This window comes from Temnothorax nylanderi, unplaced genomic scaffold, assembly GCF_030848795.1.
Source record: "Temnothorax nylanderi isolate EJ_2023f unplaced genomic scaffold, tnyl_v1.0 TNYL_tig0279_pilon, whole genome shotgun sequence".
In the NCBI taxonomy this organism is placed as follows: domain Eukaryota; kingdom Metazoa; phylum Arthropoda; class Insecta; order Hymenoptera; family Formicidae; genus Temnothorax; species Temnothorax nylanderi.
In genome coordinates, this window is record NW_027249341.1 from 122604 (window position 1) to 194692 (window position 72089).

General features: G+C 36.4%; 6 protein-coding genes, 3 long non-coding RNA genes and 2 other non-coding genes across 13 annotated transcripts; 8 read left to right on the plus strand and 3 right to left on the minus strand.

The window, feature by feature from the left end:
• Positions 1-726: 726 nt before the first annotated feature.
• LOC139780453 (uncharacterized) lies at positions 727-4003 on the plus strand. The gene is made up of 3 exons (XM_071719076.1): positions 727-850; positions 1054-1090; positions 1997-4003. Exons 1-3 carry the CDS (start codon positions 727-729, stop codon positions 2454-2456), a joined length of 621 nt encoding a protein of 206 aa, XP_071575177.1. The 3' UTR covers positions 2457-4003.
• A 6467-nt stretch (positions 4004-10470) lies between these two features.
• LOC139780457 (uncharacterized) lies at positions 10471-12032 on the minus strand. The gene is made up of 2 exons (XR_011720246.1): positions 10908-12032; positions 10471-10833 (listed from the first exon to the last, which is right to left on the minus strand). It is a non-coding gene; the product is annotated as an uncharacterized lncRNA (long non-coding RNA).
• Positions 12033-12138: 106 nt separating this feature from the next.
• On the minus strand, positions 12139-16370 carry LOC139780458 (uncharacterized). The gene is made up of 3 exons (XR_011720247.1): positions 15409-16370; positions 13651-15347; positions 12139-13340 (listed from the first exon to the last, which is right to left on the minus strand). It is a non-coding gene; the product is annotated as an uncharacterized lncRNA (long non-coding RNA).
• A 2984-nt stretch (positions 16371-19354) lies between these two features.
• Positions 19355-22539, plus strand: LOC139780456 (uncharacterized). Its single transcript, XM_071719077.1, has 5 exons — positions 19355-21211; positions 21280-21486; positions 21584-21758; positions 21869-22315; positions 22399-22539. Exons 1-5 carry the CDS (start codon positions 20999-21001, stop codon positions 22512-22514), a joined length of 1158 nt encoding a protein of 385 aa, XP_071575178.1. The 5' UTR covers positions 19355-20998; the 3' UTR covers positions 22515-22539.
• A 449-nt stretch (positions 22540-22988) lies between these two features.
• On the plus strand, positions 22989-26424 carry LOC139780445 (uncharacterized). Its single transcript, XM_071719070.1, has 3 exons — positions 22989-23104; positions 23255-23573; positions 25924-26424. Exons 1-3 carry the CDS (start codon positions 22989-22991, stop codon positions 26422-26424), a joined length of 936 nt encoding a protein of 311 aa, XP_071575171.1.
• A 27-nt stretch (positions 26425-26451) lies between these two features.
• On the plus strand, positions 26452-27534 carry LOC139780446 (uncharacterized). Its single transcript, XM_071719071.1, has one exon. The coding sequence runs from the start codon at positions 26452-26454 to the stop codon at positions 27532-27534; it is 1083 nt and encodes a 360-aa protein (XP_071575172.1).
• A 21060-nt stretch (positions 27535-48594) lies between these two features.
• On the plus strand, positions 48595-55479 carry LOC139780452 (uncharacterized). Of its 3 annotated transcripts, XR_011720243.1 has the most exons (7): positions 48595-48817; positions 50231-50490; positions 50667-50753; positions 50835-50864; positions 51082-51313; positions 51485-51615; positions 52285-55479. It is a non-coding gene; the product is annotated as an uncharacterized lncRNA (long non-coding RNA). The 3 variants fall into 3 exon arrangements; XR_011720241.1 differs by having other exon boundaries at positions 50667-50864; XR_011720242.1 differs by lacking the exon at positions 50667-50753 and having other exon boundaries at positions 48597-48817.
• Positions 55480-55797: 318 nt separating this feature from the next.
• LOC139780450 (uncharacterized) lies at positions 55798-59983 on the plus strand. Its single transcript, XM_071719074.1, has 2 exons — positions 55798-59150; positions 59593-59983. The coding sequence occupies exons 1-2, from the start codon at positions 58720-58722 to the stop codon at positions 59726-59728; spliced, it is 567 nt and encodes a 188-aa protein (XP_071575175.1). The 5' UTR covers positions 55798-58719; the 3' UTR covers positions 59729-59983.
• Trnag-gcc (transfer RNA glycine (anticodon GCC)) lies at positions 59853-59923 on the plus strand. The gene has a single exon. It is a non-coding gene; the product is annotated as a tRNA-Gly (tRNA).
• Positions 59984-60111: 128 nt separating the features above from the next.
• Positions 60112-60182, minus strand: Trnag-gcc (transfer RNA glycine (anticodon GCC)). Its single transcript has one exon. It is a non-coding gene; the product is annotated as a tRNA-Gly (tRNA).
• Positions 60183-60406: 224 nt separating this feature from the next.
• Positions 60407-67951, plus strand: LOC139780449 (synaptic vesicular amine transporter-like). Its single transcript, XM_071719073.1, has 7 exons — positions 60407-60449; positions 60651-60752; positions 60845-61019; positions 61226-61277; positions 61887-62070; positions 65088-65453; positions 67013-67951. Exons 1-7 carry the CDS (start codon positions 60446-60448, stop codon positions 67099-67101), a joined length of 972 nt encoding a protein of 323 aa, XP_071575174.1. The 5' UTR covers positions 60407-60445; the 3' UTR covers positions 67102-67951.
• The last annotated feature ends 4138 nt before the right edge of the window (positions 67952-72089 follow it).

Below are 72089 nucleotides of genomic sequence, written 5' to 3' on the forward strand. Positions count from 1 at the left end.
AGGAGACGAGACAAGGAGATAAAGAAGCAGAGAGAGGAGATAGAGAGCTTGAAGAGAAAGGTACATAGACTGGAGCAAGGCGCAGGGAAAAGAGAGTAGAGGCAGGCAAGAGGAAGAGAAATGGTGGGCAGATGATGGGGAGAGTAATGATGAAGAAAGAAGGAAGAAGAATGTGATAATAAGAATAGAGAAAGAAAGGTGGATCAGAAAGGGAACGAGCTGGGAGAAAGTGAGAAAGCTGTTCGCAGAAGGCCTAAAAATAAAAGTAGAGGTGAGGGAAGTGAGCGTGATAGGCAGGGGGGACAAACTCCCTGGATTTTTGGGCGACGGAAAGTGGGAGTATCGGGGGACAGCGATAGAGGCAGCACCGTCGTTCCTTTCTCTTCTCCTCTCTAATCCCCTCGTCTCCAAACAGTAAAAGAGCTGAGCTGGGATGAGTTGTATAGAAGCTCTGAAGATTCGATGTGCAAGATTAAAGTGTATTGGACCGCAGCATAGAATTTGCAAGAGGAATAGAGTAGAAGGAAGGAAAGCTGAAAGGATTTATCGAAACGATAAGATTATTTATATTTACATATATTACATATTTATATAATATATATGTAATATTCATATAATATTTAGTTTAGAATATTAAATAATATATTAGTCTTTAATATTAAATATATATATTATCATTTATATTAATATAATTATTAGTATTTTAGTAAGTATTTTTATACCAAGATGGTACGTAAGTGCTGTGTGCCCAAATGCATTTCGAAGAAGGATACACCTGTACATAGGCTTCCACGAGATACACAAAAAGCAGAACAATGGCTAAGAACAATTGGACGGACTGATTTGATAGGTAACATAGAAATAATAATATTTATATTAATATGGAAATAATATTTATATTTGCTTATGTTGGAAATATAAGCATACGCACATATACGCACTCATATGTGTGTGTGTGTGTGTGTGTGTGTGTGTGTGTGTGTGTGTGTGTATGCGCGCGCGTGTGTGTGTGTAATATATAATATGTTTACAAAGATTTTGTTTATATTACAGGTGCATCGAATACAATACTGGAAGAATTACGGATCTGTAGGGTAGATCGGGGCACGTTGTCACACGGGGCACGTTGTCACATCGGCTTTATTTAAAAAACTAATAACCAGAGGGCAGCACCCGTCATTCCCAAAACGTGTTAGTGTATGCCCATCTTTGGTGTGTTTACAGTGTTGAGATTGCTCCAGCCGTGTTGACGTAAAATCAACTTGAAAGTTTTGCGACCGTAAGTAAAATTTTATTGTCTAACATTCAACGTACTGGACATGAAGCTTATGTTTTTTCAGAATAGACCTTTATATTATCTTAAAGTATGTACTTTTACCTACCGCGTGCAATACCTAACCTTATGAATATCTCAAACGTGTCGGCCATGAGGCTGTTTGGAGTAAAAAAATGCCCTCGGGGCACGTTGTCACGAATTTTAATGTCATAGGTGCAATTGGGATATGGTGCGCTCCTACAAACGGAAAACTGCGAGAGCCGCAGTAGTCGATCTAGAAGTAATTTGTCTTGCTGTTAACGATCAATAAGTTGCGCATTCGAGTGGAATTCTTGTATTTAGATTAAGACGAAAACTTCGTGCTTTTTGTACTTTTTTGAAATAAAATAAATGTTTCTGTGAAGGATTTTACTTTTTTACATTGCAGCGCACTATAATATATTGATATTTACGTTGAATACAGTTTGGATAACATTTTGCATGCAATTACATTTGATGTGACAACGTGCCCCGGTCACGGGGCACGTTGTCAAAAGCGACCTGTCGTTATTTATTGTTATGTAACAACTGTAGAGTAACAATCACACAAAATTCGATACTGTCCAATTGAAGCTGAGGGTTCACTCGAAATTTTGGCATATCACAGTACTCGCAAATATTGAATGTAAAAAATACAAAAAATATTGAAAAAAATGTGTGACAACGTGCCCCGGTCTACCCTACTTTACATTTTCCAGATCATATGATTCTTGTTGACACAAAAAGACGTGTACTAAAAAATGATGCTATTCCATCTATGCATCTATCAGATAAAATAGAAACTGTTAATATTAATATCAATATTAACAGTAATAATAATGACATTATGTCATGTAATGCCAGTAATAGTAAAATCAATGAAACAGTTGAAAATGTGCAGTGCAATCCTAATTCTATATCATTAAATTCTAAAGACAAAGTGCTAGAATTACAAAAGAATATGAGAAGAATAAAGAAATCCATTTATAAAAAAAACAGAATTATTGAAAAACAGAGAAGAGAAAAGAAGAATTTACAACGAAACAAATGGAAGAATATTACTACAGACTTGACAAAATATCAGAAAATCTTTTTCGATATGATTGAAAAAAATCTAAAGCGTGCATCAGGGGTATGTTTGTTTAAAATTTTGTTACTGTAATGTTTTATTATCTTTGTACTTTCTTATTTCTTTTATTTCTTTATTTTATTTTTCTATGGCTGCGTTCCGATATTCACTGCCAGTACTGCAAATCTATAATTTATGTCACGCACATTATAGATTTTCAGTACTAGTAGTGAATTTCGGAACGCAGTCTCAATTTCTATTTTATTTTTTAATTATTTTTTTATTCTTGTTTTATAATTTTTTAAATTTATATTACACTTTTTTTCGATCTGCTCATTAACTGATTATATTTATGTTTGTGCTAATTTTCCTGCGTGTGGATTATGGTGTGTATCTGTTTTTGAGACACTAATGTGTCGTCTGGACTATTGATCTATTTCCTGATTTTCAATCTATCGATTTTGCATTATGAACTTTAAGATCTTTAAATGCATTTGTGGTATGCATGTTATGTGCAGTTATCTTATAAGGCAATATTTTATATTGGATAACTTAAGAAAATATTTTCAGCAAGGTAAGGTTCAATAACCCAGATAGCCAAGTCTGTCGAAAACAGATTTTGTAAAATCTTGCTACAAATGTTGTTGACAAAAAGGATACAAATTTAATACAGAATTTGATTTAACAAATAATGTCGACATAATGCTAGCAAATATGTAACAAAATCTGCTGACATAATTAGATAGCAAATTGCCAACAAAGTACGGGCAAATGTGGCCATGTAACCAGACAGCAAATTGGCAGCAAAAACTGAGCAAAATTTGCGTTGAGCACTCTAACAATAAATTGGCGGCAAAAATCGAGCAAAATCTGTGTAGCGTTGCCTGACGACACTTTGGCGGCAATATACGGGCAAATATACTCATATAACCAAACAGCAAATTGGCGGTAAAAACCGGGTAAGATTTGCGTCGAGCACTCTGACGATAAATTGGCGACAAAAACCGAGCAAGATCTGCGCAGCGCTATCCGATGACACATTAGCGACAAAATACGCGCAAGGTCTGCGCAGCGCTGTCTAATGATAAATTGGTGCAAAAATCGAGCAAGGTCTGCACAGTGCTGCGTAACGACAAATTGGTGGCAAAAATCGAGCAAGCTTTGTGTAGTGTTGTCTGATGACAAATTGGCGGCAAAAACCGAGCAAGACCTATCACAATTTAACGATATATTGATATTAATTATATATTTTTTTATTCTTATATATATATATATATATATATATATATATACATATTGCTAGAACGATAAAAAGACTACTGAATATAAAGTATTTTTGAATACTTTTATGCTCATTATACACTGTTCCTCCTTAAACGCATTAAATTAAATGAACATTGAACAGATTAAATAATGAGCACGCGCGGTCATATAGATTAGCTATAACATGGCTATTACACGGCAGCTTAAAATCCGGTTTAATAACTATATATACTCTATATTCTCCAATCCAAAATTTTTTTCTTTTGATTATAATAATTATTTAAATATGAGCCTATTTTGATATTTTAAACATTTGAATAAATCTCTTTTAATATACAGGATGTTTCCTAAGTAAGTGAATAAACTTGAAGGGGATATTTTTTGGCTTATTTTAAGAAGAAAAGGTCCTATGTGTTCTAAACTGCTTCGTTTTAAAAATACAGAGTGTTAAAGTTGTGCAAAATAAAATGAAAATTTCGAAATTCTGGAAACCGTTTAAAAATATTTTATTCGCCTTGCTCGTAAATACGCCTTGCTTGACGAGCATTTCCGTTAGCAAGACCCCCAGATAGCACAAGACGTCCTCAGGATCGTCCTGAATATGTCCAGGATGTCCTCAGGATCGTCCTCAACATGTCCAGCACTGGTTTCTGACATTTACCCGACATTAACAAAAAATTATATTCGTATATCCAATTCAAAATGTTATTACTCTTTTTAAACTGAATTTGTTTCTTAAGATGATTTTTGAAAAATTATATATTTGCGCTGGTTATGATATATGTAGACTATATATATAACGCTTACATTAAATTAAGAAGTAGTCTACCACGTAAGGCAGTTGGCTCACGATCCAGAGGTCCCGAGTTCGAATCCCACCAAGGTAAGTGTGTTTTTCAAATACGAGAAAATATTTATAATCATAAACTGCATCTTAAGAAACAAATTTAGTTAAAATAGTAATAAAATTTCGAAATAAATATTATATAATTTTTTTTGACAGTGTTGCGCATTCCTTGCACGGTTTTTGAGGACAATTTGTCGTCGGACAGCGCTACGCAAAGCTTGCTCGGTTTTTGCCAATTATTTGTCGTCAGACAGCACTACGCAAAGCTTGCTCGGTGTTTGTCGACAATTTGTTGGCAGACAACGCTAGACAAAGCTTGCTCGGTATTTGCCGACAGTTTGTTGGCAGACAACGCTACACAAAACTTGCTCGGTTTTTGCTGCCAATTTGCTGTCTGGTTATGTACACAGACTTTGCTAGCAAAACACGAGCTTAAAGATGACACAGATGGCACCGGATTTGACACCAATCTTTGAACGAATTTGATGCCATCTTGGCGACAATTTGCTATCAAATTGCTTACTGGGAAGGTTTTGAAAAATTTTTTTACTTGCAAGAGTTCTTAAACATTTTAATCTAATGTAACTTTAAAATTTTTTAACTAAGATTAATTATGTATTTAGGTGACATATTTTAAAATAAAGGATACATGGAAAAATGTGGAACAAGGGAGGACAAAGAAACAGAATAGTTAAATTTCAAAAATAGAAGAGAAAAAAAGGCTAATCCTAACAACGCATAATATTTATGAATATAAGACATAAAATATGTAAGTAAATAATGATATTTTTAGTACGAATTATGTATTTTATTCCTATACGCAATTTTTACATACAAATTTTATTTTCTATTTTAGATTGTTGTCAGCGAAGGTGGTGCAGTTGTCTACAATAACGTTGAGTTTAGGAAGAAATAGAACTTAATTTACATTATCTGTATATTGTATTATCTGTATATTGATTATATATTTCTATCATATATTGCATATTATCCCTTAAATGCCACCCGGGGTCCAGCGGACCCCAGACCCTTTAGAATGATATATTTTCAAATGTTCCCGCCAAAAATGGAGCTCATATTTATTTATTTATTATTTTTTATTTTTTTGATTTTGGAGCCAATATTTTAACTGTTGGCGATCTTAATTTTTTATACTATGTTGAAATTGAAATTTTAACAATATAAGCATTTTATTCTCTTTTCTAAGCCTTGAACAACATTGAAAATAATTTTCATAACTAAATATCAAAAAATCAATAAGTAAGGAGACATTTTTCATGCTGGGGTCTTTTAGACCCCATGTGTCATTTACGAGATTCTTGAGAGGTGTGGCATTTAAGGGTTATATTTCTGATACTATATTTTAAATATTGAAACTGATGGTGTATTATATAATAAACTAAATATTTATAATAATTACCTTTATTACTTTCCCATTTTTGTAGTATTTTAATATATTTCAAAGTCTTTCTTTTACCGATCGTCATTTAATAGAATGTTGTAATTTTAGTTATTATTAATTATTATTATTTTATATTAAAATATTTTTATGTCAAAATATACACTTTACAAAATATGTTACACACACCCACACACACGCATCTCTATTCACACATTCATTCGTTAATTTATTCGTTCAAATCCATTCAAATCATACAAAAAGAAACATTTTCTGATTTTATATGTGGGCAACAAAAATAAATTGCATATACACAACACAGTCAAATATATAATATATATGTATATACACGCGCGCGCGTGTGCGTGTACTGTGTAGCAAAGTAGGGGAGACCGGGGCTAGACCGCTAACGGGGTAAATCCGCCAAATCAAATATCTCGGAACCTGTATATTGTGCGAACTCGCTATTAACATTGTAAACGCTGCTTATGGTACCCATGTGACCAACGGAGTTTCGGCAGGTTACCTGCCGTGTTATGATTTTTACGGAGGCAAACGTGTTTTCGTGGTGAAAAGTGAAATTTTCTGCGCGTGGAAATTTTGTAATATCTGCAATAATATTTGCTCTCCAAATCTCGAGGTACGTGATTATAAATGCATGCTGATTATAAAGAGTAATGCATGCTGAACACGAATCCAGTGTAGATATCTAATATTTCATGGGCGATCAAACCTGAAACTGATTTATCCCGGGGGGGTGGCGGTTCAACCCCGGCATTTTTGAGATTTCAATTTTTGCACCGTTGTCGTTTTTGCTTTATACCGGTTAAACAAAGCGACGTAGATAAAAATTTCCTGTATAAATTTTGTAGCTAAAGGTTTACTCTTTACAGTGGTATACCACATTTAACTACAATTATTTATTTTGTTGTTAAAAATCGGCACCGAAAAAAAACTAACGGTCTAGCCCCGGTCTCCCCTAATTAGTAGTTTTTAATTGATCTTAATACAGAAAATGAGGTCAAAATTATAACGATTTCTATTAAATAGATATTCTGTAAAAGAAATACGCACGAAAGTATGTAATAATTTTAATATATATATAAAACGATGGAAATTACCGTTTAATAAACAAAAAATATTACTTTCAAATATTTATTACATGTTAATTTTTGTAATTACTATTATATAATATTGTAAATTTGATTATGATACCATTTTATATTCTGCAGGGACAACGTTATAGTGTAGAACAGAAAGCCTTCGCATTAACACTTTACAAGACTATGGGGAAGCATGCATATAATACTTTAAGATCAATGTTTAAACAAATTCCTTCGATACAAACATTACAATCGGTGTTGCACAAAATACCTGTATATCCTGGATTAAACCCATTTATTTTGAGACATTTAGAGAGTGTAGCTCAAAAAATGTCAATGAAAGAAAAAATATGTATTCTGATGTGGGATGAGGTATCTATCCAACCTAAATGCACTTATGACATTCAGAAGGATGTCATTTGTGGTCTTGAGGATTGGGGCAACAATCGAACGGGATCATGCTTTAGTTTTTATGTTACGCGGATTACATTCTGGCTGGAAGATGCCACTTTTATTTAATTTTTGTGATAAACAGACTAATACCGCTCAGTTAATTAGATGCATTAAAGAAGTAGTATTAGAAATTACAAAAACAGGCTTCCACATAGTTGCAACAGTGTGCGATCAAGGTTCCTCTAATGTAGCTGCAATTAAAGAGCTATTATTTCAAACAACAAAGAAAAGGAATTTGGAAAATAGAGCACAAAGTAAATATATAAATGAGAAATAAGATGAAAATGTATGTGCGCGTGCATGAATTTATTTTAATTTATCTTGTTTTATAGATCAAACATACGAAGTTGGAAACTAGGAAATAATACATCTATATGATCCTCCACATCTGATAAAAGGTATTCGAAATAATTGGCTATCGAAAGATTTATTACAGGTTTCCAATGCTCCGGGAGAGAAAGACCAATATGCATCGTGGGATATATTAAAAACAGCTTGGATCATAGATAAAAAGATCAATACAATTCGACCACTTTTAAAGAAAATTACAGCGGAGCATATGGTAGAAGAAAAAATTAGTAAAATGCGTGTAAAAAATGCAGTCCAAGCAATGAGTGGAACGATGGCTAGTGTTATTCAAACATTCGCAACATCGAAATGTAAGTACTTACGTAATAAAAAAAGAATAAATAATTTAATCTTTAAGAACTGTAATTCTAGTTTTTCTTCTTTGCACAAAAAATAGTATAAGAAAAAACATTGTGTAACTATAAAAAAAAATATCTATCATATTTGTATAATTTGTTTTATTTTTTCATTTTTACTTGGTTAACATGTACACACATACAAATATTTGAATGGAGATTATTGTATACGGTTATATTTTTTTATTAGTGTATTATTTATTAGTTTATAAATGTATTAGGTTTTTATTCGTGTGTTAATTTATGTATTTATTAATATATATGTTTATATTCATGTAGGCACTGTATCTATAAACAATGAAGAAATTCAAATAGGAGAAGAAGAAGGAATAGCAACAGTGACAGCAGTAAATTTCTTCAACGATCTTTTTGACAGCGTGAATGGAGACGATAAAAGAGAAGACAGCAACGAATCGCGTTGTTCTGTAACTAAAGACAGCAATCATCATCTATTTTGGGTAAATGCGAAAAATATATTGCGTAAAACAGCATTCGTTGAGAAAATTTCGCGTACAGTAAATAAATTGGTACCAACTTTAAAAAATTGGTTGTTAACAATTGACGGGTTTCAAAAACTGTGGAAAATTTTAAGTGAAAAATATAATTTTGTAAAATTAAATACTAGATTTTGTAATCAGGATCCATTAGAAAATTTTTTTGGCCAAATTCGTAGTCATGCTGTACGTAATATTAATCCCACACCTCGTCACTTTCAAGAATCGTTTTTTACTTTACTTGTAAATAATACGCAATGTATTTCAATGCGTCGCGGTAATTGTGAAGTTACAAATAATAATTTTAATTTGTTATGTACATTTGAAAATTATTTAGAACATAACGACATGCGTAATATTATGTGTAATGACGATGAAGCATCTGAATTAATTACGGATAAAAATGTTGCCGATGAAGTAATTGTAGCATCTTCTGTAGATTACCAAAATGAAATTGTTAAGTTAGTTCTTAAAGAAGTTAATTCTTGTACAAATTGTGAAAATAGTTTAAGAAATAATTCATTTTTATTTTTCATAAAACAAATTACAAGCGTTACAAATAAATTGTTAAAAACTAAAGCTCATCGTCGTAACGTTTTAAAAGTACTGTTAGATTTTTTAGAAAATTGGAACGCTAATATGGATTGGCATGAATGCATAGAACATCATGCTAATATGTATAAAATTGTAGTGCGTATAATTGCGATTAACAATATTGTATGGTGGTGTAATCATAAGAATGAAATTATTAATATTAATAATAATAATATAGAAATGTTAGAGCGCGATGTCATAAATAACGTGTGTGATATGAAACAAATACGTGAATCGTATAAAAATAATGTAAAAAAAAGAAAAAAAAATTTACAGGATTATAAGAATTCTATTAAAAAAAGGCATTGTAAATAATTTCGTTTTATGAATGTTAAATTGTAACTGCATGTATGAGTAGTTAAAAAAATCAGTTAGGTAGGTCCTTCTACTTCGATCAATCATCTACCTGAAGATGTCATATTTTCCTGTTAGGAAGGTATGCTTTCAGGCAGTGTGGTGGATTTGGGGTGGAGATGAGATCGAAGGAAAGATGCAAAATTCTAGCGAAAGCAGAACATGTTGCATCTGAGAAGAAGTGTAGTTGTATGTGAAGAAGCAGTGTGATTGTAAAAGTGTGATTGTATGGATTCAAAATTTTGTATGCCTAGAATGTGTGCGATTTTTTTATTATACTTTATTTCTTTTTATTCTGTGTTTATATTATGTATTGCAATGGTCATTGTATTTAATTGTAATGTGTGAATGATGTATGTTATATATGTTGCAAGTTGGGTGAAACATGTATGTGCTTTGCAACATATTTTTTAACCACACCGGATACTTGACATTTTTATATCCGACAGTTCGCAGTCTGTGTTAAGTGAGACGGGAAAATATGTTGCAATTATATTTCTTACATGTATACAAGTTATATATTTTGTAAGCTACTAATTATATTTGAATATATGTACAAGTTGTTAGAAATAAAAATGAAGTGATATGATCTCGAATTCATGTAAACTAATTTTAAGTGAATTTAGGTAGTATTGTTCTAATTCTGTATATATAATTTAATAAATCAGTGTCCCAAGAGTTGATTGTTTATTTTGTGCAATAAACTTTGCATCAGTTGTAGATCAGAGTCAATTAATGAATAAAGTCAAATAATGCGTTTCAGCAACGCTTATGCTTTTTAAGCGCAATATCTACTACGGGCAAGATTTGCTATTATAAAAATATATAAAAAATCTTATTAATCTAATAATAGGATATTATAATAGGGTATATTTATAATTAAACAACTAGCAATATACATACATACATCTTTATTAATCAATCAGGTAATCTGTAATGTCACATATTCGGCCATTTTGGAAACATTCCTCGATCCATTTACATTTGACAATTTTTATAGATGTTTGCTCACGTGCATTCATGTTTTTCACAATAGTGCTTGTCTCATCGCTTGTGTCTTCTACAAACGCATGCGTAACGGAATTATCAATGTTGTCTTTAACTGTACCTGACATGAAACGGAATTTAAATTTAGCATAACACGATCGATTCGCAAAGAATCCAATTATATCTCTAAACAGCGAATAAGACGATGTACTCCCGAATAATTCCTTGTCCATCTCTTTTTCCTGCTCACTGGTTAACTGGTCGTCCGCAAGCTAAATAATTTGCACGATTAAATTAGTGCGATAATTTATATATATATTTAGTAATAAACGTTAATTTCAAGTACCACGTTCGTCATCTTGCTGAATGAACGCTTCAAACTGTCTTCATTTGCATCAACAAAATAATTATCGTCATATTCATCACAGTTTTCTGCAACTTTGCTGTTTGTGAGTGGTACTACGCGCTTGCTGTACATCTCGCTGTCTTATCTAATTAAATGATATAAAATTATAAGTAACATAATTTCGGTATCCAATATGCTGTCAAATAATAATAAATTGTTTGTAACTAACCTGGCCTTATTTGAAATTCCGGATCTGGCAGAGCGATGCAGAGGTGGCTGCAATTGCTATTCAGATTAGTATGGCATCTACTCCCCACTCTCGTCACGTGACCTATTTTAGTTCTCTGTTTCCGGAGGGACAGAGCCAGGTGGCGCTGCGAAAGTGTCTCCTCCTCTTTCAAAAAAGTTTGTCCCCCCTGGTGATAGGACAAAGAGGAGAGTGGGTGACGGTCCTAGTGAGGATGGGAAGCGAGGAGGATAAATGGAGGGTGCTAGAGGCGAGAAGAAGGGAAGAGAACAGATTAAGGATTAAAATGGACGAGGACAAGTCAGTAGAGAGGAGAGTAAGAGAAAGAGAGGAGAAAGAAAGGAATAAGGAATGGAGGAAGGAGGAAGGCGGAAGGTTATATAGGACAGCGGACGAAGAGATAGCAAGTAAGATGGAGGAGAGCCTTCTGATGGATACAGACGAGGACGATGAAGATAGAAAAGGAGGAAAAGCGAAGGCAGAGTAAGGAGAAAGGACGGTGGCAAGCCGGAAGAGGTGGAGAGGCGGAAGGAGGGGGGAAGAGCTGCGACAGGAAGAAGAAAAGAAGAGGAACGACGGGGGCGAGGAAAAAAAATGGAAAAGGAAGGACAAAAGAGACCCGAGCAGAGGACGAGGAGAAGAAAGAGGAAATAGCTATGCCCGCACAGTGCGCGATATTTTCTACTTTTCTACTTAAGCCACCCGCGAGCCGCATAGTGTGGCAATAGTATTAGAGAAATATTTGCAAAAAACAATATAAATTTCCTTTTTGCTGTAAGATTTCATTAAATGTATTAAATGTATAAAATGAAGTTGTACAGAGTTGGGTACGTCCCTTTAAAACGCCCTTTGAGACCCCTTGGGGTGAATAAAGTATACATTCTATCTATCTATCTATCTATCTAGTATACATTAGATATATATAGATACATATTAGGTATATATATATATATATATATATATATATAATACTGTCATGTGTGAATTAACACTAATCCCTCCAACCCGCCCTTTCGTGTCCCACGAGTTTCTAACAGTCGTTTGTTCCGGAAAACAAATGATCGTCAAATAATCCCCCCACTCCTAAAAAAAGTTGTGGTGGGGAAACTCAGGCAGAAACTTCAGACTCTTCAGAGCCGCAGCTCATTTATTCTTGAAACGGCGAACAACCAAAATCTCAGTGGGACACGAAAGTGCATGGTTGGAGGATTACGTCAGTGTTGTGTGAAAGGTAAGTGTTTGAGATTGCGCTACTCTTGCGGGAAAGTGCGTTTGATTGTATGTCGGGGTTCGCTCGCCCTCAGCAATAGTTAAAGAAAGCGTTATGTAGAAATCGCATTATTGGCAGATTATGGCATGGATTTTCTCTCAGTCGCGTTCTGGAATATTCGCTGACATTCGCGCGGCAATAACAAAGTCACGCTACCGCGCCAACAAGGGAGAAAGTTCATGCCATAAACACCGCTGCTGAAAACAAGCAACGATCATTTCGAAAAGTCACGTGAAAACGGTGACGTCAACGCGATGACGTAGGCCACCGAGGGCCAATCACCCGCCCGAAATCATCGGTGAGCTGCCTGGAGGGAGCATCACCACGGAGGAGATAAAAGACCGCCGCTGCGCCGCGGAACCGATTTCGCTTGCCGATATCGCTCAGTATCTTTGTACGACCGCCATATTCCGCCGCGTTACACCGCTTTCCGCGTGGAGTTCCGCACCTGCTTGCTACTCGCTTGCTTGATCTCACCCGCTTAGAATCACCGCTCGTGCAAATCGCTTGAACGCTACTTGCAAACCGCTTAAACGCTACTCGCAATCCGCCCTCGACACCGAATTAGCTTGTGCAGCTAAATTCTCTGCTTTTCGCTGTGATAGATTCAGTGCGCGCTATCACTCACGGCTCTGAACTCTGTAAATAATTGTACACATTAGACTTTGAATATACTTTGTTTTATTTTTGTGTATTTCTGGACTTGCTGTTTTTTGTGGTCGTCTCGTTGCCTCGCGCTACATCGCGCTACCGCGTGCTCTCGAACATTTCTGGTCCTTCGAGCCGGATCTGACCGGCAACCGCTAACTCGGGAGTGCTTCTTCAACGGACGACTGCAGCCATGAGCATGGATCAGAGCGCCTTGTTGAACGGTCAGCACGACATCCACAGGCGCATCGCCCACGCGATGACCAATCTGAGGAAGCAGGGTACAGAGAACATCACCCTCGACGCTGTGAGAACTCGCCTCCGCATTCTCGACGACCTGTGGGCCAAGTTCGAATCAAACCACGATCTCATTCGGGCTTGCTACAGAGATCTCTACACCGAGAGTGAGTACTTTAAAACCGATTTCTTTGACACCGTCGAGAATGCGTACGTGCATCAGCACAGCCTGCTCACCACCTACGCAAGCACGTTGAAAGCCGCGTTGCCCCAGGTGCCAGCTGGGCCAGCGCAGGGAGGCGAACGCGCCCCCAAGACCTCGCTACCGCGTATCACGTTACCTCACTTCTCGGGCGCGTACGAGGAATGGCCTTCGTTTCGGGATCTCTTCCTGTCGGTCATCGGTGAGAATTCGTCGATCTCGAACACTGAGCGGTTCCACTACCTCCGATCCTGTCTGAAGGGGCCCGCTGAAAAATTAGTGCGTTCGTTAACAGTGACCGGAACCAATTACGACCGCGCGTGGGCCATTCTAAATAGACATTTCGAAAATAAAAGGGAGTTGATACGCTCCAACTTCGCCACGTTTACCGCCGTGGCGAAGATGAAGGGAGAAACCGCTGATGAGCTGAGCCGCGTCTTCAACGCCGTTACAACCGCAGTCAATGCCCAGGAGAGCATCGGGAGGCCCATCGAGTCTCATGGAATGGACCTCTTCAACCACCTGGTTGTCGAGCTCTTTGACCAGCGCACGCGACTCGAGTGGGAATCGTTCATCTCCGACTCCGTCGATCCGCCGGAGCACGAGAAGCTCACGGACTTCATTGCGAAGCGTGTCCTCACGCTAAACGCCGCGAAACCGAAACCCGCCGCGAAAGCCTCCGAATCCGCTCGGTCCGCGAAGACCCACGTTGCGAAGCAAGGGTCAAAAGACAGTTCCGATCCGCAGTGCGCCCAGTGCAGGGGAAAGCACTCGTTGATGACGTGCAGCGAGTTCAAAGCCAAGTCCGGCAAAGAACGTAAGGCTGTGGTCGAGTCCAGCCGGTTGTGCTACAACTGCCTCGGCAATCACCCCGTCGCGAAGTGCCAATCGACTAAGAACTGCTTTACGTGCAAGGCTCGGCATCACACGATGCTTCATGAAGCCTACGTTCCCGCGTCGGCGTCCGCGGAGGTCAGTGCGCTGTCCGCCGTGCGCTCCGCTGACGATCGCAAGGCGATCCTCCTCGCGACCGCGCGAGTGACCATCGCCGACCGCCACGGGAATCCACATTCCGCTCGAGTCCTCATCGATCAAGGATCTGAGGTTTCGATCATCGCCGAGCCACTCGTGCAAAGGTTGCACCTGCAACGCTCTCGTTCCGCCGTATCAATCTTCGGAATCGGGGGGTCGAAATCCGGGTCAACCCGCGGGAAAGTGACGGTAAACCTCACGTCGAAAACGACCGGGGCCACGATTTCCGCCGTCGCGTTCGTGCTGCCCCGCCTGTCTCTCTATCAAGGCTCGACGACGAAGAGCCCCGCTGCGTGGCCCCATCTCAAAGGGCTGCCTCTGGCCGATGCGCAGTTTTCGGCTGGAGATCCGGTCGAGCTACTCCTCGGAGCGGAAGTCTGCTCCACCATTCTCGAAGATGGCATTCGCAAGGGTGGACCGAACGCTCCGATCGCTCAGAAAATCGCCTTCGGATGGATCCTTTCCGGAGGTTGCGGTGCCTCGGCTCTCCTCGCGCGCGGCAGCTTCCAAGCAACGGCCGACCACGAGTTGGCCGATCTCGTGCGCCGCTTCTGGGAGCAAGAAGCAGAGCCTTCCGCTCCCTCCGCCCTCACGCCAGAAGAACAGAAGTGCGAGGACTTCTACGTGCAAACGCACTCCCGCACGGGACGGTACGTGGTCCGATTACCGTCCTCCAGGGAGCCAACGACGTTGGCCGAGACACGCCGACCGGCCGAACGCCTGTTGACCGCCATGGAGCGGAAATGCCAGAGGGACCCCCGGTTCGGCGAGCTCTACCGCACGTTCATGCGAGAATATGAGGATCTGAAACATATGGAGTCAGCTGCTTCTCAAGACCACGAAATCACTCCTGAATGCTACTTACCTCACCATGGTGTGCTTCGGGAATCGAGCACCTCCACTAAACTGAGGGTGGTGTTCAATGGGTCGCAACAAACGCCGTCCGGCGAGTCGTTGAATCACCACCTCCTCGTGGGCGCCAATCTGCTGCCCGCTCTCGCCGACGTCTTAATGCGCTGGCGCTGGCACCGCTACGCCTTCGTCACGGACATCGAGAAGATGTACCGGCAGATCCTCATCCACCCGGACGATCGGAAATACCAGTGCATCCTCTGGCGTTGCACCCTCCTCGCCCTCGTGTGCGTGTACCTGCTCCTGACGGTGACGTACGGTCTAGCGTGCGCGCCCTTCTTGGCCATTCGAACGTTGCGACAGTTGGCCCACGACGAACAATCGCGATATCCACAGGGAGCGAGCACGCTGCTCGAGGACACCTACGTGGATGACGTTGTCTCGGGCGCGAACACCGTGTCCGACGCGATCACCAAACAAACGGAACTCCGTGGGTTGTGCACGGCGGGCGGGTTCCCACTCCGGAAGTGGGCCGCGAATTGCGAGGAGGTACTGGCTGGAATCCCTCCCGAGCACCGACTCCACCACGAACCGCACTCGTGGGAAAATGACAGTTTTTCAACCCTCGGGTTATTGTGGCACCCGAGCGAGGACACTTTCGCGTTCGCGATTCACCCGCGCCCGGTTCCGGAATTCACGAAGAGACGCGTTCTCGCCGAAACCGCTCGCCTCTTTGATCCGTTGGGATGGCTCGCCCCCGTAGTGATTCGCGCGAAGATCCTGATCCAGTCCGCGTGGCTCCAACGACTTGATTGGGACGATCCGCTTTCCGTCGCCGACGCGCACTGCTGGAGGGGCTTCCTCGAGGAACTGCCTCTTCTCTCCCGCTTGCGCGTAAACCGCTGGCTTGACAGCGGAGACGAGAACGCGCAAGTGGAGCTGCACGGCTTTGCCGACGCGTCCGAGCGAGGATACGCCGCGGCCGTGTACAGTGAGGAGCATAAATGAGTTCCGTTACCCGGTGAGCTACGGTGCAGAGCGGTGCAGATGAGCGCGCTACCTCTAGGTCGGTTACCGTCCTACTTACAGCCACGGTCGATAAAAGGTTCAAATACAGAACCGCGAACGCGTAAAAATAGTCAGTCACGCTGTATTGCACGCGCGTGCATTTGATTAAAAAAACATGTTTAATACAATTTGATACACACAATTAATATTTATTACATACAGTATAACAATCATAGGTGATTATGTAGGTAATTATAATTGTATTATGCATCTGCAACTATTATTCCACCGACTAAGTATGTGTTTACTGGAATAATATAATTACAGATAATATGATAATTATAATTACAACATAATTACTTATAATTATTCTATTGTATATGAAAAATTGTTTCGCGATATTTTATAATTTTTACGATGTCGTATTATTTTCAGTATCTTATTTATAAGTAAATAAAATATTAAAATTAAAAGCTAAGTAATGTTACGGCCGATATTCCGAGCAATATTAGGGTATTAATAAAAAGCTATATATACATGTTGAATTATAATTATCGAGTCAACGTTTCGACCTACTTGGTCTTTCTCAGGGCATTACATTCAAACTTACAAGTAATATAAATAAAAATAATTATAACTGTTAGAGTTCACATTATCAACACTGAAAATTATAGTCATCGCCGATGGAACGATTACGACACGCAAAAGAAATAAAGTCAAAGCCAACTTCGAATTAAACGCCGTCACAGGCCACATAATTACAATAATTGTTACCGATTACAATAAGTAATGCAGTCCTCTGTATGATCCTGGTATCAGCCATGCTCAACGTCGGAAATTGCCATGTCCAACATTAAATGAATTAAAGTAGAGATCGGTTTTGCGTCAAGAACCTTTTAAAATATACAGAAAATGCACGAAATTAGCATCTCCGTCAACTGCAACTCAGATCAGGATTTATTGCAATAGGTAACAATTATTGTAATTATGTGGCCTGTGACGGCGTTTAATTCGAAGTTGGCTTTGACCTTATTTCTTTTGCGTGTCGTAATCGTTCATTGGCGATGACTATAATTTTCAGTGTTGATAATGTGAACTCTAACAGTTATTATTATTTTTATTTATATTACTTGTAAGTTTGAGTGTAATGCCCTGAGGAAGACCAAGTAGGTCGAAACGTTGGCTCGATAATTACAATTCAAAATGTATATATAGCTTTTTATTAATACCCTAATTAATTAATATTGCTCGGAATATCGGCCGTAACATTACTTAGCTTTTGCTTTCGACGAGCGATAACACGTCCTATTTTTTTATATTAAAATTAAAGTAGGTAAATTAAGGATTAATCGGATACGAAATCTATTTTGTAATATTTTATGAATTCCTAGATTCTTCTAATTTGAACATTAAGTTTATAATGCGATTTTTATCCATTTTTGCTTTTTACAAAATGTCTTTCCTAACATTGAAATATCTTCTTATATAAGAAGAAAATATTTTTATAAGTAAGTGATGGTATCTCGTGTTTATGGTAATTGGAATTATTTTCTGCGAAAGAGAAGCCATTTTTTATGTGCTATAAATTGTGAAGAAGTATATAAAGTCTGCGATATTATCACGTAGCTGTTAACCATATTTTCACAAATATTATATTATTTTTATTATCTTTTTTATACAAAAAATTAAGGATTAAACGGATAGAAAGATATTCGTAACATGATATATGTTGTCGAGATGTTTCGAGTTTCGAGATGTTCCTTGTCTTAATATTTGGTGGTTTTGAAAAGAACCGATTGTTTTGCTTGGCCCTGGAGCGAATTTTAATAATCCGTCCAGTAATCATTTCTTTCGATAATATGATATATCGTGCACTAACATATAGCGTTTTCGATTTTCGATTTGTTGACTCGACCCGACTCGGGTCAGATTAAAAGATCGGAGAAATGATAATGAAATATTAAAATCTGCCACGATAATGCTAAGAATCTTTGATCGATGTTAAGGAACGCTTTCTGTTATGATAGTTTAGAGTCATCAAGTTTCAAACCGAACTTTCGATCTGACCGAATCCGGTCGAATCAACAAACAAAAGACGCTAATACGTGGCGATCGTCTTTTGTCAAATGACGTTAAACAAAAGCTCTGCGCATAGTTGCCTCAGTCAGCATTTTGTCTTGCGACTTGGTGCAGTAATGTTGAGTGAAATCCAGCGTGGCCGTATAATCGGTTTGTGGGAAGGAGGTGTAAATCTCGAAGAGATTTGCATCACAATTCCATGTTCCGATAAGACGGCAAGAAAATGGATTCGTGCATGGCAAGAAGGTGGTGAAGAAGCTCTGCGTGATCATCGTAAGCATAATCGCAGACCACGGAAAACAACTGTGGAAGAAAATAATGCTTTAGTCAACCAGGTAGATTTACATCCTTTTCTTCCGGTATCAAATGCCATTAACGACTTGGAGTTACCGATTTCTCGATGCACGACGCACGACGCACAGTGGTCTATTTCCCGAAAAAGGTGAACTTTATTCAAAATTGGGACTTGCACGTATGAAGTTTAAACTTGAGGGTAATAATGTCCTATATAACCTTTGTGATTTGAGGTACTAACTGGGTTGCATAACTTTAAGGAAAAGATTACAGAAACTGAAAATAGCCAAAATTTGTATTTGTCTTTTAACATTATTTTTTAAAAAAGAATATAAAGATCAGAATACCATTGAGTAGTACAGCGTTTTTCGACAATAAAAAACATTAATTATTCACCCCTTCCACTTTTCATCGCGTTCACGCTGCAAGTAGCGTAGGCATTCGTTTTCTAAAGTTGTCGTCCCTATTATGTTTGGAAGGACGTTCCAGGATTTTATGCAAAAGGTCTAGTTGTATTCAGTAAGGCTAAAACTAACAATCTATACTTAATTTAGCTGCGGATAGGTGCGGATGTACTCGTGAACTCCTTTATAAGTTCAGCGATCTTCCAATAAATACAACGTTTTACGCGTTTAGTGTAGTCCGCGTGTTCAATAATATTTTCGTCAAAATCTTTTAAGGAGACGTTGTTTTTTTTTTACCAAAAACAACATTTATCGTAAATAATTAGCCAAATTTTACTTAAGAAAAGGTATACGTCAATAGTAAGCGTGGGTCTTTGATGTCCGTACGAGATTTGACTTGCTCGGCATTTGTTGATATGGTGCGTTTTCCAAACAAGTGACACAAGTCGACACAAACATTGCTCTATCTTTCTTTTTCGGCAATGAGTAACAGACAAAACTACACGTTTGTCACTTGTGGGGCGCCAGACAGGCGCGATTGTCGGTTCTCAAGTTGCGCGCAGATATTGTTTTATCTCGGACGCCCTATATTGTCAGGTTATAGATATTAACGGAGGGTTAATATCTATAACATGGCCAATTATAAAGTGACGCGGCAAATGCTGCATAATCTAATGATGAATGTGAAATATGAAAAAAGTGATGGTATAGAAACTGTGAAAAAAAATTGTGTATTGGACTATTTACATACATTATTCAATACAAATGGTGATAAGAAAGCTGGAGCTGCATTGGTTACATATGTAAGAGAGAATTTCTTCTCGCCTTACTTCAAAAAGTGGAAAGAAGTTAATCGTAGGCGAGATGTGTTTGAAAAGAAGTTAGCAAAATGGTTGCATGTAGAATTGGAGTTTCCCGATATTGTTCTTCGTTGTTTGCCTGGTTCGTCAACTTTAGAAGCTGATAATATAAGTAAGTTGTTTATACCAGATAACTTTAATTATGGCTGGATGTACATTCTTTTCTATTCGTAAAAAAACGGATATTCGTACATAAAAAGATCAACTGCTATTTACTACAATAATTGCAATCTTCTAGAAAAAAACGGTCGTCCTGAAGTAAGCTTTGACTTATGTACTACACCGGTGAAAAGACGGAAATCGAAAGCTCTGAGAGATGCGACCTCAACTGATATGTTGGTATTTTCAACAACAATGAAATTGAGAGAAGAAGGACACTATGCGTCTGCCCAATTGTTAACTGAAGCGACAACACCAACCCGAAGCAAAGGGAAACAGATACTGGAAAAATGGAAGAAGTCATCGGCATCGAAGCCATGTACTGCCATGTCACCCCAGAGGGCAATTTCGTTAATAATAAGTGAAAACTTAACAAAAAAACAGTATTTAACTTTGCGGCGTACTGCGCGGGAACATGGCCATGACTTATACCCGAGTTACAATAGTATTCTGGCTGCAAAAAATTCTTTATATCCCACGAATGTATCTATTACGGAGAGCAAATGCGAAGTATGTTTGATTTTGAAGTACGAACGTATATTTTTTACCTACACTTGATTACAAATTTAAGACTTATATTTAACATTTTCAACAGGTACCATTGCAGGATTTGGTAGACAAAACCTGTGAAAGTATCGTTGACAGTTTGCCACCATTATCAGAAGTTAAAGAAGGCCTCACGTTGACCTGCAAATTAGGATTCGATGGGAGTAGTGGGCACTCGCAATACAAGCAGCGGACATCGAAGAATATTTCTTTTGAGAGCGTTTTTATCACTTCCATTGTACCGATACAGCTGATGGATAGCTCGAACACTGCTATATGGAAAAATCCTAGACCTTCTTCAACCCGATTTTGTAGGCCGATAAGAGTACAGTGGTTGCACGAAACAGATGAAGTTTCGAAGGCGGAAGAAGCGTACCTCAATCAACAAATTGACCAGTTGAAGCCATATGAATCAAAAATCGGTCAAATCAATTTTTCTATGCATTTAACCATGGTAGATGGAAAGGTATGGTAGATAAATATATAGATTACGAAGATAAAACACTGACTTATTAACATAATTGTGTATTTTAGGTATGCAATGCTTTAAGTAATTCATCCGCAATGTGTTGCTACATATGTGGTGCCACGCCTAAAGAGATGAATTTTATTCTGTCTCTTCGGAGTCGATCTGTTAACACCGCAAAATTCCGATTTGGTTTATCGGTACTACATGCACATATTAGATTTTTCGAATGCCTGCTTCATATTGCGTACCGCCTTGATGTAAAAACTTGGAAGGTAAGTCGAGTGGTTGGTACAATAATTTATTGTAGTTGGTAGCAACATACTAGTTGTGCAGTGCATTCTAAAGCTATATTTATGATTATTTTTGCAGGTATCAAAAACAATAAAGCCTTTAGTGAATGAAAGAAAGAAAAAATTGCAGGACGCATTCCGAGAGAAGATGGGGCTCCTCGTCGACATACCAAAGCCAGGCTTCGGCACCAGCAACGATGGAAATACCGCCAGACGTTTTTTTAAAAATCCTAAATTGTCTGCCGAAATATCTGGTAAATATCATAACTAAAGTACAGTTAATTATTTTAAATATGATCTCATAATCTGTAATATGGTTGGAACATAATAACTCAGTTTATTATTTTGTACATTATATTTTTAGGTATCGATGAAAATCTGATTAGGCGTTTCGGCGTTATTCTTAAAGCCATGAGTGCTGGATTGCCAATAAACGTAAAAACTTTCGAAGTATATTGCCTGGATACTGCAGAAACGTACGTAAAGTTATACAATTGGTACTACATGCCTGCATCCGTCCACAAGATTTTGATTCACGGACCTGCTGTTATTCAAAACTTTATGGTGCCGATTGGACAGCTGAGTGAAGAGGCAGCCGAATCGAAAAATAAAGAATTTAAATTTTTTCGGGAGTATTTTACAAGGAAGAGCTCCCGAGAAAATACAAATGCGGACCTATTTAATAGACTCCTTCTGAGTTCCGATCCGCTTTTAAGCACAATATCTTATAAAAACTTGCCAAAAGAAAATAAGTCACAAATAGATCCAGAGATAAACAATCTATTACTCATAGAAGAAAATCAGGCTGAAGGTAGTTGTTACTGTACATCTATGTATATTTGACCTCGCACTTACGATTACAAGGACAATAATAAACTCATTATTATATTACAGATCGGGCTCAACAAGAAGGAGAAGATGATGATGACGATTGCGATTACGAAGAGGAGGAAGAGGAGGAGGAGCAAGAAGAAGAAGATAATGATAATGATGAAAGAAATGTCAAATAAATAAATAAATGTACCATAAAAACCAGATTTTCAATATAATTGTAATTGACATACTTGCTAATAACATATAGTTTTTTAAGTCATGACCCCTGTGGCACTTTTTGGTACAGGGTTAGCGCCATAACAACCTCAAAATTGGATTCAGCGACTCGAAAAACCCATTTGTTTATGTAATTGAAGTTGAAATGAGCTAATTCATAATTTTCAACGTTCTGACCCCCTGTGGCACATTTTGGTTAGGGTATGGAGCCAAAAAAACCTTAAAAATGGATTTGCCATGTTTGAAAACTTAAGAAACACTCGATTTCATATGTCTAATGGTTACTGTGAATAAAGTTCACCTTTTTCGGGAAATAGACCACTGTGCGACGACGTCTACATGAAGCCCATGTTCACTGTCGTCGTGCTGCACGAAAAATCGCGCTTACGCAAAGACATCGCGAAAATCGCGTTGCTTTTGCGCGCCAAGAGCTAATGACATCTGCGGAAGAATGGGATGTCACTATTTGGACAGACGAAAAAGTCTTTTGTTCTGCAGTTGATCGGTGTCGTCGTGTTTGGAGACCCGATGATCACAGGTTTGATCCGAGGTATGTTATTCCTCAAGAGCGAAGTGGGCGCATCACTTGTGCAATGTGGGGGTGGATGAGTGCATATGGTCCAGGTGAATTAATTGAAACGTCGGCACATATGAATGCTGTGGAATACATTAATATTTTGGAAAACGTTATGCTTCCCAGCGTCCGAAATATATTCCCAGCAGAAGAAGTACCGAGATTTCGATTAGTTCAGGACAATTCTGCCGTTCACACTGCCCACATTGTGCGAAGGTGGTTCGAACAACATCCAGAGATTGTGGTTCTTGATTGGCCAGCTAAATCTCCGGATCTCAATTTAATAGAAAACGTATGGGCTAAAATTGTGAATACGTGGGATCCTGGTCATGAGAGAACTAGAGAAGCTCTGTTTGAGCATGCGAGGAATGCATGGGAAGCGCTTCGGGCCGAACCTGAGTTCTTCACCAATCTTCGTCAGTCCATCGATCGACGACTGCATCAGGTGATCGAGAGAAATGGTTACTGGACGGATTATTAAAATTCGCTCCAGGACCAAGCAAAACAATCGGTTCTTTTCAGAACCACCAAATATTAAGACAAGGAACATCTCGAAACTCGAAACATCTCGGCAACATATATTATATTACGAATATTTTTCTATCCGATTAATCTTTTATTTATTATATAAAAAAGATAATAAAAATAATATAATATTTGTGAAAATAATGGCTAACAGTAACGTAATAATATCGCAGACTTTATATATTTCTTAACAATTTCCATAGCACATAAAAAATGGCTTCCTCTTTCGCAGAAAATAATTCCAATTACCATAAACACGAGATACCATCATTACATATAAAAATATTTTCTTCTTATAAGAAGATATTTCAATTTTATGAAAAAGATAATTACATTTTGTAAAAAGCAAAAATGGATGAAAATCGCATTAAAAACTGTTCTTTTACATTACTAATGTTCAAATTAGAAGAATCTATAAATTCATAAAATATTGTAAAATAGATTTCAAAATATAAATTGGAAGAGGCTGTAAGGGTCAGACGCGGTTCTTAGAGCGTAGTATCAGTATCACTGATTTATTACTCAAGTTTTACATCCATCCGTACGTTTCGGCTCCAATTTGAGCTATCTTCAGCGGTATAATATTAAAAAAAGATTAATAAGAGTTCTCCGTTCCAACGTGGTGAGTTACTCTGATTGGAAATTTCAAGAAACGAGATTGAAAACATAATCAGACTAAAATATACATATCTGTAAAAATAATTTCATTGTTACAAAAAGTATTTATTTAAAAGTTCCAAGATAACTCACCAAGTAGTCTAGAGAACGAATACATCGAAATAAGTCAAACGAAGAAGATATAAAAATATGGTATGAACATCCGGTACAAGTATAAACCGTACTAAGAGATCCGGAGATCCTGTCGACACGACGCACAACAATGATATAAATTCGGTATTACAAGAAGGGGCATGTCTTAAGTCAAAGCATCAATAAAATAATTTATAAAAGTGTAGGTCAAACAAGTAAGAAATAAAACTATTCAATGTATAAACAATAACACGTGATCTGACGACAGACAAAATGTTTATGGACATGGTTTACAATTTATTTAAGATAGACACGTATGCATGGTGCAAAAACTCAGTATCAGTTTGGGAGTTGAGACTATTCTTTTGTAGCTTTATGTGACATCTCTGAAACTAGTCGCTTTGCTAAAAAGTTTTCCCTATCTAAGGTTTCAACGTTTTCCCAATCAAATTCGTGATAAAAATTAATTCTATGTTCGGTAATAACAGACTGAGTTGTTGTATTTCTGTAAATATGCAGGTGGCGATGTTCAGAAATTCTCGTTTTTAATTGCCTCATGTCTGACCAACATATGAAGCGTCGCAATTTTTACATGAAATTTTATAAACATTTTTATTTGATTGGATAGAAATATCCTTCTGCACTTTAATAAAATTCTTAAGTTTATTTAGACTATAAAACGACAAGTTAACATTAAGATCTGTAACAACTTATTTCGATGAATTCGTTCTCTAGACTACTTGGTGAGTTATCTTGGAATTTTTAAATAAATACTTTTTGTAACAATAAAATTATTTTTACAGATATGGATCTTTTAGTCTTATTATGTTTTCAATCTCGTTTCTTGAAATTTCCAATCAGTAAACTCACCACGTTGGAACGAAGAACCTCTTAATCTATTTTTAATATTATACCGCTGAAGATAGTTCAAATTGGAGCCGAAACGTACGGATGGATGTAAAACTTGATTAATAAATTAGTGATGCTGATACTACGCACTAAGAACTGCGTCTGATCCTTACAGCCTCTTCCAATTTATATTTTTCATTTCAAGGGTCCGTTGACTTAATTTTTATTAAAATAGATTTTGTATCCGATTAATCTTTAATTTACTTAATTTAATTTTAATATTTTTTATTTACTTATAAATAAGATACGGAAGATAATGCGACATCGTAAAAATTATAAAATATCGCGAAACAATTTTTCATATACAATAGAATAATTATAAGTAATTATGTTGTAATTATAATTATCATATTATCTATAATTATATTATTCCAGCAAACACATACTTAGTCGGTGGAATAATAGTTGCAGATGCATAATACAATTATAATTACCTACATAATCACCTATGATTGTTATACTGTATGTAATAAATATTAATTGTGTGTATCAAATTGTATTAAAAATGTTTTTTTAATCAAATGCACGCGCGTGCAATACAGCGTGACTGACTATTTTTACGCGTTCGCGGTTCTGTATTTGAACCTTTTATCGACCGTGGCTGTAAGTAGGACGGTAACCGACCTAGAGGTAGCGCGCTCATCTGCACCGCTCTGCACCGTAGCTCACCGGGTAACGGAACTCATTTATGCTCCTCACTGTACCTCCGCATCACCAGAGACGACACCGTAACTCTTCACTTGCTGGCCGCGAAGAGCAAGGTGGCGCCGGTCAAGCAAGTGACCCTGCCGCGCCTCGAACTCACTGCCGCCGACTTACTCACCTCTCTCACGTGTCACGGTCGTGCCACATTACGTCTGTTCACAGCACCCACGGTTCTTTGGTCCGACTCACAGGTCACTCTGAAGTGGATTCGAGGACACGCCTCCCGCTGGAAAACGTACGTGGCGAACCGCGTGGCCCGCATACAGCTGAAGCTCCCTGACGCTCAATGGCGACATGTCCCCGGGCGGGACAACCCAGCGGATTGCGCCTCCAGAGGGATCGCTCCAGGCGAACTAATGGACCATCCCCTGTGGTGGACTGGACCCGCCTGGCTCCGCGAAGACTGATCTCGGTGGCCATGCGAGGGCCCGGAGATGTCCGATACCGAGCCGCCCGAACAGAGAGTCGGGGCGCACGTCGCCGCCGAGAAGGTCGAGGCCGAGCCCGAGATGCTTCTTCGGTTTTCCTCCCTGCACCGGCTTCTACGAGTCACGGCTTGGTGCACTCGCTGGCGACGCACCGCTTCCCGCACCACCGCACTCTCACTGCAATCGAACGAGATCGACGACGCACTGCTGCTCTGGCTTCGCGTGGTGCAAGCCCTGCACTTCGCCAACGAGATCACGGCACTTTCGGCAAACCGCACTGTGTCACTTCGAAGCTCATTGGCGAGCCTGAGTCCGTTCCTGGATGACCACGGCGTCATGAGAGTCGGAGGCCGCCTCAAGCATGCCATGCTTTCCACCGACGAGCGGCACCCGATGATCGCACCGCCTTCCTCGTGGCTCACTCGATTAATTATTGAGTCGTGCCACCGTCGGACCCTGCACGGAGGAGTGCAGCTCACCCTTGGCCTGCTTCGTCTCCGGTTTTGGATACCTCGGGGCCGCTCCATTGTCAAGCAGCGATTGCATCGCTGTGTCAGATGCACCCGCTGGCGAGCCACGACTCCTCAACCGCCGATGGGCAATCTTCCAAAGGGACGAGTCACTCCAGCACGCCCCTTCCTCCGGACCGGCTTGGACTACGCCGGCCCGATCCTCATCCGCGCGAGCAAAGGCCGCGGACACCGAGCGCACAAGGCCTTTATCGCCGTGTTCGTGTGCCTATGCACCAAGGCTGTGCATTTGGACGTCGTCTCGGATTACACGACGGAGGCCTTTCTCGCCGCCTTCCGGCGCTTCATCTCCCGGCGAGGCCTTTGCGAGGAGCTGTTCTCGGATTGCGGCACCAATTTCGTGGGGGCCGACCGAGCTCTACAAGAGCTTCTCCGAGCTTCTTCCGCCGACGGCCGTCGCCTTGCTCACGCCGCCGCCACGGAGGGCATCAAATGGCACTTCAACCCGCCAGCTGCACCGCACTTCGGAGGACTGTGGGAAGCCGCCGAAGTTCCACCTCCGTCGGGTCATCGGAGAGACCACGCTCACGTTCGAGGAGATGAGTACCTTCCTCGCTGAGGTCGAAGCCTGCCTCAATTCCAGGCCGCTGCGAGCTTTGACCGACGATCCGAACGACCTATCCGCTCTCACCCCAGGACATTTCCTGATCGGTGCTCCTCTCCTGGCTGTTCCCGAGCCCTCCTCGACTGACACGGCTGAGAGCTCACTTTTCCGGTGGCAACACCTTCAAAGGATGCGCGATCACTTCTGGTCCCGATGGTCGCACGAATATGTCAACGGGATGACCGCACGCCCGAAGTGGCTCAAACGCGAGGATGCGCCTGCCGTCGGATCTCTGTGCCTGGTGCGAGCCGAAAGCACACCACCGAGCCGATGGCCACTAGCTCGCATCATTCGACTGCACCCAGGAGACGATGGCATCATTCGAGTGGCGACGATTCGCACCGCCACGACAGAGCTGGTTCGACCACTACGCAAACTCGTGCTTCTTCCCGGAGCTGAGGACCAGCCGACGCCGGAGGATGCGTGAGCCCATCGACACTCTCCGTCGCTTAATTAATTTTATAGGCCCTCCGCCTGCATTTTCTCTCGTTCACTTCGTGTAATCGTCCTTCATCGGCCTTCTGCCAATGTTGAAGATCCATTGAACCACTCATTTCGGCCCTCCGCCTCAACTTAACTTTCTGTGCGACACACAGATTCACTTTCACGCATCACTTCACTTTTCACATGTCACCGAATTCGCGTTACGTGCATCGCGAATGTTTATGTGTTTCGCTCGAGATCACCGCGCGTTGTGATACTGCGCAGCCGCGCCGCGCCGCCATTGCTCGCTAGCACCACGCGCCGGAATCGCGATCACGATGAATCGATCGAAAAATCGATATCCTGCCGCGACGTCGGTCGCACCGTCGAGCGCACCATGTTTCGTCAACACTTGCCGAGGCGGGCGGGATGTTTGAGATTGCGCTACTCTTGCGGGAAAGTGCGTTTGATTGTATGTCGGGGTTCGCTCGCCCTCAGCAATAGTTAAAGAAAGCGTTATGTAGAAATCGCATTATTGGCAGATTATGGCATGGATTTTCTCTCAGTCGCGTTCTGGAATATTCGCTGACATTCGCGCGGCAATAACAAAGTCACGCTACCGCGCCAACAAGGGAGAAAGTTCATGCCATAAACACCGCTGCTGAAAACAAGCAACGATCATTTCGAAAAGTCACGTGAAAACGGTGACGTCAACGCGATGACGTAGGCCACCGAGGGCCAATCACCCGCCCGAAATCATCGGTGAGCTGCCTGGAGGGAGCATCACCACGGAGGAGATAAAAGACCGCCGCTGCGCCGCGGAACCGATTTCGCTTGCCGATATCGCTCAGTATCTTTGTACGACCGCCATATTCCGCCGCGTTACACCGCTTTCCGCGTGGAGTTCCGCACCTGCTTGCTACTCGCTTGCTTGATCTCACCCGCTTAGAATCACCGCTCGTGCAAATCGCTTGAACGCTACTTGCAAACCGCTTAAACGCTACTCGCAATCCGCCCTCGACACCGAATTAGCTTGTGCAGCTAAATTCTCTGCTTTTCGCTGTGATAGATTCAGTGCGCGCTATCACTCACGGCTCTGAACTCTGTAAATAATTGTACACATTAGACTTTGAATATACTTTGTTTTATTTTTGTGTATTTCTGGACTTGCTGTTTTTTGTGGTCGTCTTTTACCTCGCGCTATCTCGCGCTACCGCGTGCTCTCGAACAGTAAGTAAGAATTTTTTTTCGATAAAAATGTATTTTTGTGTATAATTTAAGCGTATTTAAAATATTTTTGTCGTTAAAAAAAAATTTGACATTCCACAGAGGATTATTATGGCTCAGAGGCAGGTGGAAGAGGTGGGGAGGAGCGGGAAGAGCTACAATTATTAAAAAAATTTAATTTTTTTACATAAAAAATATCTGTCACACTTCAAATTTGTCTTTTCTTATTCAGAAATTCTTTTTCTAGCATTCTTTAAGTCCTTAAAGTCTTTCTGTACCATTTAAAAATTACCAAATTTGCGGCGACGAAATTAATTATTCCTATTTAATTAATAATTATCTCATATTTTTTTCTCATTCGCACTACTTGTAGCTTTAATTTGCGTGTTTGATCATTAAGCTTCGTCAATTTGTTTGTGAGTTATGATTTTTTAAATAAAACGAGTCGTAACGTGTGTTTGTCAACATATAATTGTTGTAAAAAAATATTTAAATAAATGATTTCCAAATGTTCTTTACATTAATTTTTAGTCGAAGGTACAAAGATATTATAATAATTTTTGGGGAATTTTTCAAAGCTATTAACATTTTGAAAAACGCGTGGGACTCGAAAGTGCATGGTTGGAGGACTGATGTGCCAGAAAATACGTTGGAGGGATTAGTGTTAAAACGTTCATGTCACAACTTGGAAATAATAAATTTACTGAATATATGTATTCTTAAATCGCTGGGTTGGGACGCCCTCACTAACTGTAAAAATTTACAAAGATGTATTTAAACCTAACATAAGTGTGTGCTTGAAAAAATTAATATAATTTTTTCAAGATGCTCGCAAGAAAAGCAAAATACACAAATTTCGATATAAAATACGATAACATGTATTTTCTTTTAAAATATCTTTATCTCTTTATTTCTTAATTTCTTAATCTCTTTATTTCAATTAACCAATTTTTTATGAAAACATTTAAAAAATGTTGAAAGATAAATATCATGCAAAAAGAATGGTTTTGATATCTGTTTTACCTTGCCCAACAAAATTTCGCAAAAAAATGCCTCTTTTTTGACCCATCAAGAATGGATCCTTAAGCGGCGCTACATTCTGTTGTTTCTTCGATCTAAACGAAAATTTATTGCGTGATCTATTTCAAAAGCTATTGGCGCTAAGCTACGTTTCGCTCGAAAATATCTCGATATATCTTCGAGGTAAGTAAGGCAAAACGTTTCTACTCCGTCTGATCGCGCTATTATGTTACTCTTATTCAACATTTTAATAAATTATACATTTGGATGGTGTACAAGCAAGAGTTCCAAAAAATTCTAATTTTAATAATGGCAACGTCTCGACGAAATCATCTCTCTCATCAAATGTTGAATGGAAATTGAATTTTAAGTGGGCTAATTATGCAGCTATTAACAATTATTTAAGGAGCATTTTGTGGAATGATGAACTAAGGTATCTCAACATTAACGATACGCCAGGACCATTTATTATAAAAACTTGGAAATGTCGAAATTCTCGAAATTATAAGGCCTATATAGTTCTTTACGTGTCTTTCAACTTCAGCAGTCCATCTAGAATTAGTCACTGACTATACTACCGAGGCATTTATTGCTTCGTATAAACAATTTACGGCTAGACGAGGGACTTGCGCTACTCTTATGAGTGATTGCGGTATCAATTTAAAAGGAGCAGACACCGAATTACAAAATATATATATCATTGGAGCGGAATGCCTCCAATGATTATATATGATAATTATATACGAAGCTAGGTTCACATAATAAATGTCATTTTAAGAAGATATTAATACTTTAAGAAGGAGCTTTTATTTTATTCAATGTATAATTATTTATAGTATTTATTTGTTTTGGCTTCCTCGTTGAGGAAGCTTTGTGAGCGAAGGTTTCTACTTGCACACTTAAAAACTATAAGGGAGCAATGTGCAGGTTTCTACTTGCACACTTAAAAACTATGAGGAAGCAATGTGCAAGTTTTATTAATGTTGTCTTCTAAAATAATGAATAGTGATATCACTCGGCGCGATCAGATTTGGAAATCGTTATGTATTATAATCGCGTGTGCGTATCTATTGTAAACAACAGATAGGGACTTTTTACTATTCGAAGAAAGAGAAATATTGTACAATGCCTAGGAACAGTGCTTGTAAGTCGTGAGAAAGTTAGTAAGGAAGAGACAAAAAAGAAAAACTTATTTCTGTAAGGAGCACATCAAATAGGAGGTATAATCCTTAGATTACAGATGTTTACACGGAGAGTTATTTTTTACACGTAATCAATGCCTTGCTAGAATATCGTGCTTTCAATTTCGAATGCAACGAAGAAAGCCTATTACTCTAAAACAACCTTGCTTCGAAACGCGAATCTAGCTCGCGGCTGGGCTGGGTTCGAAGGAGGTGCGGAGGAACGGCCGCGCGGTGAGGTTTGGCAAAATGAAGTGTATCGTGGTTAGCAATAACGTAACAGAATTTATTCTATAATGAACGGTCGCGGTATTTACAACGGGTTGGGAATACAGTGGAACAGTCGCGGTATGTACAATGGTGCGGTGAGCGCAGGACACAGAGTCAGGACGCACGCGGTGTGCGCGGGAATGCACGAGGGTGGCGATCGTGACGGGCGATCGGCTTGTGGCGGGTGGCGCGAGGTAAAGCGCGGTGCGCACGGGCGCGGATAGGGCGACGAGATCGCGGTAATCCGGCGCGTATTCGGCGGTAAGGCGGCGGGATAACGCTGGCGCGGGTCTGGCCACCGAGACGCGCTCGGGGAAGGCAGAGAGTGCCGGAGGCGCTCTACCTTGGTCCTGACTAGCGGGCGCGTTGCGCAAGGAAGCTGGTCGTCGATCGAGAATCGCTCGGCGAAGACAGAGAGTGCCGGAGGCGCTCTACCTTCGTTCTGACTAGCGGGTGCTTTGCGTAGGGAAGCTGGTCGTCGATCGAGAATCGCTCGGCGAAGACAGAGAGTGCCGGAGGCGCTCTACCCTCGTTCTGACTGACTAGAGAGATGCGGGAATTCAGGATCGGTGCGGTCGGTCGGAGCGTTGATCAGGAAATCGCATTTAGCGTTAAAAACGCTCGTCTTTTATACCCGGCGCGGCGGTGTTACGCAGTGGCGGGGGTAGCGACGGCGATCGCGAGCGCCGGGATGGTGCGGCGGAACGGTCGGAAAGTACGGCGTCCCGACGCCGCGATCGCGTTCGGCGGTCTTCGGTCGCGGTCGGCACCGCTCGGCGCGTCGAGGCGGTTGCCGCGTTAAGTCCGCTCGCGGACTTCCTAACGTTACATGCTAGCTTTAAAATAAGGCGGGCACACCGTGCCCGTTCCTCGCCCGGCGGATGGTCGGCCGGGCGGCCTCGGCAGGGTGTTAGGCCGAAACGATGCAGTTTTCGGGGGTGCATCGTTACAACTCATTACAGACTATCATTTAGTAGCAAGTAGAAGTCTACATTCAAGGGTGAAAAAAGAGGCTATTTTTACGGTCACTCTTTGCCCGCTTATCTCAGATAAAAAGTTGATAATACAGCTTGTTATGTTATGTTATGAGAAACATATAACATTTTTTGGTTGGGAAAAAGTTATGACACTATTAATACGTGATTTACAAAGTTTAGAAAAAGAAGGAATAAATATTTCTGTTGGTAGTGAAACAATTAATTTTGTTGGCACTGTTGTTGCTATGTTAAGAGATAATTTAGGAAGTCATCAAATTGGTGGTTTTGCAGAAAATTTTAATTCAGAATATTTTTGTCGCTTTTGTCACATTACTCAAAATGAATTTAAATCAAAATATATACATACTAATATAAATAGAAATTCAAATGATTACAATTGGTGTGTTATAGAAACAAAAAATTGTACGAAAATTATGAAAGGCATTAAATGTGATTCGGCTTTAAACAAACTTAATTATTTTCACGTCTGCAATCCAGGATTACCGCCCTGCATAGCACATGATCTTTTCGAAGGGATTGTTTCGTATGATCTTATGTACTGTATTAAATATTTTGTGACAGAAGGTTGGTTTACTTACCAATTTCTAAATCATCGACTACAAAAAATTAAGTTTTTAAATGGAAATGTATGTATTCCTACTATAAAAGATTCATTTAGAATTGCAGGTACTGCAAGTCAAACTAGAAGAATATTACTAATATTTCCTTTAGCTGTCTTTGATAAATTGTCAGTCAAGAATATTGAGAATGATGTTTGGATGTTAGTATTGCATCTTCGACAAATATGTTCTTTAATATGTGCCCCTGCTCTATCTTTTGGTCAGATTGCATAATTACAGGAAAAGATAAATGATTATTTATCATTAAGAGTAAAATGTTTTCCAAATATCAAATTAAGACCGAAACATCATTATATTTCTCATTATCTCTGTTTGATTTTATCTTTTGGTCCGCTGAAACATTTATGGACCTTGAGATTTGAAAGTAAACACAGATATTTTAAGAATATTGTCAAACATTCCCAAAATTTTAAGAACTTAACGAAATTATTATCACACAAACATCAATTTTTACAAAATGAACAAAATATTAAAAATAGATACCATACTTCAGCAATAGTAGACAATGCAGAGGAATACACATCTGAACGATTTAATGATCAGATTTCTTCTATTATAACAAATTATTTTCATGACAAAGAAAATGAAAATGTAAAGTACATATCCTCACAAGTTACTTTTAGAGGTATTACGTATAAAAAACAGATGTATATCTGTGTAGGTAAAGATTGTTATGATTATTTCACTATATGCAAAATTAAATATATTTTGATAAATAATTGTTATACAAACATTTATTTTTTAGGCACTATAACGAAAATTATATACAATCCTGATTTTGGCGTGTATGAGGAGTTTAAAATTGAAAGTGTAGATTACAATGTCGAAAAAATCTTTTTGTTTCCGTATACTTGCTTACTTATGCCACATCCTATCCTTCAAACTTATTTACATTCCATTCCTGTGTATGTCTTTAAATACGAACCCATTGATTCATAACTTTGGATCTTAAAATTTTGTAAGCATGGCATTTTTTAATACTTTAGTATTACATATTTTAATTAATTATACACATCCTCCTTTTTACGTTGTAGATGTCTCATTTGTATAAAGTCTGGACTGCCGATAGAAAAAAGAAAATATCACTTATACTTCGTGAATCAGATAATATGCTGTCAGAACTTATTGAAAAAAAGTAACACTAAGCTTGGTATTGCTGGTTCTGTTCTTGTTATGGAAAAAGACGGAACAATAGTTGATGACAATGAGGTTGTAAAATTTTGTTTTGGTGAAACTTTAATGTGTGTTGCTACAGCCCGAAGAGTCCTGGTCTGCACAAAATGAGACAGAACTTAACACAACATTAACTGACACTGCTTCACTTACATCTAGTTTCAAGGAAGGAACACTTTTTACTTTTTTCATACTCGTCAAGTTTGCAATCTGCTTCATCGCCCACATTTGAAACATCTAATACGGTCTCGATACCGGAACTTTCAGTTGAGAAACAACGTGAAATCAACGATCACGCTTACTTTACAAAAAATCTTTACGACACCACGAAAGAGGGTTATTTAGATTCTCTCGAAAAATTCACTTCTCTATTAGATTATGATCAGGGTTCTACGACAGAGGTTTCTTCGAATCCATCGACGTCTCTTCCTAGCAATGGGCACACCTACGTTCAGCATTCAAAGTTGCCATACATAAAAATTCCTCATTTTAACGGAGGTTTTGAAAAATGGCTTTCGTTTAAAAATCTCTTCGTTTCATTGATTGTCTCAAGTCCTTCGTTATCTGCTATTGAAAAATTGCAGTACTTGAAAACTCATCTTACTGGTTCAGCGTTCAATTTAGTAAAACATACGACATTAACCGCAGAGAACTTTCAGAAAACTTGGGATTCACTCACAGAATTCTATGAAAATACGAGATTACTAATTAATACGAAACTTCAAGCTCGCCCGAGAAAAAATGATTAGATATAATCACATATGATTATATAAAATCGACATTAGATATAATTAGATATAAAAAATGGCCCGATATAATTGTATATAATTGTATATAATTATATATAACCACATATAATTATATAACCATATATGGTTATATATAATTGTATGTGGTTATATGTAATTATATACAATTATATCGGGCCATTTTTTATATCTAATTATATCTAATGTCGATTTTATATATAATCAGATGTGATTATATCTAACATAATAAATATTTTATATATATTAAAAAAAATTTTGTTAACTTCGATTAAGGAATAAAGCATTGATAAATTTAGTGTATATTTTTTCAAAAGCTAGAATCAAAAGTGAAATGATTTACATATAACTTGGCGCTGCTTGGCGTGAGATACTGCCGTGTCTCTTGATATCATTCTTATACAATTGTTTGTCAAATTTTAAATACGAGAAATAAATCCTATCGGATGCCATCTATCGGATAATCCGAATTTAAGTTTATATATGGTTATATATAATCATATATAATCTACATGGATAAATGCTTAATTCTTATATATATACTTTATATATAAATTATATGAACTTATATATAATCATGTCAAAATGTATGTGAAACTTTTTATATAATATATATATTCGATAGGATTCGTTTCTCGTATTTAAAATTTGACGGACAGTGGTATAAAAACGGTATCAAGAGACATGGCACTGTCTCATGTCAAGCAGTGCCAAGTTGTAATATATGGAATAAATTATTTTACTTTTGATTCTATAGCCTTTGAAAAAATATACATCTTAATTTATCAATGCTTTATTATCGAAGTTAACAGTTCTTTTCCAATATATATTGACTATATATGGTCATATATGATTATATATGATTATATATAATTATATATAATCATATAGAGACAAAATTCATATATAATTGCATTATATATAATCATATATATTTATATATAATTATATATAATTTTTTTTTCCCGGGCAAGTTCCATACGCACACATGACCTGCAATATTATTTTATAATACTGAATTATATAATATTATGTAACGAATTTTTGAATTTAATATCTATAATATATATAAAAACGATTCAAATAAATTTTTAAATTTAGGATTAAATATCTGCAGCATATATGATGACTTGCGAATCTATATCTATACAGATATAGTGCTATATCTGGTTGTACATAGGACAAGATTAGTCACATTAATATATCTGGCTATATATGACTTCATATATAGTTGTATATAATGCTATATCTAGTTATATGTAGGGTGCACTACTCGTATATCATTATATATCATTATATCTGGCTTCACATACATTTATATACGATTAGATATGGTGCTATATCTGGTTGTATATAGCGCCAAATTAGTCACATTAATATATCTGGCTATATATGACTGCATATATAGTTGTATATAATGCTATATCTAGTTATATGTAGGGTGCACTACTCATATATCATTTTATCTGGCTTCACATATATTTATATACGATTAGATATGGTGCTATATCTGGTTGTACATAGGACAAGATTAGTCATATTAATATATCCGGCTATATATGACTGCATATATAGTTGTATATAATACTATATCTAGTTATATGTCGGGTGCAGTACTCACATATCAACATATCTGGCTTCACATACATTTATATACGATTAGATATGGTGCTATATCTGGTTGTATATAGCGCCAGATTAGTCATATTAATATATCTGGCAATATATGACTGCATATATAGTTGTATATAATACTATATCTAATTATATGTAGAGTGCACTACTCACATATCATTATATCTGGCTTCACATAAAATTATATACATTTATATACAAGTAGATATGGTGCTATATCTGGTTGTATATGGGACCACTGATTGCACATGTGGCCATGTATAATTAGATATGACCCCATATAAAAACATATATAATTATATATAATTATATATATACCAGATATAATTATATATGATTATATCTAATCATTTTTTCCCGGGTCTATTTAATCTTAAACGTGTTACTAAAGAATCAGGTACTGAACTTCAACAATTGTATTCGGATGTTATGCAACTTTACCGTATCTTCGAAACCTTAGAATGCCCTTTCGCTCACTGGGATCATTTTTTATATTAAATTCATTTGTACTCAAAAGTTAGATTTGGAATCAAATAAAATGTGGGAATCTCAATTAGGTTCAACCAGGAAACCTCCTTCGTGGAAACAGTTTCATGACTTTCTATTCGCACGAATGTCCTCTTTACAATCATTTGAAAAATCTCAACCGAAACGGGTTTTGCAACCAACAAAACAACTTTCGGCTAAAGTTCATCATCAAGGTAAAGCCATTGATAGTTCCTCAGATCAGAAATTAGTTTGTGTTTTATGTAAGGAAAATCATTATATCTCCTTTTGCCCGAAATACACCTCCAAATCGATAAGCAGAAATTAGACATCGTTTCCATACATAAACTCTGTTATAATTGTCTAGGAGCTCATCGGGTTTCCAAATGTAGGGTGACGAAACGTTGCCAAAAATGTGGTCGCAAGCACCACACTACCATTCATCAATTAAATTATTCTCAATCAAAGAACAAGGAGAATACGGATAAGAAAAAGGAGTCTACATCTGAAACTTCAGTAAAACCTGAGGCAAAGGTTTTACACTCTCATTGTGACAAATCTTTTGGATCTTCAATTCTTTTAGCTACTGCAAAGGTCACTTTAGGTTCCTCGTTAGGTCAGGTCATGAAGCTTCGAGCCCTCGTCGATCAAGGTTCAGAAGTATCGATTGTAACGGAGAGAGTTGTACAACAACTTAATTTGCCTAGATTTCATTCATCAATTTCACTGACAGGTATTGGTGCACAGAAGGCCAACAAAACTAAAGGAGTTGTGTTTTCTTAACAACCAATTCGAGCCCACGTTCTTTCTGGGACGTGTACACCTTCTGCCATCTAATTTTACTGCGTATTATACTTGGTGCTAAGAATCTGTTAAACTTTCGAGTATCTGTATCATAGTACGAGAAGAAGTACGAGCGAGTATTCAAGGCTAGATCCTGAACCACGGCAGGACGAGAGGCTCATTTACTTTTCTCGGACGTACAAGAGAGACGCCATTACGCAGTTCAGCCCGAGACGACGGCACATTCTGGAAGGATAAAAGAGAGCGGCCATTACGGGCCTGTTACATTGAGAACTCCTTTTAGTGCGTCCACATACGGTGGATACCAGTATTCAGGTAACTCTTAGATTTCTGATAAAAGCCATAGATCACGCCCCAGCTAGAGATTGTAGAATACGTCTACAATCTATTCGATCTTTGGTTTCAGAAATCTCGAGAGAGCTACACGTCCAGTCACGGACAATCGAGAGGCTTCTGCGCTTCAGCGAAGCATTGCATTGAGAGGAACGATACTCGTTCATTTTCATTTGAGTACTCAAATTCTTCTCTTTTATGGTTGCAACCAAGTTAATAATATTCAATTTCATTACGTTTCTTTTGGTCAATTTACTACTTTTTATGAAATCGTACGTTACGATTAACTCAATTCCTGGTAACGATTACATTCAGGTAATTCTGTATATTTCTCTGAGAAAAGATTCATGTAGTATTTAATGCAAATTCTATTACGTTATTTGTGCGAGACAATATTGTTAGAAGAATTCTATTTACATTTACTAAGTAACGATACACAAGTGCGATTCGCGGTATCACCGCTACATTCTTCCTTTGTATACTTTAATTTCTGCAAATTACTTCACGAATTAATTTGCGTTCTCACGAATTACTTGGATTAATGCGTTGAATATTCAGTTAAGATATATTCTGTGATTTAAGAAAGAAATTATATTTACTATTTGGAACTAAAGTATTCAAGGGTCATCTTTCGATGATATTTTACTATATATATTTATATTCAAGTTATTCCTCAAAAAGGAGATCTTCAGTTTTCATAGATGGTTAAGCATTTAACGCATTTTTCCATACACGAATTATTTTGCTAAGGTGTGTATGATACCTTTCATTTATATTTATGTGCTATTATATTACCTGATATCTAATGGTCCTTTCAAAGATTATATGAAATAATGAATACATTCTAAAGGTTCTCACTCTAACGAGAAGTTACCTTTTGAAATTATATACTTTGTACGGTGTATATAATTCCCTTTACTTTTACGTTTCAAGTTTCAATAAAGAGCGCATACATTTAGTTAAGGTTTGTATTTATCTCACTGAACGGACGATTACAATGTGAATTGTATTTATCACTTCTTGATTTATGTGATGATTGATTTGTGCCATACTGGCCTATCTATATGTTTTGAAATTACTCTGGCTATATTCTTGGAATATATTACTCTATATGTTGTTAACAATTCAAACTAAGTGTTTCCTTCACCGCCATAGCCCACGATCTATTCGGGTCGTGTACAGTCTCATTTGTCTGAAATTCAAGAACTAAAAAAAAATTCAAAAAGTAAATCAAAATTGCATATTTCCGCAAACCGATACATACGATTGAACGGTATAACTTTTTGGAACATTGTCTCATTTCTAAGATTTCGGGATTATGCCCTTTCGGCGCATTGTCACGTTTCTTAAATTTTGGGATTTTTACTTTTCGAGACAATATACGAGTTTTCAAATTTCGGCACATTTTTTTCGGGACTTTGCATGTCCACCGTATTTTATATCCCATGCGAGTAAACTAATGTCGAATTAAGACCAGTATATACCATACTTTGGTAATGTTGAAAATAATCTTACAGAAATCTGTAATTTTATCTTACGTTACAACAATTTATGTAATATAATCAATTGGGAACGAACGACAATATACAAATAAATATTGTGAAAAATTCTTCCTGGATTATTTTCACCCAGAATAAAGACGTCTTCAAAAAAGTCTTTTATTTAATGCTAAAAAAATTTATTCAAATATTTGACTGTGTGAGCGGATTGTGAATGCACAGGAAACTAAATAACCAAACGCTAGAATTAATGAAAATACAACTAAGAGACCATTATGTAGTTATTAGGCCTATTAATTCTAATCAAAGTTCGATAATTTCGAAGCTTCGAAGAACTTCGAAGGAAGAAAGGAATCTTCGAAGGAATAAAGTTTCGAAGGTTCGTAGCTTCGAAGCTTCGAAAAACTTCGAAGGAACAACGTTTCGAAGGATCGAAGCTTCGAAGCTTCGTAAGACTTCGAAGGAATCTTCGAAGGTAGGTTGTAGGTTAGCAACGTTGCTGTTGCGCATCGACCGGTGAGTTATTTTAAAAAACTGCTAACTTCGCGAAGTTCTAGCACGACTCCCTCCTCTGATGTATCAAAACGCATTGAATTTATTAATAACATTTGACAAGAAAGTTCCCGACCCGATAATTCTCTAATCGCGTGATTGAGATATGCGTGAATATAAAGTAAGCATAATTTTTAATATTTATAAAATTAGAATATGTTTAAAATATATTTTTATGTTGTTAACATATATAATCAAAATACGCGTAAAATAAACTATAATTTTGGCATTATACTAGATTTTCAAAAATACTTTTTATATATAATCATCCTGCAAATTTATATCGTGCATTTTGTTTACCTAATATTAATTAAATCTATCGTTGTTGATATATTTAGGTAGAATAACTGTTCCCTTTTATAAACTAGTTCCTGTGGGTGGAATGTTGCCAATCTCTCTCTCTATTCACATAAGTTCCTTAAGTAAAGACACTGAACTAAACGGGTTTAACAAAAAATAGATTTTAATACATATATATATATATTTTTATATATGTATATATAAATATATATAAAATCTTTGAATTAAAATTTATTTTAAAATAAATATCTATTATGAAGAAACATAAGACTATACTTATACGATCCGAATTATCACTCGTTATCCATCGCTATCTAAATGTAACAGTCTCGATACCATTATATATTAATGTTTTTCCGTCTGCGCTTATCGCATTAAATGTGTGAAAGCAGATGCACGTTTAGCACAGTACATAAAAGTGTACTGAAAAAGTTAATTCGCGTTATCTAATCTGATATACATAGTAATTTTACCAATTGTCAGGAATAAATAATGTAATTTTACGTCAATAAATATTACGCACTATATTCGCCGATACATTCAGTCTCGAAACAGAGCTTAATAACATTCTTCTTCTACTTGATTCTTGTCTACCATTACTTTCCATTTAATCACGCACGCGACATGATTAAATTCTCGCAGTGGCTCTACACAGACGACAAAATAGTTTTCTCGATTCTTGCACTGATTGTAAGAAGTCAAAAACTAAATTCAAGAAATCAAGAACTAAATTCAAGAAATCGAGCATTTACAAATGTTTACCACATATTGGAACTAAGAAAAGAAGCATATTGGAACTAAGAGAAGAGGCACACGATATAATAAAGCTGATTGAAACATGATTTCTTCTAAGTTCATTACTTCGCAATGAGAACATAATAGAGGAAGGAATTCAAAAAATCTAAAGACAACTGCATGAAGGAATGGGTAAAACAGTTCCTCCTATTGTCGAAACACTGGAGAAGCGACGGCAAATAGAAGTTGCGAAAACCAGAGAACCTCGAAAAACAGATAAAAAGCAAAAGAGACTCAAGCGAGAATCAGGAACATATCACCATTATAAATTTGATAAAATAAATCAAAATCATCGATTTTTTTATCAAATTCAAGGTCAATTAAATATAACGCAACGAGTATTGCATTTTTGCCACAGAGACACCAAAAAGCATCAAAATAGACCCCCAATCGCAAAAACCAGATCTTTCAGATCATGTTGTGTTTGAGCAACGTTGGTAAAATCATTTGAAACAGACATCCAAAAATGGAAAACGGACAACGTCTTGCGCAACAACAGTAAAAAATATTTTGTATCCTCTGTGCATTGATACTGCAGCCATGAAATATGGTCACGATCGAGAAAAAGTAGCGATGAGGAAAGAGTTAGCCGCAAAACTCAAAAAACATATAAAACCTTACGGATTATTTATTGATTGTGAAAATCCAAATTCTTGTGTACTTCTCCTGTTGGACTCGCAACCACAGTTTGAAATATTGCTGTTGATTCTTCCACACGTAGCAATTGGGCACTGCGTGACTTGGGAGAGGAGAGGTATACGCATATATACCACATTTGTTTCAATATTATAAAATAAAATTAAAATTGCATATAACTCATTGATGAAAATGGCTTGGAGATTAAATGTCCTCTGTCGGCTGAACATTTAACAGTAAAAAAAGCCATAAGGACATTACCCGTTTCGAAAAGCATCTTTGATAAAAGAAACCTAGATAAAATAAATCGAAATCACAGATTTTTTAAAAATTAAATTCAAGGTAAATTAAATAAAGGTAAAAAAATATAACATGAGTAAAGTGTTACATTTTTGCCGTATGGACACCAAAAAGCATCAAAATAGTGAATGTAAATAGATAAGCTTTGTAGAAAACTAATATGCTGCTTTTCCTAAAACGTTTCTACCACGAGTGCATGGTTCTGGAAATCTTGGACAGTCGCCATAATAAGCACATGCTAATAAGGAATCCGAGATATATTACATATTATATTGTAAGAAATTTGCTGTTGCTAAGTCATTTAGCGGCGCAGAGCACCCGGCATTATACCATCGTATCACGTTACCGTCGCGTGTCGCGCATTCTCGCCGATCATTGGTTGCGGCTCAAAATATAGAGCAGGATGATTGCGTTATTGTTAGTTATACAGACAAGTGGGATATAAATACAAACGATAAAGCAAGTCATAGAAAAATTCTCGCTGAATTATTGCTTCTAATCTAGAGGTTGAAAACAATGTCCTTGTCTATAGATAGCAAACCAAATAATGAATAAATCGTTAGATCGATTTTTTACGCGTTATAAAAAATTTTTTTTATTTTGAAACTTAAAGTGTGCAATATCTAGTCATTAGATTCGAGCGCAATGAAGGAAAAATAATTATTCAATCATCAATATTAATTAATTCAGTGAATTTTTCATTTTATCCACCACAATAAAACTAGATAAACAATTTCACTCCATCACGAAAGATCTTAATAAAATTGCAGATCGCATCCCTTCATCCACAGCACCAAAAAAAGAAGGATACAATGATGCGTTGTTAGAAAAATTAAGCTTACAATACAAATTTGATAAAAACGCATTGTTGCTCGGCCAGAATTAAAAAAAAATCATCAGCAGATTTTATGAGTTTTATTTCAATGGCACAATTCGTGAAGGTGATAACCTGATTGCAGTTGTAAGCGATGCAGTTGCAATTGCGCGTATTGCTGAAGAACCAATTTGGCATGATAAAAAAAAACTCACCTATATGATTTTATGAATCGAACACTAGCAAAGAAGAATTAATTTCTACAACTGGCACTGAAGCAGCAACTTCTATAGTTTTTCCTGCAACTGTAAAAAGTGAAGCAGAAAGCGCTGCTTATACTTCTTTAACAACCACCTACATTACAAAAACTTTAGATAAATTCAAAACACGTGTAAATAGTTATCTTGCTACAGATGGAACTGCAATACCACAAGAACATAAATTAGTACAAACAACAAGCTTATTTCTCGCACTTATCTTGTGGAGAAGTGCCACAAAAAATGTTGGTAAAAAATGCAGTTGTTAAAATTCAATACAGCAATAATGGGAAAATCTCTATTTTCCCTCTGTTAACTCAGCATTCAACAACACAGAGCATTTTGTTCGTCTCATTTGTCTGGAATTTAAGAACTAAAAAAAAATTCAAGAAGTAAATTCAAGAAATTAAGAACAAATTATATTAATTCAAGACTTAAAGTCGAGAGTTAGAGCTTTTGAAAATGCGTTCCTAATACTGGAATTACGCGAAGACGCACATGATATAATGAAACTTATCGAAAAATTTATATTTAAAGACAGGGAATGCCAATCACTAAAATCAACATCGAACTATCGAGCCGCAGCAACGATCTGATTAAGATCGATTTTTTAGAACATGTATTTACATTGATTGAGGCCAAGGAATTGCAAAAGAACAAATTAAAACAGATAAAACATTTGTTTTTAGATCAGGCAGTTTGTAAAATAAGATTTCTTTGGCTGCGATTATGCAATTCGCTCTTTGCTCGATTCAAATCAGAATTCGATGACAGAGTCATCATCCTCTCAGTCTATGTCTCTTCCTAGTAGTGGTCCACAATACGTTCAAGCATATTAGGTTACCAAAAATAATTATTTCTCAATTCAATGGAGCTCCAGAAGAATGGCTTCCATTCAAAAACCACTTTGTGTCATTAGTTATCGGTAATCCTACATTATCAGATATTGAAAAACTTCAATATCTAAAAACAAATTTAAAAGGTTCGGCTTTCCACTTGGTTAAGCATACCACCTTGATTGCTGACAATTTCAAGAAAACGTGCGATTCGCTCACAGCATTCGATGAGAACACTCGGTTACATGTTAACACTACATTTCAATCTTTGCTTAATCTCATCAAACGTATGACGAAGGAATCCGCTAAGGAGCTAGAGCATTTGTATTCTAATATAATGCAAATCTATCGTACTTTTGAAACATTAGAGCGTCCTGTTGATCAGTGGGATGATTTCTTGGCATTCATATGCTCACAAAAATTGGATTCCGAAACAGCAAAATGATGAGTCTCAATTAGGCTCATCAAAAACTCCTTCGTGGATTCAGTTCAGCGAATTTTTATTCGCTCGAATGTCGTCGTTACAATCGTATGAAAGGTCACAACATGTTAAAGTTTTGCAACCCGCTAAGCAATCTACTGCGAAGGTACATCATCAAGGGAAGTCGAGCGATACCTCTTCCAAATATCAACCCTTCTGTATTATATGCGAAGGAAAGCATTTCGTATCAACGTGCCCTCAATACAATCCTAAGACGGTAGAACAAAAATTAGCTATTATCAAAAAATATAAACTCTGTTTCAACTGTTTAGGGGCACATCGTGTTTCGACGTGCAGAGTTACCAAAAGGTGTCAGAAATGTGGACAAAAGCACCACACTACTATTCATCAAACGAATTCCTCTAAAACAAAAGAAAAGGAGAATTCTGTTAAAAAGGAATCTCCCTCAAATACTCCTCCAAAGTCTGAAGCAAAAGTTTTACATTCATCGAGCAATAGATCGGTAGGATCCTCTATCTTGTTAGCTACAGCTCAAGTTATTGTTGTTTCTTCGTCAGAACAAACGATGAAAATAAGGGCATTGATTGATCAAGGTTCTGAGGTATCGATTATTACGGAGAGAGTCACTCAACTACTTAAGTTATCTCGTAATCACTCTTTTACTTCCTTAACAGGTATTGGTGCTCAAAAGGCACATAAGACTAAGGGTGTTGTTTCTTTCGTTTTAAGATCGCATTTTCATTCAGATTTCGAAATTACAGTTAACGCATACATTCTGCCTAGATTAACGTCTTCTCTTCCTTCGATTCAGTACGACAGAGATACATGGCCTCATTTAAAAGGGCTTGAACTTGCAGATCCTAAATTTTACAAACCCGGATTTATGTCATGCTCGAGGATAATCCGCTTTTTAACGGCTTTTGCGACATTGTCACCACGCTTATCAGCTGCGGCAATTATGGAATTCTTAAAAGAAAACGTCGAAACATGGTGAATTCTCCGACGACTTTCTTGAGTTTTTTTTTCTTCTCTTTCAATTCACACGCTTCCTCACCACAAAACATACATATTTCTTTAAAATTGAAACTTGGTTCACTTGAACGCATCCTACTCCGTGGTGGACTACTCATGGACGTGCTGGCACCTTCATCTCGCTCTCTTTTGAAGGCCAAAATGCTACTCCTTCGAGTATAGTTCTTACGGCACTGCACATGAATTTTTATCGAATTGACATTACGCAAATGTTCAATTTTCCCATCATTTCTTTCAACACTCGCGTCTCGTAAAGTTTTCAAACCACGCTCAACAACAACAGTTGTACCTTCCAACAGCGATTTGCTGCAAACGAAGCACAATTCTTCCATTTTTGTAGTTTTCGGAAAATGTCACGTCGAGAACTAAACATCACCGAATACTAACGTTGCTTACTTCAATTTGAAGCGGCTTATTAAGGCAGTGAAATTATCTACTCTTCCACCAACATCTAGTGCTGCTCAACAGCATTTGTATCGGGTGTACTATCAAGTGAAAACGTGGCTTGGGAACGATTTCAATCCTAAACACTGGGGATGGATAAGGAGGAATGATATTTTTTGGAGTCGATTCCATCTTTGCTACCACCTGCTTCAGACATTCTGTTGAACTCCATTTTTTTCAATTGCTCGAAAAATTGCGGATTCAACTGTGGCTGCAGAAAAATGGGTTTAAAATGTTCAGCAGTATGTGGACATTGCCATGGCCAGACTTGCCTTAACGCAGCATCTAATATAATCGAAAAATGCTATGTCAGCTACGAAGACGAATCTCCAGATTTCTTGGCGGAAGCCATAGAAATTGATTTGCTTTATTCCTCTAAAAAAAACAGTGAATTAGACCTAATGGGGACATCACGTAAAAAAAACGCGCTTAGCACTGTACCTCCGAGGTGGTGTGGAAAACAGTGCATTATCTCTGAGAAACGTAAGTTTTTATACAAAACTACTATAAGTAAATATATAGTCCTTTGTTTAAACAGGATTTTTCGCGACAACTCGCATATTTACATAAATAAATAAAAATTCAAAAAAATGGCGGATTATTGCGATGTAGGACCTAAAAGTAAACATTCCAAGCTTTTAATTGCTTTTTTAAAAAATTTTCTAGCGCAATTTTTCGCCAAGTTATGACGATTTTAATTTTAACGTTTCATCAAAAATTTTAAAAATTACTGAAAATGTCAATAGCTTGATTTTAACCCTTAACTAGCACACGTCCGCGATCGAACGTTATCTGCACACGGGGTGTTGTATACCCCACACGACTTTGAACGTTGGTTACGGCGAAATGGAGGCTCCAAAATAGGCTTGAAAAAAATCAAGTACATACATTATAACGATGCACCCCTATCGATAAGCATCGTTCCCGGCCACCACCCGCCGGATGCCGCCCGACCCGCGGTGCGCCCACATTTTAAACGTCTCCACATGCACCGTGTGCGCGGGCTAGACGCAGCACCGGTGCCTTCCCGCACGACGCCGACAGGCGCCGGAGGGAGCCGACCCGCACCGAAGGTGCAAGCACGCCAACGTACCCCCACGCGGCCCGCCTGACGATCGGCCTCCCTCCCGACGGACCCGCCGCGCCGGGATATTTAAGCCGGTGCGCCGACGAGAACCGGCACTTCCCCTTCCCTTCCTCCCCATCCTCTTAACTTCCAACCAACAACAAACAAACAGCAAGTATGGGTTTTTTGCAAGTTTTTCCCCAATCTGCTCACTCGGAAATTAACTGGTCTTCCATACACTACTTTTATGTACACCACTAATATATTCATGCTTTATGCAGGTAATAGGAATACTCCTGGGTACTGCGGAAAAACTACATTGGATCACTAAAAAAAAAAAAACAGAACCGGCACTTCGTCTTCACGATAGCTTTCCGCTGTTCTCGACGAAGCCTTTCCGCTTATCCTAGGGTGACACACCAACGAGGTTCGGAGCTCCGCGTCTCGACTGAGTTCTCTCAGGTGTCCCCGAACTCCATCGAACCGAACTCCCGACGGCACGGTTACGCGGGGTCGAGCACGCTCGGCCTCGCAACGAGAGCTCTCACTGCCTTAGCCCCGGGACCCCGGAATTCTCCGGGATGCTCCTCGCGTTCTCGTCCCGCACCGTAATACCGCGTTTCTGTACGTATCCTACCGAATACCGCGTTTCTGTACGTATCATACCGAATACCGCGTTTCTGTACGTATCCTACCGCATGCCGCGTTTCTGTAATCGTAGACCCGCGTTCCAGTAATCCGCCGTATCACGCCGAGTGCATATGCACTACCGACCGTTTGTATATACCGCGCTCCTGGATTCGTAACCCGCGTTACCGTAATCCGTAGTAGCGCGCCGAGTGCACATGCACTACCGACCGTTTGTATATACCGCGCTTCTGTAATCGTAGACCCGCGTCCCAGCAACCCGTAACATCGCGCCGAGTGCACATGCACTACCGATCGTCGAACTACCGCATTGTATGCATCTAGTACACGGAAAAAGGTTTTCACCGTATGAGATCATGCAAGGCGGACCATGAAACGCGCTGCGCCCTGCCACTACGCTGGGCCGTGTCCCCCACTCTCTTCCGTCGTGCGCCCATGTCAAAACGCGCTGCCGCGCAGCAACGTCTTTCCTCGTACTAAGCACGGTATTTTTCCGTGCATCGCACCGGCTTTCGCGTTGCGAACGTAGCACGTCGTATCTTGCAGCGCTGCGCGATATTTCGACTTTCATGTGGGACTGAGAGAGTGAAAACTTGCGATTTTTTAATATGAGTGAAGACTCGTTGAAGAAGATTTTAGATCAGTGGAAGGTTGTGGAGATCTTTTACACTTTTTCACTGGTAAGTTCATAATTATATTTTAATTCCAAAAGTAAATACTACTATCCAAAGTAGCTCAAAAACAGTTTGTTGTATGAACAAAGGCTGATCTATAATGTGCTCTTTGCTTCCTGTTTTCTGCTCTTTAGGGCCAGTTTCACCAACGTCGATTAACTGTAACCTTCGATTAAACTCACTCTTCATCTCTTTCTAACTGTCCCCCTTAGAAAGAGACGAAGAGTGAGTTTAATCGAAGGTTACAGTTAATCGGAGATGGTGAAACCGGCCCTTAATCTCTTTGCGACTATCTCGTATTTCGCAATTGCGTCGCGTTACATATGGTTAACGTATGTATTTTGTGTTTTGTTACAGTTAAAAAAATTGACAGCGAAAAATTTAATTTACTTTCCAAAAATGATATTGATAATATTATACCAGCACACCATCCGTCGAAAGCTTTATTTGAGTTCTCATATAGTTTCCATAATATATTCTGAAGAATGTTTTGAAACAAATAATAATGCAACTCAATCCAAAATATCTGCAATAAATGAAGCCAATGTAACTAATCCTCAAACTAATCATGAATGTGCTTCCGTTCAGGCCGATATGTCCGATTCTTGTTTACAAGATTGTTCTGAACAAAATATGCTTCATGAATCTAATGCAACAGAAACCGATTTATACAAAACGTTTTCAAATGAAATAAATATTAGTTTTGACATAGTAAATTTTGAAAACTACGAAAAATGTTACAGTCAAAGTAAATATACTTAAATTATTATTATTTACTTATTAAAACAAATTTGAAAAATTTACGACTTAAATCATATAATTGACGTTAAACGATGCGATTAGGTCAATATTAAAGCTCCAATGCGTCTGCTTTACGTCAATTCGTAAAATAATTATTGTATTGTTTTAAATAAATACACATATTTTTAGTTAAAAAAAACAAAGACCTGTACAGACTGCTAGATGACGATAAAACCATATCAGGCAATGCGATACTTCTCGCATATGCAAAAAATTCAGATATTTCGATTTTTCGAAAAACATTAAGTCAAATCATAATTGATCACGAATTATCTATGTCTAAAAAATCTTCACCTGAATTTGCGTAAGATGCTATTTCATTTAATGTTAATTTGTATTTACAATGTATAGCTTATGTTAAACAATTTGTAATACTGTCAATCTATTTGATTTATAAAAAATTCTTTTTATTTCAACAAAATTATTCCCTGATAGGAATCAGTTCAATTTTACATTTTATGTTTTGCATGTTTTTTATAATGCATGATAAGTATTGTATCCCACAGCTGTGAATGTGTGCTTGTACTAAATTACATGTTAACGATTTGTAATTACTTCTTTATGCTAATAATATAACACGATATTAAACAAGAAACATTCTTACATTTCTTATTGTAGCATATGTAGCAAAAGGTTCATAGAATTATCTCAATCAATTATTGAACTTTTTCCCAACGAAAAGGAAGATTTATATTATGAACCATCTTATACCGTATATGAGGAAGATAACATAAACCTGGATGAAAAAAAGGCTGTGCGAGCTAATTCGACTGGACTTTTGTATAATGCTTATTTAAAAGTAAGAGATCAATTAAGGACCGCTGGATATATATTTCCGACAAAAAAAAGAGTATTACAAAACACGTTAATACCTAAAGGTAATTTTATGTACGAAAGACTATGTTAAAATAATTCTAATGAAAAATTATTCTATTAACAAATAAAAGACTATTTTTATTAAATTCCAGTGTTAATACTTAAGTTTTCAACGCTTATGTAATTTTATGATGTTGTATCCTAATGAATGTTTTATTTATATACATACATATTACAGAAAACTCTCGCACAATAGTTGATTTTTCTATTTTGTACGAAATAATAGATAATGACGATATAAAAAAAAATTGATACTGCGAAACATGTATGGACTACATCATTTTATCATAGACAAAAAAGCTCCTTTGATAATAATAAAGGAATAAATATTATTAAAAAATTTCAGGTTTTAAAAGGTCAAGTGGCTTCATATTTGGTATGCACTTCAGTATTTCTTTTTTTATTGATTTTTTCAACCATTTATATATAGATTATTCTATTTTATGAATGAATTTTTCATGCAATTTGAATAACGTGATAATAAAAATAACTATGATTAAATTTGAACTAAATTAAACATATTTTTTATAAGTCGATTAATTACATTCATTTTTGAACAGTAACTTTTAAAATATTTTATTGTATCTTTTTAGATTCTGTCAGACTTTGAACAGCGTTACCCAGCGCAATCTAATAATTTAATAAATAACTGGGCCAGGATTGCAGATAGCATTATTAAAACTGCAAAAAGAAAATGCAAACCTCAATCAAAGAATAATATAGAAACCAATACCATCAATCTCACAAAAGAGTCAAATTTTATAGTCACTGATTATACAAATATAAATAATATTTTTGAAAAACACAACACAATAGATGACGACAGTAAGTGCTACTATTATTACATTTTTATTTTTATATATTAACATATGCAACTTTTCCATTTATGCAATTGTTTTAGTACTAATAAATCTAATAATATTTTTACAATAATATATATTTCATTCTAATAAATCATATATATAAAAAATAATTTTCAAAAATGATTAATTTTAGATTACAAAAATACTTTAGCATTTATTCTAATACCAGCTTTAATCAAGTATCCAATTAAGTCGAAGTCTGTCTACAATAACTGGAGACCTCTCAAAGGCGATATTTTCAGTTCATTTATCCGACATATCAACGTAAGTACTGTTATGAAAAGTATGAACTTTCTCCCTAATGTGCTAGTATACTTTACACGACTAATAATTGTTACAAAGGAAGAATAAATTAAATCATATTATCAAACAAGAAACTCATCAATACGTACCTAGAAATATTAAAATATAATATGAAAGAAATGTGTACCCCGCTGAAAGAATTCAGCTGAGAAATCAGTTGATTTTTCCGCTAAGAAATCGGAAGAATTCGGAGAAGAAATAGGAGACATTCCTCATGTCAAATTCGCAGTTGCATTTTTAACTGAAAAATTAATTAAGAAATTAGCTAATTTCTTAGCTGAATTTTTTCAATAGAATAGTCTATATCGTCGACTCGTTTGGAAACTCGTTTATAGTCTTGTAAAAAAATATTGTTGTTACTTGTAACGTTTTATTGTCGTTAATGAAAACAGTTCTAATCTCATAACTATACATTTACGGAAATGTTCTACTGTCCTTATATTTCATATTATTGAACTTTGTTTATTTATTCTTTTTAATTGTACTATATTTCGTCTAATGAAAGAAGATAATTTTTGAAAAATCTGAAACTCGATCTAAAACTAGACTGCTAGATTTCGTACAAGCCGTCGATCTATAAATGTAATACGATTAAATTATAATTAAAAATTAAAATATTAAATTTTTTAGAATCACGACAAGCTGCAGGCATTGGTCAGAGAAGTAAAGTCCAATTACGAACAAAATTATATTTCTGGTCAAGCATATATCGTGTGCTGTGGTCCATTACAGTGCTCAAAATGTTACCATGTAGTAGTTGATGATTTTGTATATGATTTTAATTTAGTTATAAATGCCGTAGATTTTCTTTTTAAATTATTTTTTGTACTTAAGTTAGAGTATCCGTTTGCATGCCCACATGTGTGGTGTTTTTTGCAAAAACATGTATTCGAAATGGAAAAAGATAGAAGACTATTAGGAACCCAAAAAATTAACGAACTGATTGCAGATTTATTTAAAAGTTAGTGCGTTATAGTTAAGTTATATTAATAACAAAATAAGTTAATAAGCAAAAGGAATTTTAAGTTTGAAATCGTGATATTTTAATGTGATATTAAGTAAAAAAAAATTACTTAGTTCTGATAGTAACCGATAATAATAAGCTTGTTTTAGTTTTATGTTGAGTTTTCATAGTTCTTTTTTTATTTTTGTTACACTATTGTGTAACTATTTAAAATAGTTTATTAACTACGATTAAATAACAATAATTTTTGCATATGTATATGCAAATACGTAATAAATTGTAGAATTATTTATATCTTCTATAATTTATCACAAAAGATTATCTATTAAAATTGATTGAAGGCAATATTTCAAGCATATTAACATTTGATATAAAATCTTTTGTTTTTTTTAAGAATAGTTATATTTTTACTTTAAAACGACGTTATTTCGAAATAACTTGTACCTGTACGAGACATTAGCCACCTGTAATTTTGAAGACACTTTTGTAAGATTTTATTTTTGTAAATTTGACTTTATTTTGTAATACACGTAATAATGAAAACATTTTTAGAATAAGTTACTTTGAAATTTTTATACGCATGACTTCAATACTCAAATTATTGTCATGTTGCATTTATAAGTCTATATTAATATTAGATTTATTTACTCTTTTTATTTTGTAATTCATAAAAAATTTCTGGTATAAAACATTAATATAATTTTAAAAATGGATCTTAATCGAGATATTTTAAAATTAACCTGTCAGTTGTATAAAAATGTAAGTTTGACAAGAACTGATATTCAATCCATAATAACTCTGGTCAGAGAATTTATTTCAACGTCTTATAACCCGTTTTTGTTGAAAATGTTACAACAAAATTTGTATAAAGCAATCAGTGATGAAATTGCTAGAGAAATCAGTGAAACTTTTAATAAATATAGTGATCCTTTTGAAAACTATAGTACCGAAGACAAAAGATTAGTATTGTACAAAAAGTTGGATTTATACATTGAACCGAAAACACATTTAGTAAAAACTGAGACATTTAATACAACAAATAGAAGTGAATTGTGTATACATGAAAAAGAAATTACACTGACTTATTTACCTATGAAAAATTCTCTTAAAAATCTGTTGGAATTAGAAGGCTTGTTTGATGAATTAATATGTTATATGGATTTTTTGAAAAAAGAAAAAACTGTTTTGACAAATTTTATACAAGGTGAACTATGGGAACAACAAATTAAAAATTTTGATAAAAATGGAATCGGATTACCTCTATTTGGATATTTCGATGATGTTGAATGTGGCAATGCTTTAGGTTCCCATGCGGGAAATAATCATGTTGGTGCTGTATATGTCACGATTCCTTGCTTACCACCAAGTTACGCTTCTAAACTTGAAAGTATTATTATGTTTTGCGTATTTCATTCCAAAGATAGAAAAAAGTACGGTAACAAGGCGATATTTGATAAATTCATTGAAGAATTGCGTGAAATAAGAGAAAATGGAATTGAAATAATTGCTAATAAAAAAAAATATAAAATATATTTCCTTACTAATTTAATATTAGGAGATAACCTTGGCGTTAATAGTATCATGGGCTTTGTAGAGTCATTTTCCTCAACAGTTTTTTGTCGAATGTGCTACGCTACGCCAGATATTGCTAAAACATTAACTGAGCAAGACGATTCGCTAATGCGAACTGTGGAAAAGTATGAAAAAGATATTGAAAATATTAATGTTCGCAAAACAGGTATTAAAGAGCAATGTATTTTTAATAATTTATCTGATTTTCACGTAATAGAAAACAGTAGTGTAGATGTCATGCACGATATGTTTGAGGGAGTATGCAATTACGTGATGACTCGAATATTATTAACATTAATTTTAGACGATAACTGTTTTTCTATAGATTACTTAAATTACAAACTACACACAGAGTATTTTGATTATGAATTATCAAATATTCCGCCACAAATAAATATGGATTATGTAAAGAAAAATAATAAGCTTAAAATGTCTGCAACCGAAATTTTGTTTTTTACTAGGTATTTTGGAGTATTAATAGGAGACCAAGTTGCAAAAGAAAATAAAGTTTGGGAATTATATAAAAAACTTCGTGAAATAGTGCACATTGTTACTTCACCAATACTAAGAAAATCGTATCTGTTACAATTAGAAATGTTAGTAAGTCAACACCACAAATTATATATTAATTTATTTGGCAATTTAAAAGCTAAATTTCACAATTTGATACATTATGCTAAACTAATGTTAAAAATCGGTCCAGTAATCAAGGTTTCATCAATGCGCTTCGAATCGAAACACAGAATATTAAAATCGATTTTACAATCTTCTTGTTGTCATAAAAATATATTAAAAAGTATTGGTATTAGGTATCAGTTAAGTCAAATGAATTTACGGTTTTCTAGTTACAAAGATTTAGATATCACGCATGGTGTACAAATTGAAGATATTTTAATTAATTATTATTTTCCTTTTTCTACTGTAAAATATGCTCTTCGTTCTGTCACAGTAAATGATGTGACTTATAAATGCAAAACGATCATTGCGGCTTATATTTTAGAAGACGGATTAGAATATGGAGAAATAAGTAAAATTTATTCTGTTGATAGCAATATTTTCTTTGAATATATCCCTTTTCAACTGATTGGTTTCAATTCACATTATTTCGCTCACAGTGTTGTACCTTTAAGTAAAAAAAAAATTATACGGTATGATTCTTTGATATCAAGAATACCATGTTTACTTTTTAAAAGAGATGGCACTATGTTAATTGCGACCAGACACATATTGTAAATTATACATTTTATGTAATACTGACAATAAAGATGATAAAATAAAAATGTTTTAAATAGGCGTTATGTGCCTCCCTTCCTCCTTTCGGTTATTTGATTTTCAGTCCCATACGAAAGTCGAAATATCGCGCAGCGCTGCAAGATACGACGTGCTACGTTCGCAACGCGAAAGCCGGTGCGATGCACGGAAAAATACCGTGCTTAGTACGAGGAAAGACGTTGCTGCGCGGCAGCGTGTTTTGACATGGGCGCACGACGGAAGAGAGTGGGGGACACGGCCCAGCGTAGTGGCACGGCGCAGCGCGTTTCATGGTCCGCCTTGCATAATCTCATACGGTGAAAACCTTTTTCCGTGTATGCAGTAGTACCCCGCCGAGTGCACACGCACTACCGTCCCGGCAACTCCTGATCCGGCGAGCTAGCCCGCGTTCGATCCTAAAGATAGGCCGTTACAAATTTCTATTTGTAAGTTAGGTATAAAATTATACGGCACGACTTATATGAAAAGGCTCTGTGAAGCTACCGTTTCTTACGGTCAACTTTACCTATCTGCCCCATGTACCAACTAGTCCCGGTCTCCCCTAGCTGCGATGGACACAAAAAAGAAAGCAATTACAAAAGTTGATGGTCACAAAAAGAAAATAACCTCTTTCTCCCAAGAGGGGTAACCTCTTTCTCCCAAGAGGGGAAATCTGACCTTAAAGTTGTGAAAAACGCAATTTTATCATCGAAAGATGATGCAATGTCTCAAAATACAAATAACTGTGATGCTTGAAATATTCGACACAGATATTAGTGCGAAAGTGGAATTGAGTAGCAACGAAGTCTTGGACAACGTGTCAGCTGAACTAGACATCTCATTTGTATATAAAATTTCACAATTACCAGAACAAAATCTCATTAACGAGCAACAAATTGAAGATTTCAGTGAGATTGTACCTGGAACTACACTGCAAATCCAAGTGTTTTATTTAATACACTTTTTGTAGTCATTTTTTAAACGTTTAGAAACGTATTCAATATAAAAACACATAAAGTGCTTTTTTCAAACAATCGACAAATCATTGTTAATGTCGAGGGGCTTTTCACTTGAGAAATCGTGGATTTCCTTGTTTTAACGTTAAGAAAATCTTTTAGAAATCTTAGTAATCAACAGAAATCATTCAGAAATCTGTCAGCCATGGATAGAAATCACATAGAAATCAAAGTGGGAATCTTATAAAAGTTTTCTCAGTGTCACGCACTCACACCAACTCATACTGATTAGCGGATTACTTCGGATTACTTCGCATTACTTCGGATCTCTTTCGTGCTAACTCGAGTCTTGTCGGCCTCAGCTGACAAGAGGCGAAGTCGAGGGCGAAGTATAATCCGAGATAGTCCGAGTTCGAGATTAAAATAAAGTTTATCAAAATAAAGTAATAACCCTTCGTAAGTAGAAATAATATTTAATTTTTTTTACTAAAGTACATAAGTTTGTTGTGAATTTTGTCGTGAAACTGTGTGTAGAATAAAAATATTCGTTTTTCATGTTTCGATTCGTAATGAAATTCAGTTGTTATAAAGATTACACGGAAAAAAAATTTTGTTGACGCGGAGCCCAACACGTAGTGCTGACGAAATTGCATTCTCATAGAGTCACATTTAGAGTGGGTTAAGTTTTCGCTACTGTATTGCAGGAAAATGCCTTATGCTGTGGTAACATAAGTTGTAGTCTAAACTTTAGTTTCTTACAGCACAACGTTAGGCTAGGACAGAACTAACACTTTCGGCATTAGCGTACACTTGGCACCTGTGCTTGAGGCGTCGCTATATAGATAGAGGTTATAACCTCTATAGATAACAATAGAGGTTATGCGCAAGATTATGCGACGAATTGAGAAAAGTAAACAACTTTGGAAATGCATTGTTGCCATATGTAAGACAAAGACGCGTACATGTGCCATAAGAATAGGATTTAGCATGGTGGAATTGTCTTCCTAAAGCATAAGCAGCATAACAGTAAGGCTACCTGATGACTATGTCCATTCCAGCACTACAATATTGATGTCACAGGCTAATATTCGCTCGTCAAAACCTAACATTTTTCTCCGTGTAATGTTGCTTTATTTTTTATTTATTTTATTTTATTTTATTTTATTTTATTTATATACGTGATGCCAAATATATTGTTAATCAGTTTTAAAAAATTTATGGTATAAGTAAAAAGACTGTATAATATGGCTGTTAATTCCAGACACAGTAATAATTGTTATTTGAAAAATGTGAAGATTCTATCGGATTCTATCAAATAAATAGTATTAAAAATTTTTCTTTGTGTAATTTTATGTATTATTTCGAGTATTATTTAAGATTATTATGAATCACAAATTAATGCTTCTGTTATTAAAAAGTACTAAAAGTATTTTATGTAGTTCAAACTGTAATGTATTATGTAGTACGCAGTTACATGATTTAAATACATTTTGCAGATAAGTTGTGTAGAAACATTCGTTTTAATATACTTTTTAAAACATTAAACGAACCTTATAATTTCATACCAAAACAATTACGACTATAATGTTCGACACTGAATCATTTTTCATTCCAGTTTTTAAAACATGGTTTTTTTTAAAACAATATTTTTTTCTTGTAGAATTGTAATTACTTTTGTTTCATCAAAATAACCATTCACTTTTAACGTTTAATTCTAATAGTAATTATCTAAGATGAGACTAATAATTTGTTTAGACAATTAATAAACTAATATTTTTATTCAATTTCTAAATTTCATTCATTTTAATAAGGAATTCTCCAAATATCTATTAATATTCATCTTTATTTAAATCAGTTTTAATTGTTTCGTAACGTTTATAATATATATTTGAGTAAATATATATTTGAGATTTATTTAAGAATAAAAACAATCTAAAAACTATCATGGAAAACTATTTTTAATTTCGTACATATTTAAAAAATTTGAATTGCTTTACGTTCTTAACATCTTACTTGATTCGTACGAATATAAGTAATCGAAAAAAAAACCGATTTGTCCCGACCTCGCCCGAGTCGAGCCCGGCTCGAAATCACTGGTAATCCCGTGGAAATCACTGGTAATCCCGAAGAAATCTTAGAAATCAACATGGGAGTCAATAGAAATTTCATTGCAAATGCCGCGGTCCAAGTTCTTTGATTTCCAGATTTCTTGAGTGAAAAGCCCCTCGCGGAATCCAATGCGATCTTCCATATTGGATCGGCTTCACGGAACGTGATCCCCAAGTGTATGCGCGAACCAAATTCAGGCCTGAACGCCTGAACATGTACGGCATAGAGGAGCCGGACCTTTCCCCCGAGCGTGACCCGATCAGCGTGAAACAGGCTGAAGTAGCTGCCGAACAAACGCAACCGCGTGTGAGACAGCCCACACCGGAACCGGGACCGAGCGATTTGAGACCCGACGATAGCGGTGACAACGACGGTAAACCGAAAGTCACACGTTACACGCGTGAACGCGACGCAGAGAGAAATCGCGAACGCGGCGCGAATAAAAGCAAGTATCCGAAGAAACCGGAAAAATCGTACGATCGTGGACGTAAACTAGCTGCGATCACAGCGGAGAGTCACGCGGATAGAGAGCGCGATGACAAACGGAGTAGCAACGACGAAAGTACGAGCGAAGAAGACGAAGACGTTGAAATCGACGAGGACGAGAAAAATTGTTGCGCGATAACACGGAAGGGCGACAACCCGTAAGGATTGGTTTAAAAGGCAATTTTTATCCATCAAAATAGTCACTATTAATATCAAAAAATTTTTTCTATTTAGAAAGAAATTTTCTAATCTCTTTTTAAAACAATCTCTTTTTCTCTCTTTACCTCTCTATCAGATCAATAATTTTAAAATATAATTTATAATAGAAATAACGTTAAAATAGAATTTACTCGGAAAATGGGAAATCTTTCTCCTTAATCTAATGTCAATAAAGTACCGATGTATCAAACAAAAAAATATCGCAAAACGTGATAACATTTAGTCTGCGTTTCGTTTATTCACATAGGGAGTTATTAGAAAAATAAAAAATCTTATAATACATGTTACGTGTATTATACATTTTATTTTCCCAATAGCTCCCAATGGGAACAAACAAACGTAAGCTTAGGTTCAATTTTTAAATTTGTTATTTGTTTTTAGAATCGGATACAGCATACCTATGTTTACCGGATTCATTATCATGTTCCTATCCACGCTGATTTTTGCTTTCGGACGAAGCTACGGTATACTTTTCCTAGCGCGAGCTCTTCAGGGTATTCGGTTCATCGTGCTCTAGTGTTTCCGGTAAAAGCTTGTCTCTATTAACCCGCATTAACTTGGTGTTCACAAATGGCAATCTTATTAAATAACATAGAAAGTTTCCACACTCGTCAAGGCTATTTTTTCCCATTTCTACACAAGCATCGGTGGTTCAGTGGTAGAATGCTCGCCTGCCACGCGGGCGGCCCGGGTTCGATTCCCGGCCGATGCAAGAAAATATATTTTGCTCTAGCGTTTCTAGTTTCGGCAAAATTTTTCAAAAAAAATCGCACAAAAGGTTCTAATTTTTTTTATCAAGCATTTAAATCTTGTTGCATAAAAAATTAAAATTAAAGTTGCAATGACAGTGCAACTTAATTGAGTTACGTAAATAATTAACAAAATAAAATTCAAGAAAATTGCATCGGCCGGGAATCGAACCCGGGCCGCCCGCGTGGCAGGCGAGCATTCTACCACTGAACCACCGATGCTGTTGCGACGTAGGAGCTCTTTCTCCAATGACGTGATTGTAATACTTTCTCATATATGATTCTCCAACAGGTATGGGTATGTTAGCGGAGAGATGTCAGGACGACAAAGAACGCGGTAACGCGATGGGTATCGCGCTGGGCGGTCTGGCCCTTGGCGTCCTTATTGGTCCTCCATTCGGCGGAGTAATGTACGAATTTGTAGGAAAATCCGCCGCGTTTTTAGTCCTTTCCGCGTTAGCCTTTGGCGATGGAAATGAATATAAATGTGTAATAAAAAACACTTATCACGCGTAATTGACAAATTATGCTTAATTTATATGTTGATTTACAGTTTAAAAATATTATCTGATATGCGTGATATTATACCTCACATTCGATTATAATCTTATATTATCGCATTCAAAAATAAAAATTTCTCTTAATGCTCATGTTTCATAATAATTAATAATTTTTTGAAAAATTCTCAAGTATTGCAGCTTTTGATGCTTCAACCGTCGGTTGTGTACACGGAAGCGGAACCACCGTCGTTGAAGTCCCTTATCACCGATCCTTACATCATTTTAGCAGCTGGTACGGGAAATCTAGTTATCTAGTTATCTAGTTATATAAAATACCACGTTTCGCACTTCAAGTAAAAGATATAAGGGTTACCGGTATTCCAGGCGCGATAACGTTCGCAAATACGGGCATCGCTATGCTGGAACCGAGCCTACCTATCTGGATGATGGATACGATGGGCGCAAGCCGGTGGAAACAAGGGGCGACGTTTTTACCGGCGAGCATCAGTTACTTGATCGGGACGAATCTTTTCGGGCCGCTCGGGCACAAAATGGGCAGGTCAGTCCGGCCGGGTATCTTGCCTCAAATATAAAAATATTCTAATAATGGCGAAATCGCCAAATTTCGAGCTATATGTCGCCCGGATAGCTCAGAGCATCAGACTGACTTTTAATCTGAGAGTCCAGGGTTTGAGTCTCTGTTCGGGCGAAGATATCTTTTGCAAGATGGCCTAACGTTTTTATCTCGATATGCGCTTGTTACAGATGGCTAGCTTCCCTGATAGGACTCGTCGTCATTGGTATCTGCTTGATGTGTGTAAGTATCCTTACATCCTTACCACCGAGAAAGCGAAACAACTGCCATTTAACGTCACTTGTGTCTACGTTATGACATAAAACGACGGAATTTCGTCGACGGTTCGATTGAAATTACATATGAATCGTAATGCAATAATACAGTGATAAAAATATTTATATATTTGAATGACTTACAAATGTATACATTTCACTATATCAGAAAATGTATGAAAATTGCTTGGAAAACCGTAGTCTAGCAAATTTGTTCACGCTTATACATATAGAAATTCCGAATATATGAGTTATATTGCTTTTTGCTTTTTGCGAATGACATAAAATAAACTATAATAAATAATTTCGACCAGGAACTGGCCAGACTACTTCACTATCAGATCAAGAATTTTTATTTCAACTTCATAAAATGAAAAGTTAGACTCGATGATGAGAAATATTAGTCTATAGCTACCTGTAGTGATAGAGTTTCATTATTTTATGAAATTGGTAAACAAAAATTTCTGATAACAAATCAATTAAGTATATGCCCGCCTATCGTCGGTGAGAGCGTCGATCAGGACAGTAGTATTCCGTGGCTGTTCCTAATCTTATTTATTTTCAATTTGTTTCGCAGATTCCGTTAGCGAGAAGTATCGATCACTTGATCGTACCGAACGCGGGATTGGGATTCGCGATCGGAATGGTGGACAGTTCAATGATGTCCGAGCTGGGATATCTGGTTGACATAAGGCACAGCGTTGTTTACGGAAGCGTTTACGCCATCGGCGATGTGGCGTTCTACCTCGGGTTTGCTATAGGTACATGCACATGACTAACTTCCGCGTATGTCTCTCACATTTTACTTTCCTTTACATGATTCCAATCATTAGTTGATTATTCTCTTCAAATTCGATTGTGATTGGTCAATTTCTTACGACTAACGACTTACGACAGTTACGACACCCATTGTAGACCGGCCCTTATTTGCCACATCGAATTAAATTTTTCGTTTGGTGTATGAAATATAAATTTGCAGCGAGAATAACGTCATCGTTGGACAAATGCGTGAAAAATTGTACACGATTCGGAGTGAAAAATGAAAGACTTTATATCCCTGTTTTACAGATCTCCATGATTGAATTTAATGCAGTTTAAGATAAACCGTTGATGGACTTCTATAGAATTTATATTAGTAACAATTAATACTTTAATGGAATATAAAAGCGATATTAATTGATCAATAACGTTCGACCTTTTTATTTAGACAAATTTTTTTTTGAAAATACTTTATCCGAATTCGTTTAATTTTTTAATTTTAATTGAAATTGGAATAATCTTACACGTATATTATTTATGTGCGATAGAAATTAATTTAAATATATTTATATGTTAATGATATATTATTATATATTATTAATAGCTATTGTGCACCATTTATAAATATGTCAGTATTAATTTAAATATTTCAGTCATGTATTAATTGTTCACCAGCGATTTATCTTTCATTATTCTATTCCATAATTCGCTGTGAAAAGCGGTTTAAAACAAAAAAGAAAGGTACTGAAATTTTTAGATTGTTTTTCGAGCTAAGCATTTACATATATCTTCTTTTACATCTCCAATCTATAAATACACTCTTGATTTATTTATGAAAGTGCGAAAATATATGGAGCAATTCTCACTTTTATCCACTGTGTTTCTCGAATACAAAATAGACCTACAAGGCGTAGGCATAAAAAATAAAATATCAGTAAGTTTCAAACGTAAAAACAAGCGGGATGAATAGTATAAGAAAGATAATTAGAATAATTTAAGGAAAAATATATATGACACGTTTTAATAATAACATTACTTTTTTGTTTCAGGTAAGTTATTCCATCACGTTTGAGCCATCACAGCCATTATTTGTGAGAGCTACGTGTATGTAAGTCTTGTTGTTTCCAATAAATTAATGACTATGGCTCACGCAGGTTTCTACGGAAGCTATACAACAATTAATATAAACATGTATATTTGTCAAAATATCTTTAAATTGACTTTACACTTGCAAGAAGATGCACGGAAGTGTCCCCCTCCGATTTTGATGAGCTTTTAATATGTTGTATTCTACACTGAGAGAAAACGACATAGTTGTGGCAACTATTCGTTTGGCAACTCTGCAATTTAAGTATCTTGTAACTAGTTTTCCAAAGTAATAGGAACTAAATAGTACTGAATACTATAAAAATATAGTCACAGAAACAATATTTGTCAACTATTAGTTGATAGTGAAATAGCGCCTCAACTATAATTATTATAGTTATATAGACTCCATAAAATAAGATATGACAATAACATTTTTCCAGTTTAGACAAATATTTTTTTTTAATGAAGCATCACTTATAATTATTGTTAAGATAACTTTAAAAAATACATTCTGACAACAACGTTATACAAATATGAATAAAAATATATAACTGAGTTTTTTTATTGCTAATTAAGTAAACATAAAAATGCGCTATACGTATGTCATTGTAAAGATGTGTTTAGATTATCGGTCTAAATCGCGAGCCGAATCCAAAAAAAGAGCTTCGAATCAAACTTATTCACAGGTGCGATTGAAGTTCGGCTCGATAACGTGAATTGTGAACGCATGGTCAGCTTGCGATCGATAATGTGAACGCATGCTCAGCTTGCGGTCGATAATGTAGACGGCTCGATAATGTAGACGCGCCTTTATATTGTCGTATTTTGTTTGTCTCGAGACTCTCGAGGATATGTTGTGCGCAGTGATCCACGTTAAATCGATATAGGTGGTGTTCAGCTTTCTTCTATTGTTTTTAACGTATTCTTCTCCTCTACATCTTTTGAGAACGTGACAACGTGTTCAGGTTCAGTTCAGAGTCAGACTTGTCTTAAAAGGAAAAGGTAGCTAAGGGAGGGTCCACATTATCGAGCAAAACCGCGAGCCGAACTTCGCCGCGAACCGATCATGCGTCCACATTGGCTGTTTTCCTTTTAGTGACACAAAGGACACACTTGTTTCAAATTGACACACCTCGCTTTCCATTTACGAGTGTGTTACAACTAAAGCAGACACACTTTGACTGTTCTGAAGAGCTACGCTTTTCTTTTAGGCGACACAGGCGACACACTCGTTTCAAACTGACACACCTCGCTTTCCATTTACGAATATGTTCAAACTAAAGCAGTCACACTCCGACTCTGCTGAAAAGGAGAGTCGCAGTGTGTGTGTTTCAATTGAATCCAATCTAAGTGCGTCATACGAAAGTACTAGGTTAGGGTTGATACCTTCTGTAGAATATTTAAGGCCGTAGAGCCGGTGATGGGAGATCGGAGAAATTAGTGTAAGTGGAGCTGTCGTGGGGTAGCAGCCTAATAATCGTTTACGTGAGCGTTACTTCTGTAGTAACTTACGATTAATTCCTTCGCGTAAACAGGATTTTGTAGTAACTTACGATAATTTACTCCGCGTAAACGAGTGAATTATCGTAAGTTATTACAGAAGTAACGTTCGCGTAAACGTAGTATAAGTGCTAGGCGTGCGTGAACGAAGGATCCTGAGTTCGAGTCCCAGTCGACTTCCGTTAATTTTTTCCGTCGCTTACACTTCTTAATGCCTCATATGTACGTCGCGGATTGAATTATACTACTGGAGTGGTAACGCCGATCTCTATACTTTCCGACTTGTATACTAGCCTATCTATTCGTATCTCAAATAATTCATTATTTCGCAGCAGTCTGTGAGTCGTTACATCGTCGTTAAACTCGTCGAACGGCCTTCGCCTCTCGGCATTCTAAGAGTCAAACTTTTATACACATGTCGTTTCCACAGATAATCGTTATTACAGTCACGATCACGATCTCTCACTGGTTTCAAAGATGAATCCAGTAAGAGAATTTGCGGAAATTTTGATGGACGTCGACAGTAGTAGCAGTAGCAGCAGCAGCAGCAGCAGCAGCGGCAGTAGTAGTAGCAGTAGCAGTAGTAGCAGTCCTAGCAGCAACAGCAGCAGTGAATTTTCATCAGATAGTGATGACGAGCACAATCAGGATATTTTATTTCCAATCCTGCAAATACTCCTGGTTGGTCGAAAAAGGCATCGGATTGAAAATTATATTGAAGTTGTGCACAGCTGGACAAACGCAGAATTCAAAGAACATCTTCGACTGCAACGTGTTATTGCTATAGCATTAGTAGGTATGAAGCGTCGTCTACAATGGCAACAAGAGTAGTGGATTAAGATTATAAGACGTCAGAGTAAGCTGGTTTTCTGATGTAATAGAATAAGGCCATAAGCGAAAAAATGGTTGAATCTCATTTTCTACGGTCTACTCAACCATTTCGCTTACTTTACGCCTTTACACCCTATTACACCGGAAAACCAACTGGGTCTGACGTCTTATAATCTTAATCCACTACTCCTGTTGCCATTGTAGACGACGCTTGATGTCTTATAATCTTAATCCATTACTCCTGCTACCATTGTAGACGACGCTTGAGAATTGTAGATAGGCTTATTTTATTTATTTTATTTTTGATGTTGCAGATAGCTTTATTTTTCTATACGGAAAAATACTACCGGTAGTTGCGAAAAAATACACAAAACTATAGTAAATATTACAATAATTGCTATAATTTTGTATGTTTTCTTTGCAATTATAGTAGTTTCTTCTATAAGGGATAGATGAAGAGACATGCCTGTTTTTTTTTAAAGCTAAGTTTTTATAAATATAATTTTACCGACCTAATTTTAATTTCACCTAATTTTACTGTTGTACGTAGAATAATAAAAGCATACACACACACATACGGACATTTTTTTTTAATGCAATTTTTTGACATTTTAGAACATTCTGAACACATTGGCGACAACTAAAAAAAAATTTTTTTACGGAAACAAAGCTTCCTCTATGAGGAAGCAATAATATTAATTTGTACATGTATAAAATTGAATGCGTCTACAAAATGCAATCAAATTTTGTAAAATAATTTTTCTGTTTTTTTGTTTGTTTTTACAACAATCGATTCCTTTCATTTATCCTATGTACATAAGTATCAAGGTAAAATCATCGAAAAGTGTGTACTTTGCGAGATATTTTATATTTTATATTAAAAGTATCACGACATAATTTACAATATCTCAGGAAATTCTTAACGAAAGAGAACTTTATTATTTTGAAAACGTCTCGAAGAGATCTACAACTTTTTTCTCAAAAATCAAGTTTTATCTAAAGAAATTAGTCATCTTTAAAATTTCTTGAAAACGAGAACTTGTACGAAATGACACATTAGAATCAACAATTTCTGTTTGAAACATTCTTTTTCTAAAAACAATACTTTTGAAGATAAAAATTTATCACGCTTTATTCCACCCTGAATGTGTATAATCTAGAGAGAAAAGTTGTTTTATTTGAAGGGGGACACGTGATTTCGACGAGTCGTACAAGTCCTCGTTTTCAAAAAAATTTTTAAGTGACTAATTTCTTTAAATAAAACTTGATTTTTTAAAACACCTATTGTAGACTGGGACTTAAGAAATTGACATTCACATTTAAATTGGAGGAGAATAATTGACTGTGATTAGTAAATTTCTTAAGGCTTAAGGCTTAAAACACCTGTTGTAGACCCAGACTAAAGCTCTGTTTCGTTAAGAGTTTCCTGAGATATTTTAAATTATGTTTGATACTTTTAATATAAAATATGAAATATCTGTTTATATCTATATATTTGTTTTATATGTGTGTTTTAATTCGTAGATGATCTCGCAAACAGTGGATTTCTGCCAGAGCATAAATTTGGCCGACCAAAGATAAGTGCAGAATGGAGTATGAACATCACGCTTTGATTCCTAGCGAATACCGAACCATATCGTACGCTATCGGATCGTTTCGATGTCTCAATATCATCGATATTTCGGGTGATTTGAAGAGTGATGGCTTGGATACTGACAAAAATTGACACTGTAATCAAATGGCCAGAAGGACCTGCAATCATACAAGCATCGCAAGGCTTTGAAAACAAAAGAGGAATTCGCAATTGTATCGGAGCAATTAATTGTTCACATATTACGATCCAACAGCCAAAAGTGAACGCTGCTGATTACTGCAATCGGAAAAAGTGTTTTTCTTTAAATTTACAAGCAGTTGTTACGTCGAATATGAGCTTCACTAATATTTATTTCGGTGAACCTGGATCACTCCATGATGCCCGAGTACTGCGGCGGTCAAGTTTGTATCTGGAGTCACAAAATAATAAGGAACAGTTATTCCCCAATACAACATTTATATTAGACGATTCTGCGTACCTTTCATTACCATGGTTGGTTCCCCCGTTTAAAAATAACGGTCATCTCACGGCACAACAAGTCGAATTTAATTATTTGCATTCGTCTACGCGTATGGCAATAGAAAAAGCTTTCGGCGTATTAAAAGGGCGCTTTCGCCGTTTAAAATTTTTTAATGAACTTCGAGATATCAATTTTATCGTCCAAGTTGTTGTTGCATGCTGCGTATTACACAACATATGCATTAATGGCTTGGACGATGGGATGGATTTCTATGTCGATGATGATTGGAATGTTGATAACGTTAATATTAATATAGAAGAAAATCAAAACGAAAGAAATGATCGTCGGATGAATTTATTCCATGAAATGTTTGTACAATAAATAAATAACATTGATTATTTGTGGTTAATCCTTTATTGCATTTCACTTTACGAATTTACGACACCTCTAACCGACTTTAACAGTATAAATAGGAATTCTTTGGATAAATTCGCATAAACTTAAATAAAACGCGCATCGGGAGCGGGTTGAGTTTCATCTCTCGAAAAAAAAAAAATTATAGTAAACATAATCGTTTTGCTATCTGGGACACTGAAGCAGAAGTTGTCTACTTAAATATAATCATTCAAAAATTACAGGAAGCTGTTCAAAGTCAATGCGAAAGTGCACTACTCTCACTTTAACAGCTAAACAAAAACGATTATAGCATTGTTCGGATTGTGCTATCGTATGACCGTTGCAGTTTACAAGAAAATTTATATTTGATGCAGAACATAAACGGTACCACAGTGCGGAAGTCGCGCAAACGATTAAATGATCATGTTGATCGTTATAACGTACGCGATATCTAGAATTTGCGGCTGTGAGCAAGCGTTTATGATTCTGCAGCAAACTCATTCGTTTTTTTCTTTATAATATCGGAAACCGAGACACGTGCCAGTGAATATATTTGTGATAGCATATATATGCTAAATCCTAGTAATGACTTTTGGAAGAAAAATATCAGCGTAGTTTGCGTAATACTTTTTTTTTGTCAACAACTAGATTTTCATTGTCAGTTATCACTGTGGTGCTAGTTACATTAACCTGCTACGACAAATTATTAACAGAAAAATATCACGTAAACTACGCTAAACTGAACACAATTTGGAAAATAAAATGATATTACCTTAATTATAGGATATCGCATTTCGTCCAACAACAACAATTGATTATTGACAATGGATTATGTAACCATTGCCGTTTTTATCGATAAACAACACATAATTCTAATAAAAATTGTAATTTGGTTATGGTTATTTGCTCATTATACTAGTACAGTGGAAGTACACTTTGCTATTGTGACGTAAATTACTCTCAGTAAAATTTTTTTAATACTAAATAAAATTATATTAAAATATGTTTACCAAAGAAAATTTTAAACTATTAAATAAATTATAATTCTAACACGTATTTCATTACTCGTTTCATCAAGTTATCGTGTTTGTATGATTGATGATAGAAAGAAGTGATAAAAGAAAATGTTGAATGATTTAAATCTAACTTATATCCAACTTCTTATAATATTATTTTTTCTGTATTCTAAATCTATTAATATGTATCAAACATAATATACTTTTTAAAATAGTTATATTAATTGTATATTATGTCATATAATAATATATTTTTAATTATGTATATATAAAATATATTAAGGATTAATATATTTCAATTTTTTTTTAAATCTGTTGCATAAATTGAAATTCTTCTAAAACTAAAAATTATATACAGAGAAAACACCATCACAAGAAATTAGATGTCATTAAATTGATATAATATAGATATTGTTATATAGATATTGTTTACTTTAACCGATTACCATTAACTCTGGTTTATTAGTATCCTCTGGGTAAGTCAAGTTATATAACGCCAATAACGCTGCTTTAGCTGCCGCTTTCTTGGCATCTTTCTTGTTTTTAACTAAAAAATAAAAATTGTTATTTATATATTGTTAATAACAAAAATATTTTATAATAATTCATAGAATATATACATACCTGTTCCTAAATATTCGACTCCACCAATTTCAACAGCCAGAGTGAGTACATTGTATTTGGTGGATTACCAACACGCCTGAGCTCTGCATATGTTAGCTCTGCATCTGTTGATTGTTGTTGGGGCTTTTGAAGTAGTTTCGTAGATACCAGAGTTGGTGGTACTATAATTAGCCGTGTTGATGCAGCTGGGTTTTGCGCTGGCTGTTGTTGCGGTTGCTGTTGCTACTGTGATTTGAATCCTTGTGAGTTTTGTACGTTGTCTTGTTTATAATTGCTTTGTTGAATGGACGTAGATTGCGATGCTTGGTAACTTCCTTGTGTATTATACTGTAAAATTATACTGTATAGTCTGGAACGAAGCGTATTTTCATTAACCAAATCAAATAATTAGAAGCTACATCTTATTACCAAAAGAAAACACATTTTTTGATTGCATTAACTCTTGGAGTAATTGGCATTTCTCTTTTTCGACCCGCATTCGATCTCTGTGACGTTCATCTTTATTTTCCATTTTGCGTTTTTGTACTGTTTCTTTCCACAATAACTGCTTTTGTTTTAGTAATAATTTTTCTTTTTTTAGAGCATTTCTTTCATCAATTCTAATTAATTTTTCATTCTCCTTTTCTTTGTTCGCAGATAACATTTGCAGATGTTCGAGACATTGTTTTTCCAGTTCTAATTTTGTCCATAATCGTCACAATCCTTGCGCGATAAACAGTACACGATGCCACAAGTGTTTTTAAATTTTGTCATTATCATAGCCACAACTTCATTGGAACAATTTTCATATTCGATGTAACAACTGCTTGTAAATTTACAGAAAAACACTTTCTCGAAGTTCATTAAAAAATTTTAAAACGGCGAAAGCGTCCTTTCAATACGCCGAAAGTTTTTTCTATCGCCATACGCGTAGACGAATGCAAATAATTAAATTTGACTTGTTGTGCCGTGAGATGACCGTTATTTTTAAACGGGGGAACCAACCATGGTAATGAAGGGTACGCAGAATCGCCTAAAAATATAAATGTTGTATTGGGGAATAACTGTTCCTTATTATTTTGTGAATCCTGATACAAACTTGACCGCCGCAGTACTCGGGCATCATGGAGTGATCCAGGTTCACCGCAATAAATATTGGTGAAGCTCATATTCGACGTAACAACTGCTTGTAAATTTACAAACACTTTTTCCGATTGCAGTAATCAGCAGCGTTCACGAATACAATTAGGACAATAAAAGCAGCAGTAACAGATTTTGAACAAGAAGAAGCTAATAATTATACGCTATAAACCTTGCTCGATCAATAAGAAACTTATATACGGAAGCACATATCAAAGTATGTTGTAGTTATCGAGAACTAAGGTAACAAAGATTCGGCCTCGGTGAAACGCATACTCCCTCGTCTTCGCCAACCGAAGGTTGGCAGCAGTCGGGAGAAAAATATAGAAAAGCAAATTGAGAAGAAAGCCGAGTTATATGTTTCTGAATTGGCTAACATACGTCTTTAGATAATTTCAAGAAAATTTCATTTTTATGGGAAAAAACTTTCGACTATCGCAAGAATACTTGTGGAAATAATATTGCAGAGTATTTTAACAGATATCCACAGTTGCATCCACCGTTAGGAACATTATTGATTCAATTAGATTTTCAATTACTAAACATAGCACATATCAATGCTTTACAAGAAAAGTGGCCAGCTTTGCATCCAAAAATACTCCAGTTGGCAACCAAACAACTAGCAGCATCAAATTTATTAAAAGATATAGATAAAGATCAAGTATCACCAGATGTACTAGCCTGGCAAGTTTTTCCATATTTATTCAAACCAGTACTGAAAAAAAAACAGGTTTATCAAAAAAGCCATGGAAACCATCTTATAAAGAAAAATCTGATGGATTTATTACTTGGATAAATGTAAGTTTTATCATTTTATTCTACTGTTATAATGTTAGTTAATTTTTTAAATTCTATTTTTTATGTATAGGTGATAACTGACATTGAAAAAGTACTTTCTACACATCGAAAATTGATGAGCGATTATAAATTAACATTGCAGCCTTTCGTGATTGTGGTATTATCTGTACAGAAAGTTGAAGCTGCTTATGTTATAATCAATGATGAAAAATATCAATTTCAAGATGTTATTAGTGCCGTAGCTTTCTGTTGGAAATCTTTTTGTTTTGAATGCTGCATATCCCGTCTCACATGTGAAGCAGTTTGGATATATATTGAAGAAGAAATTTATGAATACAAAAAAGTAAAAAGATATTATCAAAGCGTCAAACGGGTGAGAGATTCTTTAGAAAATATAAGTTGCGAAAATACCGAATGCGAATCTTCGACAGCTGTACAATCATTATAAACTTCTTGCTCTTTTGAACTTTCAGATACACATGAAAGTGAATAATTTCCTATTTTCTTAACTTTTAGAGTTTTGTTAAAATAAAAAGATATAGAATTATTTTGTTTTATTTACTATTAAATACAATGGAAACACGTTGTACTGAA

Excerpts from the sequence above, each read along its gene's own strand:
- LOC139780449 (XM_071719073.1), top strand. Across the intron at positions 60,753-60,844 it reads TTACATCATTTTAGCAGCTG|GCGCGATAACGTTCGCAAAT; the intron begins GTACGGGAAATC and ends CCGGTATTCCAG. Across the intron at positions 62,071-65,087 it reads CTACCTCGGGTTTGCTATAG|ATAATCGTTATTACAGTCAC; the intron begins GTACATGCACAT and ends TCGTTTCCACAG.
- LOC139780446 (XM_071719071.1), top strand. The coding sequence starts at position 26,452 with ATGTCCGATACCGAGCCGCCCGAACAGAGAGTCGGGGCGCACGTCGCC.
- LOC139780453 (XM_071719076.1), top strand. The coding sequence starts at position 727 with ATGGTACGTAAGTGCTGTGTGCCCAAATGCATTTCGAAGAAGGATACA. Across the intron at positions 851-1,053 it reads TGGACGGACTGATTTGATAG|GTGCATCGAATACAATACTG; the intron begins GTAACATAGAAA and ends TTTATATTACAG. Across the intron at positions 1,091-1,996 it reads CTGGAAGAATTACGGATCTG|TACTTTACATTTTCCAGATC; the intron begins TAGGGTAGATCG and ends CCCGGTCTACCC.
- LOC139780456 (XM_071719077.1), top strand. The coding sequence starts at position 20,999 with ATGGATAGCTCGAACACTGCTATATGGAAAAATCCTAGACCTTCTTCA. Across the intron at positions 21,487-21,583 it reads TTGATGTAAAAACTTGGAAG|GTATCAAAAACAATAAAGCC; the intron begins GTAAGTCGAGTG and ends TTATTTTTGCAG. Across the intron at positions 22,316-22,398 it reads AGAAGAAAATCAGGCTGAAG|ATCGGGCTCAACAAGAAGGA; the intron begins GTAGTTGTTACT and ends ATTATATTACAG.
- LOC139780450 (XM_071719074.1), top strand. The coding sequence starts at position 58,720 with ATGTACGGCATAGAGGAGCCGGACCTTTCCCCCGAGCGTGACCCGATC. Across the intron at positions 59,151-59,592 it reads ACACGGAAGGGCGACAACCC|AATCGGATACAGCATACCTA; the intron begins GTAAGGATTGGT and ends ATTTGTTTTTAG.
- LOC139780445 (XM_071719070.1), top strand. The coding sequence starts at position 22,989 with ATGACATCTGCGGAAGAATGGGATGTCACTATTTGGACAGACGAAAAA. Across the intron at positions 23,105-23,254 it reads GATCACAGGTTTGATCCGAG|CGTCCGAAATATATTCCCAG; the intron begins GTATGTTATTCC and ends TATGCTTCCCAG. Across the intron at positions 23,574-25,923 it reads TCGATCGACGACTGCATCAG|GACGGTAACCGACCTAGAGG; the intron begins GTGATCGAGAGA and ends GGCTGTAAGTAG.